Here is a 72,089-nt window from a genome sequence, read left to right as displayed (position 1 = left end):
CTTATGGTGGGTAGCACCTCATCCAAAGAAACAGAACTAGACAGTGTAAAAGCTAAGAATCCAGATTTAAATATCCATGCTTTTCCTGCTATGAAATTGCTGTTTTTTTCCACAGCTGTTGCCCAACTATCAAGAGAATATGAAACCTCTAAGATATTGTATGTTTTGCATATCCTTAGGTAATCCAAAGGTGAAAAGTAAACAAATTTAAAATCTAATTTTAATAACATTCAGCTTAATTATTTAATCAGCCTTTCTGCTTTAGAAGGGTCTTGTGCCTAAAACTCTTGGATATGTTTAAAAATCAAAGGTGACAGACATCTCTTCCACCAATCCACCTCCCCTCACACACAATGATAAAAGATAACCTACATCATAGAGCTTGTCTCTTTTATGGCCATCTAGACACCTAGATATAATAATTTATATTTCTTTTTTTTCTTTCTTCCTTCCTTCTTTTCTTTCTTTCTTTCTTTCTTTCTTTCTTTCTTTCTTTCTTTCTTTCTTTCTTTCTTTCTTTCTTTCTTTTCTTTCTTTCTTTCTTTCTTTCTTTCTTTCTTTCTTTCTTTCTTTCTTTCTTTCTTTCTTTCTTTCTTTCTTTCTTTCTTTCTTTCTTTTCTTTCTTTTCTTTAGACAGGGTCTCGCTAGAGTGCAGTGGCATCATCATAGCCCACTGCAACCTCCGCCTGCTCAAGTGATCCTCCTGCCTCAGCCTCCCATGTAGCTGGGACTACAGGTGTGCACCATGACACCTGGCTAATCTTTTTTCTGTATTTTGTAGAGATGGGATCTCACTCTTGCTCATGATGGTCTGGAACTCCTGGCCTCAAGCAATCCTCCTGCTTTAGCCTTCCAAAGTGCTAGGATTTATAGGGCAGTGAGCCACCATGCCCTGCAAATAATTTATATTCCAAACCTTTGCATTGAATGGTTGGTAAAGCTGGTTAATGTCTTCAAAGACAAGCTTTTATAAAGTCCTTATCATCACACAACTGAAATTTGGAGATAATTTACATAGGAAAAAACTTGTTATTTACAAGGAAGACTTGAAGTGGTACCTGAATACATCTGTTCAGATACTTGAAGACATTGGCCTTCAGAGTGAATGCTTCTCCTTGAACTACTGATTAGGGGAAGGTGAGGTCCACAAAGAAGTGCTGAAAAGCTCTTAGGAAGGTGGTTGGGGAGATGCCAAATCCAGCTTTGTCATTCATGCAGAATCCACTGGCCTTCCATTGTGTAATGGTATTGGGAACACTAAGGCTAAGGTTGGCTACACCTGTGGAGCTAAAAAAGGATAACCTTGAAGAGAGGAGCTGTCACCATATAATCCATATACAATTACATCATTCCATTTACTCAGAGCTTTACATTCCTTCCTTTGACTGTTTGACACTCTACTAAACTACAATAGGCAGCTTCTCTTTTTATCCCATCCTGCCTCTGTTTAGCTCCATGTTATACCTTATCTATAAAAAAGTTCAAAACCAAATTTTTGTGTTCAGTGCATTAGCTTCCCTTATCTTAGAGTTACCTTGGATTCTACTCTGTTAGTTTTGAGATCTCATCTTTTTATTCTACTTTAAATTTTATTGATGCTATATCTTTTCTTATGATCCCATAATTGATCTTATGATCAAATTATAAACTACTGAAATATTTGACATTGGCATTAATTTCTTACTTTTTTTTAAAAATACTGGGAAAGATACTTTTATCTCTTTGTATTTCTATCTTTTGTTATTGATAGACACCGTGAGTGGTCTTTAACACCAAAGTACCTAGAAATCTTGGAGTAAGCAGGATACATGAATTAATGACTCATTTAATTTACTCAGGATGCATAAATTAGTGCTTAGTTTAACTTACTTTTAGTTTACTTATAAGCTATTTATATCACATTTATCCAACTTTACTGATAACTGTAGAATCATGAACCCTATAATACAGTTTTCAAGTTTAAAATGTGCACATTAGCCTTATACTTGAATTTTTTTATGGTGCCTATTTAGAAGCTTATTTTTCCCAACCTCCCTTCCTCCCCCTCTTCCTACTTTTCATTCTTTCTTTTTTCTCTTTTCTTGTTTTCTCCACATTTTCTTTCCTCTTTTTCCTCCTTTCTCCCTTACATCCATATGTATTTGTTGAGTATTATGGTCATGTCATACAACAAATAACAACATTTCAGTCTGTTTTTGTGGTCTCCCATACAACTTTTCTTCCAACAAAATCAAGTTCTATGAAAATAAATGATAAAAAATAAAAGAGTAAAGAAAAGAAATAAGGGAAAAACAAAAGAGAGAACTAGGAGAAACCTATCAGAGGCTCTGCTGAATTTCTGACATATTCTGTTAATTTTCAGTTTTTTGGACATATTTATTTTGATAAGGCTAAAAAATATTGTGAATACTGTCTGTCACTTACATAAGTAAAGAAAAATTAAATGAAGAAAAACAACAATAAAAAAATCTTAGTTGTGATAAGATTCTAAACCAAAGATTCAAGAAATGATTTTCTCAGAGTTTCACTTTTTTATCAAATTGACCCTTTGGGCTGGAATCTAAATACATTTCTGGTTGCATCTCTGGGACAATTTTGAGGAAGCTATTCGTTTTGGAGTAAAATCTGCATGCAAAGTACTCTGGCTGAGGGTACCGAGGCAATACCCAGCCACAAGAATTGCAATTTTTATCAGTCTTATAGATTGCCTAGACAAAAAATCAAATGTACAGGTATTTAAGGATAAAGAGAAATAATAAATGAAAGAATATTTGATGAGATGGCTTATTATCATGCTGCTTCATCTCTACAGGAAAATCTCATGGCCTTTCCCTATTAAGTCTGACTCCATCCCCCAAACCCACTTTCCAGTTGTATTCCAGAGGGACCACTATATGGCTTTTACAATTTATTGATCTATTCAAGTACTAGTTCAATAACATTACACTAAATATTTTACTATGTAGATTGATATAGCTCTTTCACTATAATATGAGGAACCTGTGAATGCATAAGTTGACTTTGATACTAATAACATAACTTTCATAATGCTTAAAGATGGAGAAGTTTTTATGAGATACAGCAAGGAGGTTACCCTAACCACAGTCATTTGCCATTATCAATACAGAAGTCTGAGTGTATACTTTAAAAATATCTAGGAAAGACTGATATTTAATTATTACAGATAGTAGTTTTTCTTTTGAATGTATCCAGAGAAATTCTTTATATTATTCCTTGCTAATGGATTACAGGGTTTTTCAAATATTTCTTTTTATGGAAATGCAATTGTCTTTCTATTTCCATGATGAAAGTTAAGCCTTGATTGTTTTCAGTTAATTCTTCTCTATGCATTTAAATATATATGCAATCCTTACTGGAACTCATATAACAATTATCTATTTTTTATAGGGCTTATCTCCTTAATATTTAATTATTTTTCAGTACTCTAGATTCACAACAAGATGTATATATTCATTTCTGTTCTATAAATATAATTTAGCATAAATATAAAGCTTAACTAACCAATACAGTTTTTTTTTTTAAATCTACTTCTCTTTGGCTTAACTTACTTTCAAAGTGATATTTGGGTATATAATCTTAGACTCGTCCAGGGAAAATTGAGCAATGCCATTTATATCTGTGGCATAGTTGCCCACAATTTTGTCTTTCAGGTGCAACTGGATAACTTCATTTGGGATGGGAGAGTTGTCTGGATAAAGCAATTTAATCTGTATAAGACGAAGAAAATAAATTTTTGAAGCATTTAATGAATTTGGGAATCCATTTTGATGGCCCCTGCCAAAGTCTGTCATGGTACTCTTCTCTCTTTGGTGTGTATGCACTTCCTGGGTAGTTTCATCGACTCCTGTTGAGTGTATGACATATACCATCAATATATGAGCCTAAACTCTATTTTTCCTACCAAGAAATATCTCTGGAAACTCAAGTTCATTTATTTAAATGTATTCCAAATATTTTTATAATAAAAATGCTACAGTAACCCTCAAAATGGAACGATTTATTTCTGTACCCAAACTTCTCTTTTTTCTTTTCTTTCTTTTTCCTTTTTTCTTTTTTTTTTTTTTTTTTTTTTGAGGCAGGGTCTCACTCTCTCACCAGCCTAGAGTGCAGTGGTGTCATCATAGCTCACTTCAACCTCAAACTCCTGGGTTCAAGGGATCCTCCTGCCTCAGCCTCCTGAGTAGCTGGGACTACAGGCACCCACCAACACATCTGGCTAATTTTTCTATTTTTGTAGAGACGAGGTCTTTCCCTTGCTCAGGCTGGTCTTGAACTCCTGACCTCAAGCAATCCTCCTGCCTCAGCCTCTCAGAGTGCTAGGATTACAGGCCTGAGCCACCACACTCAGTCAGTTCTTTCTCATATATATCTCAGTGATTAGCCCAAACATTCACTTAGTTACTGAAGTCAAAATCCAGGGGTATACTAGACTTTTCCTTAATGTACAATTTTCAGTTGTTGATAAAACATTATCAATTTTATCTTCTTAATATTTTCTGTTTCCAACTGATCATATTCATTTCCATTGCTACTGCCTTATGTCAGTTTCTCATCTTTTTTTCCTCACACATGTTGTATTCTCCCATCCAGTCTCTTTCTCATATTGCTTCTGTCTGTTCTTTCTCTATATTGTCACAAACCAAATTTTCTAAAATATAAAACTTACTTTCTTCACTAAAATTTTTTTATGACTGCTCTAATGAACCATGGTTATTTGCTAGAAATCTCTTTCCCATTGTCTTACTAGTACCGGCAATGCTAGCCTTAAAAAGTCCCTTCTGAAGCTGGCATATTTGTAGCTGATACGATGCCTGCGTTAGTATCTATGCCACTTTGGAACCTTTAAGAGCTCCCTTCTTAATGACATCTAAGGTCACAGTAACCAGAAAAAAGTGTTTCAGACACTCTCTTCTCAGCTCAGTTAGTTTCTTCAAAACACCTGTTTCAGGCCTTTCATCTGCCATCCATCATTTCCCTATTGGTTCAGACAAGCCTCAATTCTTTTTCTCTTTGCAGACCAATGCCTCATTTGCATCATCTACGTAGCTTTTAAATTCAGTTTCATCTCAAGGTTTGATTTGTGAAAAATTCAATTTGTCTCAGCAATCCACAAGCCACGGACACATGGAATTCTGCCTTTGTGATCCACACAGAGGTTTGTTCTAATTTTAGTGCACCTAGAGCAGAAAGATCCTTTGAGCCCTTTTCTAGTCCCAGAACAAGGAACAAGTCATGTGATTCCTGGGGACTTTCCTTTCTTTCTTTGTCCCCACACCCGAACAGTGCTCCAATGGTGGTACCAAGCCCATTACAGACTTCAGAGGCCAGGCATCCAACACTCCATTGGCAGATGTTTCTTGCAGCAGATGAGTCTGTTATGTGTCCCACACATTCAAGCACTATCATTTCAGCCATCCACCGATGCTGCTACTGTCACGGAGAAATTCTCTTGTTAGCCCACAGCTTTGCCCTGCTTTCTGTGTTCTGATATACTACTTCTGGAGCCATTTCCTCTGAAGTCTTGATATTTGTAGAGAAACCACAAAAAAGCAGAGAGTACCTCTATTCTTGCAATAAAGCTTACCCTTCAAAAGAATACAAAGCCATGTGTTTGGTGACTTTATTGCACAAGGCATGGCCAAATATACCATTTGTAATTTCCAGGAATTCAGCTACTATAGTGACCCACTACATCACAGAGTAAATGGCCACTTTTTCAAAAGTAGAAAAGGCATGCCTGATTCTACTGGCATGTCTCCAGGAAGTGATCAGAGTATTTGCTATTATGAAATGGCAAAAAATTCAGAAAAGACCACTCCATAAAACTGTATTTTTGAACAAAAACATTTTACTGTTTGAGACTCATTCATATCTGCCTGTGGCTGCCATTGGTTACCCTAAAATCATCAAGGAGTTGAGAACTCTTACTGTTGGTTTCTAAGAACTAACTCTTTCAAATGCTCATGAAGGCCACCTGCACCTGGATTATGATAGGACAGACTACTTTGTCCAAGAATGCCCAATTCAGGTAGGTACCACCTATCTCCTACACCTGTGACAAATTAGCACTCACCTCAGTGGGCTTGCCTAGTTCTCTACAGGGAAAGATGTCTTGGAGCTACTGATTGTAGGGTAAGATAATACTACACCTTGGTATGTCAAGAAATTTTGGGAGGGAATGGAAAGGAGCTGGGCCTCAGTGGCTAGGCTAGGGCTTAAGTTCACACACACACACACACACACACACACACACACACACACACACACACACGCAAATCTCAAACACCAGATCTTATGCTGGAGTAGACAAAAATAAAATCTCTGAGCTAATATGGACCATGATTAACTGGTAGATCTTAGGAGATTATTGCTAAATTTTGCAAATGGGATAATAGGATTTAGGTAATGTTTTAAAAAGCATCCCAAATCACACTTCATTGAGAATTACTGTTCTAAGAGTTGCAAAATTGTAACTTTATCACTTCTTAATTTATTAGCTAATAAATTTTTGCCCTCCGGTGGCCATTTGGCAATATCTGGGGACACTTTGAGCTGTCACCAAGGGGAAGGGGATGGTGCTAGTGGGAAGAGTCCAGGGATGTTGCTAAACACCTACCATGCACAGGGTAGCCCTCAGCAGCAAAGTATTATCTGGCCCAAAATTTCAGTAGTGCCAAGGCAAAGAAAGAATGGTCTAGAGAAATGGTGCATCTAAGTAATTATTGTCAACATCTGCTAACATCACAATAAAAGAGACAGAAGGAGTGCTTTCTGAGAAAAATAAATGATACCACCTATGAGGTATTCTTGCCTACCATAGCCACCAAAAATGAACTTGAATCTGACCAAGCCTCTAAACCTAACTTATCAGTTTACAGGAAATTCATGGGGCAGAGGCAAATGTAAAAAGATACCCTATGAACTAATAGAATGCATGGATCTTATTTCTGTTCTGTTGTAATAAGCTAAAAATGTCCTTTAAAATTACAATTGGAGAATTTGAAAATTCAATATTTTTGAGGAATTACTATTTATTTTTTAGATAGAAAAATGGAATTGAGATAATGTTTTAAAAATAATCCATATATTTTAGAGACACATGCTAAAATATTTATGGAAGGAATAGTGTGACTATAATAATCTGAGAGGAGAGGTTAAGTTGGTAGGCACATGAATGAAGCAAATTTGGCCATGAGTTTATAGTGGTACATTACAGGGGTGGTGGTTTGTGGTGGTTGATACACTATTATTCCTAATTTTTTATATATTTGAAATTGTCTATAATAAAGTGTTTCTTGAGAAAGTAAATATATAAAACAATAGAAGAAAATGTTGGTGAATGTTTTTGTGATCTCATAGTAAGGAAAGATTTGTTAAAACAAGCCCCAGGAAGCACAAAAATGTAAGTAAAAACTGAAACATTATAATCAAGTTAAAGATTTCTTTTTAACAAAAGACACCACAGAAAAAGTCATCAGATACATGACAAACAGAAAATTATACCTGCAATACCAAGATGCAAAATAGGGTAACGTAGAACAAACAAGGATTCCTGCAGATGATAAACCAATAGAAACAGAAGATTCAAATGAGAATATGGTGCAAAGAGATGCTCCAGCATGTTAGTAATAAGATAAATGCAAACTAAGGCAATAATGATAAATCACTTTATAACTAATAGATTATTAAAATAATAGCTTAATTGGGTGATGTCAAGTGTTGTCACATGGTGATGTCAAATGTTATTAGGGCTGTTAGTATAAAGGAACTTTTATCCACCTCTGGGGATGGTGTAGCTATTATGGTGAGTGATTTGGCAATACCTAGCCAAGTTCTGCATGTGTATCCATTACGACCCAGCTACTCCACTACAGAGAGCATGCTACAGAATATTTTACATATACTATTTTAAGAATACAATCAAATATATTAGAGCAACTAACTACGATGAGAGGAAAAAATGGAAAATATGGATAAAAAAGAATAAATAGGTAAAATAAGTGACAAGCACTAATGTCTGTGTTCTATGAACTGAGGATGATAATCAACTCAACCTTTTATACATGAGGGTCCAAAAAGAAAATATGACAGGGTGTTTCCATGAAAAACAATCCACAATCTGCATAAACTATTACCTCCTTAGGAAATTAAAACTTAAAAATGGCTGAAATGGTAAATTTAATGCTATGTGCATTTTAGCACAGTTTAAAAAATTCAAATAGTATAGAAAAACACCTATGAGAAGTAAAGTAGTACTTAGAGAGAAAGGTAAGAAATGTATAAATTTGAAAACATGGAAGTTTAACATAAGTCTTCATAACAGGGGGCTAGGCAAAAACTCAAAGGAGGTAGAGGAAAGAGTGTAACATAAATGATGAAATAAAAATCATTTAAAATAAAATAAAAATAAAGATAATTAACAAACCCAAAAACTAATGGAAAAAAAACACAAACTAGAAATAAAAAAGGAGAAATAAATTACGATAGATTTATTTTTTCAAATCATAAGTGAACATAAATATTTTTAAGTGAACTATTTTAAAACCTAAACTTAATGGGAAATTACCTAGCTACACAAACTAACACATTTACTTATGAAGAGATAGAATATCTGAACACAAAAATCATTACAAAAAATTCTTAGTAAATTTGAAAAGGGAAATTTTTTTGACTTGATAAACTGTATTTAGTCGGCTGCTCCTCACCTCCTGCTATGCAGCCCGGTTTCAAACAGGCCACAAACTGGTACTGGTCCACAGCTCGGGGGTTGGGGACCGCAGAGTATAAATATAGATATAAATCTCCCTAATACACCTTGAAATTTGGTAAAAGTCATCTAACTATTTAAATGTGAAACAGTAAGAATAACAGAAAGACATATGTACACATTAACACAGACATACACAAGTTTTTTAGGATAAATGTACTGACAATGTTATTTGCACAGGAGATGCAGAGCTATTGTTTCCGATTCTCAGTCTATTGCATGGAGGAAATCCCCTTCTACTGTGGGCATTTTTCACCATTTACAAGAAAGGAAAGATGTCATTAGTAAAGTTAAGGGTGTGTACAAAGTGGAGAAAATGATGGTGTGGTTGTCTGTCAGGAAAACTGGGAATACCATTTCCTGCCTGCGGAAAATCCCGCTTTTTCTATTCACATATATTCCAAAGTCCATTTCCTCATTCTGTAAAGTAGAGATGGGTTTTATTACAACTATAAAAGTACAATGTTGGGATAAAGCCTCTTTACAATTATTACAAAAAAAGAGTTCCAAAGAAAATCTAAATCAACTGTCCTATGACTTTAAGATCATTGTTCTAATCAAGAATGCATTTGGGATGCCTTTTATTGGAATTTTTTTTCAAAAGAACAACAATTTTCTTTATGAATTAAAAAATGAATTCAGTAATTGTCAAAATGAAATATAAATAAGACCTAAGTTCCAGTATGAGTACCTTGTGAATATATTGCAATAATGTTAATAGAAACTGTGTACTTTTATTTTCAGTGAATATTCTTATATTTAACACATAAAAAATTTTATATCCAGATACCTTTGTCTATAATGCAAAATGATTGAAAAGTATATAGGTAATATATAATCTTAAATAGTAAATAAGGAGTATATACTCATGAAAAGTAAAAAGAAAAAAACAAAATTATGCTTCTAATCTTAGTGAAAATATATTCTTTCTTTCAAAGTCAATTTTAGAACATAAATTCTCTTCTTTCCTGTGTTTCCCTCACCTTTTCTGCTTCACTTTCTTAAAAGTATGATTCCTTAGGTAGTATTTACAAGTTTTAAGATTAAGAAAATATAAAACTTTTGGAAAGAATCCTAATCATTTTGCAACCTTTGGCTCTCATCACTTTGCATAACATTCTTTGTTCCTTCTTAGGCAGAGGCTGAAGGGTGTAGGGGAAATTTGCCAAGAACTTGCCATGAGTCATATGACAAACGAGAACTTGTCCTTCCTTCGGCAGAACTTGCTCTTGCCAAGCCCTCTGTCCGGAAGCTCGGCGGGCAGCTACTTCAGCAGTGGCCGGTAAGCAATGCTCATCTGTCTTTTCCCTTAAGACCTGTCTTTGTGTGAAGACCCACAGGCCTGTGGTGGGGCAGTGTCAGGGCAGCAAGCTCTGTGTTCTCTTCTGAATGACCATTACTGAACGCAATAAATGTCTGTAAACTTGTTTGGTTTGGCATGAAGTTGTCACAGCAGGTTATAAACATTCCCAGAAACATTCTGCCAGTGAGGCAGAGGTCGTCTCTCAGGAAGGAATGCACTGGGCTGGGAAAGGTTTGCAGTGGCTGCGACCACTTTGCATAAAAGTCATCCTTGTGTTGTAGCTGTCAGGAAGCTACAGTTACTCACCCCGGCTTTTAAATACAGGCATATTAAGAATTTGGTTTGTGTGTCAAACTTTCCTTCCTTTCCTTGCCAGGCAGTTACAGAGGAAGGCAAAGGCCTTGGAGCCTCACAGCCAGTGTGTGGGCCTTGGTTCTATGAGTGACCTTGGATGAGTTATCTAAATTCCCTATGCTTCTCTTTGTCTATAAATGGGAATAACAATGATAATAACATGCCCTATAAGTTTGTTGTGGAAATTGAAAAGTAACATATTTCAAGTGATTAGAACAGTGACTGATGCATAGTATACACTACGTATCACACACGCACATACACACACCAAAGTTCTAGTCATAGTATAGAGCATTACTGTGGGCAATGAATGCTTCATGTTGGACAGGCCCTCTCCAAAATGATTTCTCTGAAATTAGTAGTCTAGAAAGAACTAAAATAATGAGATATTACAAGTTCTATGTGATAATGATATAGGAAAAAAGAAGAAAGGTACTGGAAAAAAAAGAGAAATAAGAATACCTTTATCAGCTGCAAGTAACAGAACACGTAACTAATAGAGACTTCAAAAAATCAAGCATTTATTATCTCATTCGGCACAAATTCTTAGAACAGTGCTACTGGATTGGTTGAGGGGCTCACTAATGCCATCAAGGAGTTTCTTACATTCTTTCTGCTCTACTTCCTTGGTGTATCAGCGTCATTTGCTTTTTTGGTCATGATGTGACTCCTGAAGTCCCAAAGATTATGTCTTGCTAACAGTATTCCATTATGGAAAAAAAAAGTTAGCAGAAAAAGAATTTTCTCTTCCTACATCTCTCTTTCCTGTCTTCCTCCTCCTTCTCTTCTTCTTCCTGTTTCTTGCTCTCTCTCCACCACTTCCCCCACCTCTTTTAACCAAGGAACAAAATCATTGCAGATGCTATACCAGGAAGCACACCTGTACAGCTCATAGCCAGGCTCAGTTTATATCTCTCATTGCTGTGGTGTGCCCTCGAGATACTCCGCTGCATGGCAGAGGTGCTTGTAGCCCTAGCTGGGAATGTTGGTGACTGTTGGCTCTCAGATAAACTCAGTTCTGAGGATTTCCCTCAGCACCAGAGAGACATTTCACCCAGGTCCCCCCTCCTCCCCAGGGGCAGCTCAGTGTGCAGTAACGGGTGTGTGTTGGTATAAAGGCCCTGCTCCCTTGCCTTCAATTAGGGTAACTCTGAGAGGCCATCCCGACACCGTAGCTCCCCATGAGATATACTGAAACCTTTATTGGCGCTGCACTGTAATTCACCTCCTCTTCTGGTACAGTCCTGCTTCTTTCATCTCCCATAGGTGTTGATCTTCAGAGTTTTCTCCAATAAACTTCCTACTCATAAATCTCCATTTCGGAGCTCATGTTTTGTGGAACCTGAGCTGTGGGTTCCAATCACTGCCAAAGGGGACTTGTGATAATGTGATTGGCTTTAAAAAATTATAATTTTTCCAAGAGCACCTGAGACCTGAACAACACACAAGTTCTCTAAATTTAAAAAGAAGAGGAATGTCTCCTGTGTGAGCAACCATAAACGCAGGGTGGTGCGTTGTTGAAGATATTTTATTTTGACTTGCATTGAATCATAAGGATGGGAAGAAGAGAACAGAAAGTTGTGAGCAAGATAAAAATGCCAAACTGTTATTGTTTGATACAGTGAAAAGAAAGTGAGAGCTCTTAAAGATCGGTGACCAGCAAGAACAATTATCATACCAGCATGAGTAGAGTTCCCTACAAGAAGAATTCAGAGATGGTTTAAGCAGTGCTTCTCAAACTTTAATATGTACATGCATCATCTGAGTGTCTTGTTCAATATCTGTGGCTAGGACCTGGCAATCTGCTTTTCCAACAGGCTCCCAGCAATGGCAGTGCTGCCACTCTTCTGACCACGCTTGGAGTAGCAAGGCTCTGGAGCCTCAGCTTTGAACCCCAGTTCGACATTGGAAACACCTGAGCAACTTCTAACACCCTTGAGGCCCAAGCAATGCTCTTAGATCAGGAGTCTTCAATCGTTGTCCTGAGCCCAGAAACAGCAGCATTACTAGGGAAGCTGTTAAACATACAAGTTCTTATGCTCCACCCAGACCTGCTGAGTCAGAATCCTGAAAATAAGCCTCTGCAGTTTCACTCTCTGGATGAGTTTGCCCTGGCAATTCTTATTAAATTGGTCTAAATGAGATACCAGCATCCATTTTTCAAAATAAAACCGAAACACTCCAGGGTCCTAAGAAGTTCAAGGAAACTCCACCCAAGAAAAATATGACTCTTCTGGTACACTTGTGATAAAGGCTTAAGAAGAATGAATCCAGTTTACTTGGGCATATGATGTCCCTAACATTTTTTTTCTGCCTGAGTAAGCAAACGATCAACTTGCAGTCCTCATTTTCTTTGATTCATCTGTAGCGCTTGACACTGTTGATCACTCCTTTTTCTTTGACACAGTTTTTCACTTGGCTTCCAGGAGAAGACCACACTGTTGGTTTTCCTCTTACTTCACTGGTCTCTCCTTCTCAGTCTCCTTGGTCCTCCTCGACCTCCTAACGTTCAGTGCCTCATAGCAAAGGCCCTGACTCTCCTCTGCATCCACACTCGCTGCCTCAGCCATCTCTTCCCATCCCGTGGTCTGTGTGCTCATAACTCGAAGTTTTATATTTTTGACTCAAGAGATCTCTTTCTCTCAAACTCTAATACTGATTGTTCAACTCTCAACTTCATGTCTCCACTTGAGTATATAAAATTAAACACTCAGAGATCAATTCTTAATCTACCACCCCAAACCTACTTCATCATGACCAGCTTAGGTGATGGCAGTTCTCTCTTTCCAATAGCTCAGGCAAACAGCATTGGAATAATCTCTGATCACTCTTTTTCTCATGCCTTATATCCAATCCACCAGGAAATCCCATTAGTTTTGCCTTTGAAATAAACCCAGGATCTGATCACTTCTTACCATCTCTGCTGTGACAACCCTGGTGCAAGCCACCATTATCTTTTCCTGGATTATTGTCACAGCCACTACCAGGTCTCCTCACTTCTGCTCTTGCACTCCCACAGCCTATTCCCAATACAGCAGGCAGGTGGTCATTTTAAAACATAACAAGACCAGGTCACTCCTCTATCTAAAACCTGGCAACATTCCCAGTTTTGCTCAGAATGAAAGCTAAAGTTCTACAATGACCCTCACTCCCTTCCTTGCCCCGGCGCCTGTCATGATTCCTACCTCCTTACCTGCCCCTGTGTGCTCCTTTCTGTGCCTTCTGCTCTGGCTCCCTGCTAACTTAGTTGCTGGTTTTTTTTTTTTGTTTTTTTTTTAACACAATTTTACCTTTCTTTCCCCTAGCTGATCCTACTCCCAGGAACAGTCTTTCCTCAGATATTGATGTGGCAAACTCCCTTACCTCCTTCAAGCTCCTTTGTTCAAATGTCACCGCCTTAATGAGGTAGACCCTAAACCTCATGTTTAACTTTTCTGCTCTCCCAGGGCATTCTACATTTTATATTTTGAGTACTTTTCAGTCATGTGATAAGCTCAAAAAATTAATTTTAAAAAGATAAAATGCTCATTTTATATTTTATGATGTACATTTTATATTGTCCGTAGCACTTATCACCCCCCAATTTCCTATATTTGCTTATCTATTATGTTGATCCTATGTCTGTCTATATTGTTTGGCTGTATTATATGCGTTGTTTGTTTCCCCCATTAGAATGTGCATACAACAAGGGCAGCTGTTTTTAGTATTTTCATTCACTGATATATCCCAAATACCTAGAAGAGTAGTCAGCAACTATAGGCACTCAAGCCTGGTGGTCTGAACTAAGGTGGTATGGATGTGCTGGCTAAAAGTAAGTGAACCCATGAGTCATTCAGGAGGTAGATCAACAATTGTCAATTATCAATAGCAATTGATAGAAAATGAGAGATGAGAGCAGGAAGGAGTTAAGGTTGATCCTTAGGTGATTGGTGATGATATTGTCATGCACTGAGGCACTGGTCTCAGTTGGAAAGACTAGGTTGGGGTAGATTATGGATCCTGTTGAGGTGTTGGTGGGATATTCAGGTAAAGAAGTACGGTAGGCAGTGAGATACACGGGGCCAAAATGTAGATAAAAAGACATATGCTTGGGAATCTCAAAAATATAGACTATAATTTAAATGACAGGGTCTTTAGTGTGTGTAGTGATGAGAGAAGAGGGCTTGCAACAGAATCATAAAAATATTATTTAATATTTGGGAAAAGAAAGTGGGGTCAAAAAGAAGATCATTCAATATCCAGAAAGTGAAAAGGAAAATGTATTAATTATGGCAAAATAATTCAAATGTTTATGTGATGACAGAAGAAAAAAACAATAAAGGGAAAGAAGCTGAGGCTAAAGAAAAGAGAAAAAAGAAAAAAATTGACAGAATGAGAAGATGGCCAAAGGGGATGAAATTTCTAGAAGATAGCAAAGGGGATGTTAATGTTAAGTGCTTCTAGTTAAAACATATGTATCATTTATTTCAAAATGCAAAAAAGTGTGATTACTATACAAAAACATTATGGAGTCAATTATTCCCATTGTCAAAAGTACTTTTGTATTGAAGGGGCAGTGGAGACACCAAAGTGCCATGTGATGCTTCAATGACACAAGCCTCGTACAAATCAGGGCTGCACATCCTCCATGAAACGTTCCATGGTGGGCTAGTTTACTAGTTTACCTCTTCTTAAACACACACACACACAAAACAACACAATCACACACACACAATCACACCAAAACTTATTTCCCATTCAACACTTCTGAGCTGTTAATAGAATGTCCATTATGTCTCATTTTCTTTTAAAATTTGGACCAGGGAAATGACTTTGGTACTGTATTCAAAAAGAAACTGAAGAGATGTTTCAATGAAAAAGACAAGTGACAGACCTGTGTTCATCTAAATCCCTCTATTCTTTAGATAGTATTTTGATCTCAGTTTCTTGTTACCTCCCATACTCATTGTGACACTAAGAAATTTTGCAAACGTAAACATTAAACCCAAGACTTTTTCTGTGCCTTGAGATACAGCAAGTAGCTGACTTCACCATGCCCTCCTTGCTTGCTTATAATTTGAGAAACAATTTTATTATACGATCAGGCTAACTATTGAATACATAAGTAAAATGAGGACCAAGAATTGATTATCTACTGAGGCAAAAAAAAAAAGTTTCCCACAAAGGGATATTCAAAAAGTAAACTCCCTTCATTTTCCTTGAACCTTTATCGCAAAAGTGTATTAGAAGAGTCACGTTTTTCTTGAATGGAATCCTTGAATATCCATAGAGCCTGGGGAGCTTTAAAAAAAATGAGTATTAGTGTCTTACCTACATGTTTGACATGCCATGCTTTAGAAAAATAGGATAACTGAAAAGGTATAAAAAATTCTTAACACAGCAAAATGAACAGCACCAACATGGATGGACACTAGCTGCCCACCTATGATAAATCAATTACTAAACATACAAAAGGCTTAGTTGTAATTCAGACACTATAAGCAATACACACTGGGCAGGAAGACAACAAGAATAAGTACATCTAACCATCTTCTATTAGAATACTTTATATTTTTTATTTGTTGAATACTGATAGAGTCTAGGAGACCCTGATTCCAAATGCTTTAACTCCAAAACTGGACAACTTTTCTATAGCTTTTCCTTGTCTGTAGCACTATCTTAGCAGACTCAGAAGCCTGTGTAAAAGTTAGCAGAGAAATTGTTTTTATTTCCATCCCTCTTTTCTCCAGTTTCCTCCTGCCCCTCTCTCCTGAGTATTAATTCATTGCTATAACAGTAGTGTTTAATCAAGCAAATGTTAGACATTGAGTATTACTTTTCAGTAATGTGATAAACTCAAAAAATAAATTTTAAAAACATAAAATACTCTTAGATTACCCTCTGAATCTTATATATGAACTCAATAAATCCATCACTTAATTTGTGATCTTTTTTTACATTTTTTCCTACTTTTTGATAATCTTTCACTGAGAAGAGTCTACGTGTTTTGTTGTGTTTTGTGTGTTTGTTTTTGTTTCCATGAGCTCAGATGGAGTTCTTTCAACTTCCACTTGGTCTCTTTCTCTCCCCACCCCACCTCTTCTCTCTCTCTCTCTCTTTCTCTCTCCATTCTGTAATTCTGTGTGCCATAATGTCTAAAAACTTGAATTCAGAGTTGACAAAAACAAAGCAAATTATTCAAGTTGCTATCAAAGCTCTGAGTTTTCTAGAATGAAAATATGCATGAAGTATTAGAAGAAAAGGAAAAAAATCATAGACTCATATGTGAAATGACATCATTTAATGGGATAGCAAAGAAATAAAATTGACAACAACTTATAGCAGATTGCAGATTATTCAGGATGTGAAGTGGTTCAAGGTTCCCTCCCAGGTTAGATACAGAAGAATGAGTTTTTCAATGAAATAGCTTTCTACCTGTGATTTAAAACATAATTTAAACAATAAACAAATGTGTATATATAAAAATAGATATATAGATAAAATATACATGCATATACAAAAATATGCACATATACACATATATATGCTCTTGTACAAACAATATGTGCATATACATTTAATGACTTGTCAACTTATGAAAAAATAAGAGATTTGTAAAAGGCACATATATAGCTATAAATCCTTTAAAGCTATTTAAAGAAGTTAATAAAATCTTTATGACTATCAAAATACTCATCTAGTACACACAGCTACACAAGCCTTATGAAGTACTAGAGATTTCTTTTTGCTTCAACCATGCTGTATGTTATTTAGATTTTCATTTTCTTGCCAGATGTGTTTTCAATGGTCTATGTTGTATATAATTTCTTTACCTTTTCCTGTGTTTTTTTTGTCTTACTAGGAAACTGAAGTACTGTTGATGTTGTAAAAGCCAAGGGCATATTCATCTGGAAAATAAAGGAGTTATGTGTCATTATTAAATTTCCAACTGTTTGTAACCAGACTATGTCAGAAAATGTAAACACATTAGTGTAATCTTTCCAGTAATTTTGCAAGAATGGAGATCACTCCACCATTTTATAAATTCAGAAATATCGTCATAAAGTTTAAGCCACTTGATGAAATACATTCTATTAGTAAATGACAGCGACAGAATTCAAATATTCCTCAACAAACTTTGTATGACATTCAAGAAACTAACAGCACCAACCTTCCAGAGAAAAGTTTTATGGTCTCTATAATATCTTATTAATTGTTTTGAAACATAATCTATCAAGATTTTTCTACAATACTTCAGAATATTGCCTACTCCCCTTTTTAAGTCCATAAAGGTAGCATGAAATGATAAGTGTTGGCATTAACAACAACAAAAACAACAAAAAGAACTGGAAGCTTAGCATGGTTTGTATTTCAAGTTTGAGGGGAGCTCTTTCACCTTATATAAAAAAGATGCTGAGCATTGAAAAACTCTGGTAAATTGAAAATGGCCCCATCAGAAGATAAACAATTGAATTTTAAAAATAAGTATACAAAGTAAAATCATCTATTGTTTAGTCTTTGAAGACAGAGGATGATTTTGGAAAATTTAGTAGCCAGGAAATATTAGGTATAGATATGACATTCAATACCATCACGACATGGTCATTGCTTGCCTACCTTTTTCATAATAATTGTAGACCATGACTGGGGCTGGCTGAATGTTCCACACAAGGTTGCTTTGCTCAACAAAAAAAGTGAAGCTGTTTGGTGTTCTAAAAACCTATAAAGACAAATTATAAACACATCATAGCAGTTATGAAAAAAAAAATCCCTAAGCAAATTATCTCTAGAAGTTTGGGATCTACTCAATTAAATAAATCTAAGATATTATAACCTTACATAATAGCAAAATAATCAGTTAGTTAATATTAAGTCATATGAAAAATTTTAAAGTTCCATTGCTTATATGGAGGTGCAAGGAATTTAGTCATATGACCCAGCAATCCCACTTCTGGGTATGTATCCAAAGGAAATGAGATCAGTATCTAGAAGAGATAGCTGCACTCCCATGTTCATTGTGGCATTATTCACAATAGTCAAGATATGGAAACAATCTTTGTCCATGACGGATGTATGGGCAATGAAATTGTGGTACCTACATACAAATTATTCAGCCTTAATAAAAAAGGAAATCCTGCCATTTGCAACAGCCCTAATGAACCTGGAGGACATTATATCAAGTGAAATAAATCAGACACAAAAAGAAAAATACTGCAGGATCTCACTTATTGGTGGAATCCAAAAAAGTTGAATTCATAGATGCAGAGAGTAGAATGATAGTTACCAGGGGTGGGGAAATGGGGAGATGATGCAGTTATGTAGAATGAATAAGTTCTAGAAATCTCATATACAGCATAAGGTCTATAGTTAATAACATGATCTTGTATACATAAAATTCTTTAGAGAGTAGATCTTAAGTATTTTCACCGCAAAGAAAGAAAACTATGTGAGGAGATGGATATGTTAATTAGCTTGATTATAATAATCAGTTTTCTATATATATCAAAACATCACACTGTGCACCTTCAATATACAATCTTAAAAAAATTAATAAAATCACAGCAAATTTTGTGGAGTTTAACTCAAACGATAAAAGAATTATACATCTACATTGTGACCAGACTATGTCTGATGCTGTGAGGAATGAAAAATGGGGAGATGATGTTTCTAAACTTTAGAACTATCTAGCCAGGTAGTCAAGGCATATATGAAATAACTTTAGAGTTGACAGGGATGGTGGACAGAACATTGCTCATTCTTAATGTCTCACCTTTTTAAAAAAATAAAACCTATCAGACATATTTATAAGAAAAGGAAGCATCCAATCACCCTCAGAAGAAAAAAAGGACATTAAAGAAAAAAAATATTGCCAAGCTTACGTTGTTTAAGTAGAAAATGGCATGGTCATTCTTGATTTCAGTCTTCATCACGCGGCCCTGGTTTTCAAGCTTTGAAGAAATTGACAGGGAAGGATGGGGAATAGATAGCGGAACAAATGAGGGTACCATTCCAGAATCGAATGCTCATGCTTTTTATTTTGTCAGCTTCCATTTGATGGTAGCTTCCTTTGTGCCATAATTTTTTTCTGTAAGTACAAGTAGGAACTAAAAGAAATATATTATGAACCATGGGAAATATTGACTGCTGATTGCTACACATTAGGAGCACCATCCCTCCAGTGCTACAGCAAAAACATAAATGCGAGGAGTTTGTTTAAATGAAGAATTCCATGGTTTTGTTTTGCTAACCTATTATTTATCTTATCTATATACTCTATCCCTTTCTCTGGGCTGAAAGATTGGGCTTCTGTGATTTACCTCCTCAATGGATGACATGAGTGGAGTAAATCCCGATAGCATTTTCACATCAACAAGGACCATATTGGACTCATTGTGAACTCCAGTATATCTTAAAATTAAAAAAAAAGAAAAAAACACTAGTTTAGACATCAATTTAGAAAAGGGACTTATCTCATGGTGAAGATGGCAGGTAGATAGATACTAATTGGCTATAAGTTTACAGAACAAGTCTCAAGGCTGAAATTTATAAACAATGCTTGTGAATTGATATTATATATACTTAGGTTAGCTTTAGATTTGCATAACACTTAGAGGAGATCTTTGCTTAAAAGGCAGTATATTGGCAGAATTATAGAGTAGACATGTCCCCAATAGATCTTCTAGGTCATGTTCTTGCCTCTGGATAGAATCTGGGATGTGAAGTTAAGAGTTCCACAATATATTTAGTTCTTAGATCTGGTGTGCAAGAGATTTTCATTTAGAAATCCTAGGAAAAATCTCCCAAACCAATTTTACTCAGTGTTTCCCCACATATTAACTAAGGCCAAAACCCTTTGGCATCTATAAACCATATTTTAATTTAAGAAGATTATTTTGTTTTTCTGTTCTTAAAAGTACAAATCTAAAAAAGTCGTATATATCATACTTCCATAATTCTAGCTCTGATTTAGCTAAAGATGTACTAAGTTGTGTTGTCTATATAGAGAACTATAAAATGACTGTGCTGTAGAAATATCTCCACCAGCATGTGAACTCACTGTAGTTACCATCATTCAAATTTTGCTATTTTGCAACTGTTTAATATATCATCATCTCTCTAACCTGGGAATTGATATCAAAAAGGGGTACTTACTCGAGGGTCACTGTAAGGCCAAAATTAGTCTGGAATATATCTGAAGAGTTATTCTTTACTATTTCCAAGGAAAGGGAAAATCCAGATTCCTTCTTAGGTGTTAGCACATTGTACCTAAGGGTGGCCTGGAAAGAATAGCAAATCGTAAGGAAACCCATCCTATAGTAAGAACTGAAGGATGTGTTATTTCTCTATTTCCATTATTAACACACTTTACATCTTTACCATTAGGGAATTAGGCTAAATTAAATTGTTTAGTTTTTGGAAAACACAGAATCTTTAACAACACAGTTTAATGAAGATAGAATACTTTCTAACCACAATATTCTCTAAGAAACTTCTGTTAGCCAGCTATACTAGGAGCGAGTACCTCCTCATAAAACAACTTGTATTTTCTGCTATTGATTTGAAAACATAAATGAGAGAATAAGTAATCATGGAAATATACAAAATGGCAAAATAACACTTCATACAGACCTGCATGGATAATCTGATTTTTTTATTGGCATATGTTTACCTCCCTTCTAGGTAGATTTTTATTACCTGGATAAATGCACAACCTTGTCCTTCCACATCTACTGTGTATTGTCCATGTGCTTTTGTTAGTTCTGAATGTTGGACCAATAAGCGGTTCTCACTGTTAACCTGGAAAACCTCATTGGATCCTTCACTGCTAAAGGTGACAGTGTTTTGATCATTAGAGAAGGTTAACTTCTTGTAGAGTGTTATGGCAAGGAGACAGACTGCCGTGTCCTATACAAAACAGTACAAGAAATAATAATCCAAGCTTAGGTATGACACAATATTAGTCATCATTTGACCAAGAACTTTAAATAAATCCATAGAAATATTCCTAAAACAGGTCAATAGAATGCCACGAAGAAATATCCTGAAAAATAAGAAAATATACTTGCTTATGCAAGTTATTGCCATTTAAATTAATCTTCTTCAACAAATCTTAGATTTTAGTTTTCTGAAAGATTGCATAAAATATAATCTCTGCTGTTAAAAACAGTGTTAAATTTTTTTAAAAGTTAAGGTATCATATAATTTGGTGGCCCCATGGTAGTCATGGATAATTCTTTTTTTAATTTAATTTAATATTTTTACTTCTGCATATTATGGGGGTACAAATATTTTAGTTACATATAATGCCTTTGCCTCACCCAAGCCAGGGTTACAAGTGTGCCCGTCTGCAATACTGTGCGGTCCGCATCCATTAATGATGAGTTTACCCACCTCCACCACCCCCCTTCCACCTGACCGGCACCTGATGAATATTACTTCCATGTGAGCCCTTTAGTGTTGATTAGTTAGCACCAATTTGATGGCGAGTACATGTGGTGCTTGTTTTTCCATTCTTGTGATACCTCACTTCAAAGGATGGGCTCAAGCTCTAGCCAGGATAATGTAAGAGGTGCTGGTTCACCATTGTTTTTTGTAGTTGAGTAGTATTCCATGGTATACATATACCACATTTTATTAATCCACTCATGTAGTGATGGGCACTGGGGCTGTTTCCACATCTTTGCAATTGTGAATTGTGCTGCTATAAACATTCGAGCATAGATGTCTTTATTATAGAATGTCTTTTTTTCCTTTGGGTAGATGCTTAGCAGTGGGATTGCTGGATCAAATGGTATTTCTATTTTTAGCTCTTTGAGATATCTCCAAATTACTTTCCACAGGGGTTGTACTAATTTGCACTCCCACCAGCAGTGTAAGAGTGTTCCAGTCTCTCCATATGCCTTGGACAATTCTTATGTCTACTCATATTCAAAGAAGGGAAGTCAGAATTAAGAAATATCTTTGGCAATTCACTAGCGTATTGTTTCACTCTGAAACTAAGCCTATAAAAGGAGAGAAATAAAGATTTTCCTTGTGGAAATGAGAGTACATTTCCTTGTGTTTTTAATTTTTTTCTTATTAAGGAAAGACATAAATCATTGTATTTCATATCTATTTCTCCTGTTATATATTCCTTTCATTTGCTTTTTCCAATGTATAGACCGTAGAATTAGAGGAAAATTTTTCTTTTTGGTCAGTATGTAGTTTGACCATTGTATCATCTGACATCTGACACACCACTAAGACTCTGGTACTTATGAAGAAAATCTCTTTTAGACAGACTTACATTCTATTTTTATTGTGTCAATGGAGATATAAATTGGGCATAAATTCCTTGAAAAGTGAGCCTCATTTTATTCATTTCTATATAAAGAAGTGCTAGTAAAGTGCCTGATACACAATAACTGTATAATAGATAATTGTTGACTAAATAAAATAGGATTTATAATGTCAAATATTCTCATCTCAGGAAGCATTTCTTGTGATTATCTTTGCTATCTAGATTATTATAGAGTATTATCTTCTGCATTAAACATAATGTTATTAAAAACAAAAATAAATAAACAGGACTTAATTGAACTGAAAAGATTCTGCACAGCAAATGAAACAATCAACAAAGTAGACAAGTTACAGAATGGAAAAAAAATATTCACAGACTATACATTTGACAAAGCACTAATATCCAGAATCTACAAGGAACTGAAACAAATCAGCAAGAATAAAACAAATAATCCTGTTGAAAAGTGAGAAAATGACACGAAGAGACATTTTTCAAAAGAAGAGATACAAATAAATGGCCAACAAACATATGAAAAAATGCTCAAAATCACTAATCATCAGGGAAATGTAAATTAAAACCACAATGGGATACCACTTTACCCCAGTCAGAATGGCCATTAGTAAAAGTCCAAAAACAATGGATATTGGCAGAAATGCAAGAAAAGAGAAAGTGTAAACACTTTTGGTGGGAATGTAAATTAGTACAACCTCTGTGGAAAACAGTATGGAGATTCCTCAAAGAATAAAGTAGATCTACTATTCAATTCAGCAATCCCACTACTAGGTATCTACTCAAAAGAAAAGAAGTCATTACATTAAAAAGATACCTGCAATTTTATGTTTATCACAGCACAATTCACAATTGCAAACATATGGAATAAATCTAAGTGCCCATCAACCAAGGAGTGGATAAAGAAAATGTGGTATAGACACACTATGGAATACTACTCAGGCATAAAAAAGAATAAAATAATGTCTTTTGAATAGAACTGGAGGCCATTATCCTAATGAAGTAATGCAGGAATAGAAACCCAAATACTGTGTGTTCTCACTTGCAAGTGGGAGCTAAGCTGTGGGTATGCAGGGGCATACAGGGTGGTACAATGGACACTGGAGACTCAGAAAGGAGGAGAGAAGAAAAACTACCTATGGGGTACAATGTACACTATCGGGAGACAGGTATACTAAAAACCCAGACATCGTCATTATACAATTCATCCATGTAACCAAAACCACTTGTACTCCTAAATCTATCAAAATAAAATATATGTATATTGGTATTTACAGCAGGCCTGTATCAATCACCTGGATGGGAGAGAAGCTTCCATGGGAATCCATCTGTTGGGCGAGCCACTGCACAATCTTACTAGCATAGGTGAGGTCATGATTTTTCCGGGAAATGACAGCCAACAGCACATAGCAAGTCTTCTCAGTCTCAGCAGAAGGTGCCCAAGGAATAAAGGGTGGGAATTCTTTTGTCTTGGCTTTCTTTTCACTTTCCCAGTATATAACATTATCTGAGAAAAAGGAAGAATTTTCACATAGTCCCTATGGAATGCACTGGTCACACATAAGAAGAATGCAAATTCCATTCTTGTCTTCTGAATGGGCTGCATTGTGTTCTCTTAAAATTTATGTCCTGAAGCTCTAAACACTGGTACCTGAGAATGTGACTGTATTTGGAGATAGGACCTTTAAAGACTGAGTAAGTTAAAATGAGGCTGGTAGGGCAGGCTGCAATCCAATCTGACTGGTATCCTTCTAAGAAGAAACGTGGACATACAAAAGGGACACCAGGGATGCACACGCACAGTAGACCATGTGACTACAGAGGGAGAAGACGGCCATCTACAAGCAAAGAAGTCACACTTGCTGACACCTTAATCTTGGACTTCTAGCCTCTAGAACTGTGAGAAAATAAATGTTTGTTATTGAAGTCATCCAGTCTGTAGTATTTGTTATGACAGCCCTAGCAAACTAACACATGCTTAAACAAGTAGTTGTTATTGTCTATGGCATCGTCACCATGCTTGATTACCTTTCTTCACTCATTTGAGAAGAAACTATTAATAGCATAAAAGAGAGAAAGGGAAATCTAACATACGTAATGTTCTTTAAACATAAAGTGCCACTGATAGATTCCAGAAGAAAAACAGAAACATCCCGGTGAAGAGAGAGTTCTATATGATTGCTTAGCGAGTCTCGTCACTGTTTTCAAGATCATGTCCATTAGCAAAAATGAATGATAACACTTACTGGTTTTTGTGGCAGATTGATCCAGCATCTGGAGTAAGGATTCCACTTGCTCCTCTTTTCCAGCTAATGCAAAAACATAAGCTAGAATTGCATGATTATAGCCATTAGCGACACCACTTTCCACTGCCTCCTCTAGGCAAAAGAGCCCGTTTTGTAGAGCAGAAAACTAGTCAGGAAGAAGAATAACATATTTTAAGATGGTACCTGAACATTTTATCAGCTTGCTGAAAATTAATACTTAAACTAACCATTGTTTATAATGTTTATATCCTTGAAGTATATTTTACATATGAACCTATTCATGTACACACATATGTATTATTCTTCAAAAATATCATTAAAATAAATTTGTCATGTCATCATTAGGGAGAGATAAAATTTAAGTAGTAAGAAAATGGCAGTTTTTATATCTAATCAGTAATATTTTAGCTATAAATTTGTGGCAAAGCATACAAATTTATTTTTAGATCTATAATGTTTTACTCTAATTCCTAAAAATAGAGACTTACATTTCTGAAGATGATTTGCAAAATATAATAATGACCCTGAAAATTCCTAGTATCTGACTTTAGGAATAAGACTTTGGAATCAGATAATTTAACCTGTGGATTGAGAGATAGCTGGGATGAGCCACACTCAAGTTGAAAGAGTTTACTCAGATTGTTTAGAGAGAAGGAGAATCCTAGGTTATGGCTTTACTTAGAACCGGGGTTCTTAATCTGAAATTCATGGCTGAAATTCAGGAGATATTGAAATACCTGAAATTATATGAATAATTTGCATATGTGTGCATGCGTGTATTCTCCCTGGGTAAAAACCCAACAGTGTTCATCAAAGATGTCTTATCAATCTAAAAGCTTTGAACAACATCATTTTAAAGGGTGATAATGAATGAAATGTTCTATTTATGTTGCATCCAGTCTTAGAATTTCAGTTCACTCTGAATTTAGAGTCTATTTCATGTGTATTTAGCTGACTGAAATTAGAGGATGATGGAAATCCATACATTGAAATTGAGCCCAGCTTCAAAGAGGGATCCAACAATAAATGCAGTGAGGAAAATGTCCTTTTCATCTCCACCCTAAAAACAAAGAAACAATGAGTCATAGAGGATAGCAGAGCACAAAAGAACAGATAATCTTCTGAAGTGAAACTAGTTTTGAAAGAAAGACTGGGAACAAATGCCATTATTCATTAAAAAAAACACCTGAACATGCATAATTTTTAAATTAAGTGATTAATAGCTGTACTATCTGAGCAAAAATCCATTCTGCTCCATGTAATAAATAAAAATAACACAGTTAATTTCAAGTATACTAAATGACGTGTATCATCATATTTAAGCAGCCTGGTATTAAGCATTCCTTTTAAGTAATTCACATGACTCTATCAGCTGTATTTGATGTTAATTCGAAAAACGCCAACAAAGAATTTCTGATGAGGTGTAACAGAAATTTGTTGTGAAGCTTTCTGAAAATCCTTACAATAGTCAGTTCTCAGATTCTGGCAGCATAAAATTAGAGAAACAGTTATATTTCATGTGATTTGCAAACTGCATAAAAATCCCCTGGGGAACTTAAACATTAAATAAACCAGCATCCACACAAGAGATTCTGATTCAAAAACCCAGAAACATGATAGGAAAATGAATCTTAACGGTGCACTAGGGATTCTGATAACAAATAGCTTTCGTACTGCATTTGAGATATACTCATCTAGCATAAACCTCTCATTTTATCTATCAGCAAATGGCAACCTCTCTCTTCTTCAGAAAAGAAATATTTCTGAGGAGGTAGGTTTTCAAGGTGCTAATAACTCACATGGCAGGTACTAAAATAAGATATGGAGACCTACAACACATTTAAATTACAGAAAGTGGTATCACCATTCCTCTGAATATAAGTTTTTATTGTTATTTTCCCCTTCTTTCTACCTCCCAACTCCCTCCAACACACACACATTGTGTGTGGGTAAGATCAAAACAAACTGAAGCAGTGACCAGTAATGAATCCAATAAGAAGAAAGATGTAGAGAAAATGCTTTAGAAGAGAACAAGAAAAAGGTTTTGATTTTTCTACATAGGAATGAGAGCTCTTCTCCATCAGGATACTTCTTGTGAGAAATAGGTTTGGAATAATTTAAAGATACACCCCCCACCCCAACTACATGCGTAAAGCAATTAGAAAACAATCTGTATTAAAACGAAATACCATAAGGTGTTGCCATTCACCTATATTTTGAGGTAGATTAGATTTACATTCTGTAACTCAAGAACAGGAGTGGCGATTATGAAGGAGGACACAGGAGGAAAGCTCAGGATATTTCAGGGGCTATCAGGACACAACAAAATATCATGTTAGGGGATTTTGAGCATCTAGAGGAAACAAGTTAGGAGAATGAAGGAAACAGAAGATGGGGTGTAGGGGGGCAGCTACCTGCAAAGAACGGAAGTCAGAAGGGAGAATCCTAGTGATTTACCTAAAACATGGACAAGAGAAAGAAAGGGGTTTATTCTGCCAAGGGACAGACTTTACCTTGTTTGTATTTTGGCCTAGGGCAAGCTTAGCTTTTGTGCTTTTCCTTGAGAGGGTATTGGAAAAACTTGTTTCATTAAAACAGTGCAAATTACTAGATACTCTTCCTAGAACTTTCCTGCTACCCATGAATAGGAATGAATTCACATTCCTCAGATAGTCAAGGTGCCCTCCTTTAATATATTGCCTGGCTCCAAATTTATGAATGTTTCCTCTGTAGCTTTCCTTTCTCTCCCTTCTGTCCTCTTTGCAGTTTATTTACTGAGGAGGATGGACTCCAGGGAAGGACTGAAGACCACGTAAGGCAAGCAAAAGATTGATGAGGAATCAGATGTAGGCCGTGGTTAAACACACAGGCAGCAGGAATGACGCTACTGACGGATTCTCCACAGCCCTGTGACCACAGCAGATTCAGATGGCATGACATCCACAGGAAGAACAATCATGTTCCAGACGAGGCAGAGGAAGGTAGGCAAGGAAAAGAGCAAGAAAGCCCAGTTCTGTTAGTCTCTCACCTCCCAGGCATTGCTGAAGAACTTGCCATCATTTTCAAAGCAGCCGTTACTTTTTTGTTTGCTTAAAAGCCAGATTAAGGTCTGTTTTTGAACATTCTCATCAATGAATACGTATTTTTTCATCCTCTCCAATGTCTTAAAAGTAAGTGCACTGAGCCTATAATGCAAATCACCAGCGTAAAAGTTAGACAAATAGAAATGATGATGTCAGCTATTCCACTGGTTCATCACCATTGCTCCCTTTGGGTAATGGATGCATTCAATTTGTCTAATGTTGGCTGCAATCAGTCTTTTTCAATTGCAGCTTTTTCCTTTGGGTACGTAAAATATTATGAATAGCAATAAGTGAAAATTAGAGTGATTTTCAGCATATTTATACCCAAAGGTCTTACCGTATAGTCTATTAGATTACCCATACATGGAGACAGAACTAGTGTAATTTAGATGTTTTGGGGCTTTCTAATTTCACTTTCTTGAGTCTATATGGGACTTTCATAAGTGCAAAGTAAGATATGCCATTTTCCATGGAATTAACTAGCTGTATAAGTATAGGGAGCTGTCATTAAATGGTCAGACTGCTAAGCAAATTGCCACGAGATGGTAGGTATATTGTTGCATTAGAATAATCAAATCTTTTAATTTTGTGATTTTCCTCTGTAAATTCACTTTGAAACCCTCTTTGCTTCCAAATACTTACTGAACTCCTCCCCCTACCACCTTGCAAGCCTTTCTTAGGTAATTCCTATATTATTTAAAATAAAATTTTTATCTCTTACCGTATGCTTCCTTCCCGATTCATTGACCAAAATATATCATATGAACCATCAGAGTTTTTGAAAGACAACTGGTTTTGATAACCTAAAATATAACATTGCAGAAAATTATTTTTTAATCTAAGAAAGTTAGAAGAAAAAGAATGGTGTACTACAAGTCCTGGATTCTGGTATTAGACAGATGAAAATTACTAAGACGATAATTTCAATTTGAATTCCTGAAACTGAGTTTCTCTATCTATAGGGAGTAAAAGTAATTCCCACCTTATATGTTTTGGTGACAAATAAGACAGTACATATGAACATGCCTAGCTCAGTAACTAGCTCATCACTGGTGCTTACTAACTGTTTAGTATCTTTCCCCTATGGTTATTTTACTTCAGTGCTATCTTCATGAAAAGAAAACCCCTGGGCTTTTCCTTATTATCACATTTTATACTATTTATCCACCCTCTTTCTACACACAAATTCAATTCCTTCACTGCAATGGAACACAACTGAGCAAACAAATGCAGAAGTTGATCAACGAACCATTTACAGCTACTATTAATAACAAAAACAAAGAGCAAGGTGACTTGGCAAAATACTAGGTGTTAAAAGAAAATAATTGAATTCATAATTTGAAAACTTTACAGTTCCAAATTATGAAGTGGACTAACCACACAGATTTTGAAGTCAAAAAGAAAACGTAAGTAGGACAGAGAGTTCCTCAGTTTAGGTCCAGTTTTCCCTAACCTGAGTACCTCATAAAAGTAGTTTCGTGGCATCATGGTATTGGTAACAATTGATTTCAACTATTATGAGCAGAAATTACTTAAATCCTCTTACCTTTAGATAAGAGAGAGAACGCCTGAGATTTAAGTTCCTCTGTCAGCTGCTCAGTAGACTGCAGGTAGTCGAGGACATAGGTATTGGATGCGAGTAGGGCAACATTCTGCTCTGCATTTCTATAGGATATCTGGAGAGGATCATCCAGATTCTGCACTGCAAGTCCTAGAAAATCTCCTAAGAACAGAAAATCAGAGAGTCGTATTGCTTATAGTTGCAATCTCAGCGTGAATAACCATAGATAAAAGAGACACAGTGGCAGTAGGAAACATTTAAAATCGAGTCTAAAAGGTGGAGACAAAGAAAGTTTCATGAAGTAATTCCAAAGAGGAGATAGCCATGTATGGTTGAAGTTAAAGGGGTTTCTGGAATGGAAAATATTTCTGAAAACTTCATTACCAGAGAGCAAGGGAAGTTAGGAAGGTGTGTTTGTTTGCTTGTTTGCTTACTTGGTTTTTTGAGAAATTGACCCTATGAACTATAAATTGTAATCCATCCCTCCTGAAAATATATTAATGTTAATAATAAGCAGATCAATTTGCCTTTTGTAAAACAGATTCCTCCTTATACTGAGGAAATTCCCAGCATCTTTAATCTGATTCTCCAAGAGGTGAATTTAAGAGTTCAGATTAAACTTTTGGTTTTCTGAACACCAGTTTTCATCTACCAGAGCTAGTGTTTCCTAGAAACATGGGTTTTGAAATGGTACTATAATCCCTTCAGATTCCATAGGGAAACAAGCATAGAGGATGATCTGAACAATAATTCCCTCCAACTGATAGCTTAAGAAAATCTCTCTATCCTTTTATTTCAAGAATTTTTTTGAGACCATTTCAACCAAGATTTTCAAATCATTGTGAAACATAAAATTTAATCAACTTACCCAGAACAGTGAAAAATCCTCTAATGGATCCTTCTACGACATCATTTGGCAAGTCCAAAACTACCTGCTTGGAGGCTTTGGTACCTGGAAAGAAAATATAGATTTAATAAAAGCCAGCAGATTTGGGGAGACAAACATATTAGAAATCAGATTCCATTATCTATTTTTATATTACAAGTTGCATTTTTTGAGGAGATGAAATTGAGGGTTTGATGTAGTTTAGAATAACAGCACATTCAGAAAATGGTATATGAATCTGTGCATTAGATAGTGGGCCCCATTCTCTACCAGTTTAGTGCCTGCCAATTTACATATGGAAAAAACTACTGACTATGACAAATAACACAGTACACACAAAAGGTAAAGCTTGAAGAGTCTGATTTGACATTAAAACCAGATCACCATCAATTAGGTAAAATAATACCCATAATGGCCATAAAACAGAAGATTGAGGGGCAGTGATGTATTTACAAGTTATTTCATCCTAAGAGTATAAAAGCAAAGATTATATGATGTGCTATTTGGGCATTATCTTGATTTCCCATTGTCCAACACTGAGTGACAACCAAATGGTAAGAGTTGTCACAAATGCACAAGATGGAAAAAAATCATAGGTGAACATAAAAAATTTATAAATATACTTTTTGATTGCTAAAATTATACAATGAAGATGAAGCATGAAATAAAGTAATCCTCCATGAAATATCTAAAATGAAATCACATGACAAGTGGACTAATGTGGAAGGAGAGGAAATAAACTGACCCTGTTGATGAATTTTCTTTAGGACTAATTTGAGCACCTAAAAGATCTTACCTTTTGTGCAGATAAGGTAACTCTGGGTAGTTTCTCTTTCAATACCTTCAGGCTATGGAAGATTAAACAAAAACAAGCACAAAATTATGAACCTGGGTCATCTTTCCAGGAAGGAGAAGCAATCCAGCATCAGCTCACATAAGAACGGCTAGTACAAATTTGTCCCTGAAAAAAGATCTATTTATGGCCTCCTCCTGCCCATATCTACAAGTCACTGCACATTACCAACACTCATTTTAGCCTCTGTGTTCCCATAGGCTGGGGATGTCACTGTGGGACACTCTCGACAACTCTGATACTACCTAGCATCTCCAGTAGATGAATAAAAGTATTTTGTAGAGCAGGGATATGCCCAGAGATCAGACAAGAATGCTCCTCTGATAAGCGTTGATTCTTCTTTAGGGTGATGGGAACTGCATGGGAGTGTAGGACAAGGACGTTTGTCTCTTGTATTTGAGAATCAGTTTGTTTAAAGAGAAGGAAGGGAAATAGGGGGTACAAGAGACGTCATGAGTCAGGAGCAAACAAAACATTGTCAAGCCTGTTTCAAGTGCTAAGTTTTACTCTCCTGGGTGAAGTATTAATTAAAGAAAGGATGAATTTTATGCTGTTTTAATTGATTTAAAATGATGTGTCTTGTGTCAAAAGTAACTGCGGTCAATTAATTCTCTTCAAGGAGAATGTCTTTTAATACTTCACCCCTTAAGTAGTCTATTTCTTATCAGGAAATGCTTAATAGTTTTGCACGTACTCACCTCTACCAATAAGCTCTTGACCACAGTGTCTTTCCAGTTTAGATTTTGCTGCTCATCTGCGTCCTGTGGGCAAGCACTACTTTGTTTGGACTCAGCAACTGCAGTGATAGTCACTTCACCTGGAATACATCCCCAAATATAAGTTACGTTGATTGTTGGTCCCTTCTGTAATGGGAAATGATTAATGTCTGTGAATCATGTCTTGACTTGATGAACCAAACTCTATCATCATATTAATACTGAAACCAAAATAACTTGCTTCTTCTCCTGCCTGGATATAATGTGATATGTTCTGTTTTACCAGTTGCAAGATAAGCAATTAATTTACTTAGTTAGAAGTTAAGAAATTTTAGGAAAAATGACATTCTACAAAGCCATCTGATCCAATTCCTTAATATCTATTATTTATAAGGGTTACATATGAAAATATAAGCACATAATATCAGGGAACTAGAACTTTTAACTTTTCCCAAGATGAAACAAACAAAAATAATAAAACATTTACTCAGTAGAAAGGGTACTAGATTGAAATCAAGTGCTAGCAAGATATCCATTGTTTCTAAACTCACTGAAAGGACATTATATAATTAAAACCAATCTCCAATTTCCTTGTTTGGAAAAATTGAAAAAAATAATTTTTTAGGTTTAATATTACCTATATCCCTATATACCAATATACATAACTAATATACTGTTCTTGATTTTCATTTGTTGCTGGTGTGTTTTATTCTGTTGTATTCTGTGTGTATTTATTTGTTTTGGAAAGCCTTTGATACTCCACTCTTAGAACTGTGTCCTCCACTTAATGCCATAAAACCATACAATTCTGTACAGTATTCTACCTCAATTGCTAGGGTAAGATTTTTGAAGACCTTGTGTAGTAGAAAAATTGCGAAACTTATAATCTAATAGAAAATATAGTCTGAGGCAGACCAACATCACTGGTGAACTAAACTTATCACATAAATATACTCTTTGCTGCTAAAATAATACATTAAATAAAGAAAATTTTAATGGCACAATTTGTTAAAGTAGTGATAATAAATATGCACATCACGTCTAACATTTTTCATTTAATAGACTTTTTAACTTTTTCTTCACCTATATTCTCAATAAGATACAAATTTATTTTTCTATATTACAGATAACATATGTACTAAGACAATATTCTCAGTATTTGATCCCCATCTAAGTATTTTTGGTGTCCCAGGATATATTTAATAAATTTACAAATCCTAGCAATTCCCATAATTGATAATTGTGATTAAGGAGCATTTTTTTGTAAGGTGGCATGGATCCATGACAGTAGGTGAAGGAACACGTAAGAAGTAAAAGAATTAAGGCAGCATTGATGACAATATGGCCTTCATTTGGGACAGGATATATCCAAACATATAGGACTTGGTAGGCCATGCAAGTTAGCATTTATATTGTACTTTATTCACAGTATACTTTTGTACAAATGAATGGTGGTTTTGCTCTACACAGCATTAGCAACCAGCAAATAGATTGTTGGATTAGAATTATTAATGGAGAATAAAGAAATAAGGTAATTAAAAATATGAGGGAGAAAATTAGGTTTGTATAGAGAATTTAAGGAAAATAAATAGAGACAGTAAAAATGAGCTGGTTTTCCATGCGAGATTCATGGAGACACTTAGCTGCTTACCCAATTTCTTAGGTTTAACAGTCCAGACATATGTTTTCTTCTCTCCGGGTTGGATAATCTCACTGCCACTGTTTTTCAGGGTGCTGAGATTTGCTTCATAATTCTGAGATGCCTCCAACTGAACAGAAATCTAAAAAAATAAAATAAATCATGGCAATGAAGGCATCACTGGAATGCACATAACTATGAAATGGCATTTTCAAAATGGTATTTAAATCATTGCTGTGAATTAACACAGTTTTTTTGTTTGTGGACTATGGAAACAAGTCTCATCCCTTGACAGTATCATTTTACATTTGAGATAAAGGGAATATGGCAATATTCAAGGAAAATATTAAAGAATCTTTTATTTTTGTTAGATTTTTGCTTCAAATCAAAGGGAACGACTTACCTCTACACATGTATCCAGGTAGCTGAAGACACTGACAATCAAATCAAATTGTTCATTTCGAACAACTGAAGAGGATGAGGCAATTTCAACAAAGAAAGATTGGGAGACGTCCAGAGTGACTGTTGATGAAATGCCAAATCCAGCATCGCCATTCACACAGAAGCCATTTGCCTTCCATTGGGTTATGGTATCAGGAATGAGGAATGAAAGATTTGCTGAACCTGAGGAACTGCAAAGAGAGGTTATTGGTAAAACATGTGCTTTGTTTAAACTAGAAATCTAAATTTAGTCAACAGCAAACAAAAAAAAAAGTATTAATTGAAAGTTAAAAAATGAGTCACAGTGTATGGTCAGGACATTAGATAAAAATCTTGAGAGTGGATTTCTATAAAATTTAACCTTAGGAAGGTCACATTTCTTTAAATACCACATTATTTTTTAAAAAAGAAATTGAGGCAGCTTACATCTATCTGTATGAAATTAATAAAAGAGAAACTCTTGGTGACGGGAAAACAATGCTAGAGGAAAAAAATAAAATAAAATATGTAGTCAATACATGCAAATAAATGGTATTATATATTTTACAAATATGGTACTATTTTATATACCCAGGATTAAAATTCAAGAAATCAAAAGGAAAAGAAAATAGAAATGAAGACACACAGGGGAAAAAAACTGTTCAAAACTTACTCGACACTGACGAGGTCCCATATCCATGTCTCTGGGAAGTTTGTTCTTACTGTTTCTATTATGGCCTGTTCGATGTAGTCACTGATCTCCACGGCTTCACCAGCTAAGAGAAAAGAGAAATGCATTGTATACAGAGAATAAAAAGATGTGTTTCAATGATAGACACCTGTAAGAGTTGATTACACATGCTTAGTGTGTTTTAGTGTGAAGCAACATAGAAATTTACTCCTGGGGCTCGTTGCCAAAAAATGGAAATTTCCATGCAAGCATCAGCATTTTGATGCTCATATCTCTCCCATTTTTAAAAGTAACAACAAACAAACAAAAATGACACGTAGCCTACATTGTTCCCCCACAGACAAATTTAGATAAAGTAATGTCTATCCACTGAATCAAGTTTCTCATCTGACATGCTGGTGCCTGCCAATTCCACCACCTGATGTTACTTTTGTTAACATTGCTAATGACATTAATATTGCTAATTCTCAAGAACACTTGCCTTTGCTTGTCCTCTATGCTGCATTTAACACTCTTAATCACTGTGTCCTTTTCAAAATAGTCACTGTTAACTCCATAACACCATGCCCTTCCAGTTTTCTCATTTTTGCCACTCTCAAGTCTCCTATGTAAACCCTCATCCTTGACTTCTTCCTAAGAGCTCTGTTTTAGATCTTCATCTTCCTATGCACTGTCTCTACGTTGACATCCTCACACATGGCTTCCACTGTAACAATTATATGGAAGCCTCCTCCACCTGTGTCCTCCACTCAGACCTCTCTCCTGAGCCCCAGACTTGTGCATCCAACACCCTTGAGCACATTTCTTGTGGATGCTTAACAGGCATTTCAATTGTAACTGCTCCAAAACTAAACTCATTACATTCTCCCCTTGCCTCTCTGCAGTATTTCCCATCTCCAGGAGGGGTACCAAAATTCACCCACTTACCCAAGTCAGAAACTTAAGAATTCTCTTTGATCCTTCCCTATCCTGAGTCTCCCATAACTCGCCAACCTTCTAACAAATCTTGTCTATTATAACTTGAAAATAGCTCACAAATCTATCCCTGTTTCTGTTTCCACCACTTTTTTTATAGTAGTCCAAACCACCACTGTCTCTCACGTGAATTTCTAACGTGTACCATTTCATATAGTCTTTTTTTTTTTTTTTTTTTTGAGACAGAGTCTCACTCTGTTGCCCGGGCTAGAGTGAGTGCCATGGCGTCAGCCTAGCTCACAGCAACCTCAAACTCCTGGGCTCAAGCGATCCTCCTGCCTCAGCCTCCCAAGTAGCTGGGACTATAGGCATGTGCCACCATGCCCGGCTAATTTTTTTCTATATATATTTTTAGCTGTCCAGATCATTTCTTTCTATTTTTAGTAGAGACGGGGTCTCACTCTTGCTCAGGCTGGTCTCAAACTCCAGAGCTCAAACAATCCACCCGCCTTGGCCTCCCAGAGTGCTAGGATTACAGGCGTGAGCCACCGTGCCCGGCCCATTTCATATAGTCTCAAACAGCCTAAATCTCAAACCATTTTTTCACAGAGCAGCCAGAGATAATTTTTAAAAACATATATTAAAGTGCCTGCTTAAAGTTTGTCAATAGTATATTACTGCATTAGGATGGGTTTCCGACTCTTCAAATGCCCTACAAAGTTTTCATGATCTGTCTGTCTACCCCCTTGCTTTAGCTGTCCCTTGCCTTGAGCCACACCTGCCATGCTGAAGCGCTTGTAGTTCCTTACCTTGTCTTTCACAGTGCCTCCCTCTCTACTTGGAACGTCCTTGTAACTTTCTGTGATGTGTTATCATTCATCTTTCAGGTCTCAGTGTAAATGTTACTACTTCCTCAAGGAGTACACAACAGGCCCTTGCGGGTTTATTAGGTCTCTTCTAGTCATATGTATTTTCCATTTAATGCACTCTTCTCGGGTTTTTGGAATTGCCTGTTTCATTTCAATGGTTCTCTCTTAGACTAAATATTCTAAGAAAGCAGGGATGAAATTAATGCATTTACACCATGCAGCTCATTTCCTAACTTTAATAAATGTTTGTTGAGTGAATTTATACATAATGATTGAAGAAAGAAAAGATTAAAATAAATGACTTTGTTTTTAGTACATTTTATTCAGTGATACAAGAAAGTTTAGATGTTTCTGATAAAGCTCACTAAATAAGGTTTAATCTAGTAGTAGAAAATTAGGTAGCTTCAACCTCTTGACCAGGACTTCAAAGTAGTTTCAACTTCTGAATTTTATAGGGCCTCTAGAATACTCACTGAGTCTACCTTTTTATGAAGTTGTCAGGCCTTTCATTTTTCTAAAGTAGAATTTCTGACTCCCATTTCCAGGATCAGTCCCCCTTAAATCACTAGATTAATCTCAATGTGGGGCCAGAGGGAGGTAAGAAATGTTATTTAAGTATTCTCAGATGCATCTGAAATACAGCTTTGATTTTGGTCCTATCATAACAACTTTGTATCATTATAATGACGTTTTGGTGAATGATGGACCACTTATATGATGGCGGTCCCCTAAGATTATAATGGAAAAATGTCATTACCTAATGACATTGAAGCTGTCATAGTGCAACTCATTAGTCATGTGTTTGTGGTGATGCTGGTATAAATGAACCTACTGTACTGCCAGTTGTATAAAAGTATAGCACATATAATTATGTATGCATATAATACTTAATAAATGACTATGTTACTAGTTTATGTATTTACTATGCTATACTTTTTATCATTATTTTAGAGTGTACTCCTTCTACTTATATTTTAAAAAGTTAACTGCAAAACAACCTCATGCAGGTCCCTCAGGAGATATTCCAGAAGAGGCATTATTATTATAGGTTATTGCCCCTGAAGACCTTCCCAGTGGGACACGATGCAGAGGTGGAAGACAGTGATACTGATGATCCTGACGCTGCCTAGGGCTGGGGTAATGTGGGTGTTTGGGTCTTAGTTTTCAATAAAAAATTTCAAAAGTTAAAAAAAAATTTCAAAAATAGGAAAAAGCTTATGGAATAAGAAGATAAAGAAAGAATATGTTTGTACAGCTGTATGATGTGTTTGTGTTCTAAGCTAAGTGTTATTACAAAAAAATCAGAAAGTTTTTAAAAATTAAAAATTTATAACGCAAAAATGTTATAGTAAGGTAATGTTAATTTATTATTTAAGGAAGAAAAAAGTTTTACAAATTTAAAGTGTAGTCTAACTGTGCAGTGTTTATAAAGTCTACAGCAGGGCACAGCAAAGTCCTAGGCCTTCACCTTCACTCACCACTCACTCACTGACTCACCCAAAGAAACTTCTAGTCCTGCAACCTCCATTCATGATAAATGCCCTATATAGGTGTGCCATTTTTTATCTTTTATGCCATATTTTTACTGTGTATCTTCTATGTTTAGATACACAAATACTTACCATTGTCTTACAATTGCCTACAGTATTTAGTACACTAACATGCTGAACAGTTCACAGCCCAGGTGTGTAGTAGCTGTACCATCTAGATTTGTGTAAGTACACTCTATAATATTCACACAATGATGAAGTCACCTAATGACACATATTCTCAGAATGTATTCCTGTCACTAAGTGAGGCATGACTGTACTTCTGATTTGTGTTTTACTGTAAAAATAAACTTCCTCTCCTATCTGAAGCTAATTCTTCTTTACTGTTTAAAACATTTCCAGCCTGTCTTATTCTGCTTTATTCAACCCTAGGATGGCTAGTTGTAGCCAAAACCATGACAATATTCACATATAAAATCCCAATTTTGTATATATAGTTTTATCCCCAATACACTCAATTCCACCAATCATTTTGGCATCCCTCTGACACAAAATTCTAGATTACCCACACATGATTGTAGAAGGGAAGCTATGCTTCATTGCATAATTTCTTAGAGGTAACGGCCCAAAGAATGGCAGACTTCCTCTCATTGAACATATTTCTGGTTTCCGGTAATGGAGATTGGTAAAGACTTTCAGACCCATATCCTTCAAAGAAACAAACAACAAAAAATATTGTGCATTCCTTTCATGCAAGAACTATAAAAGGTGCATTACTTATATTGTAATGGTAAATAGATCATAAAGATACATTTTTTTTCTGTGCTAGCAAGGGCCTGAGATTTTAGGAGTCAAGTCACTTCTATTTGCTATTTGATTTATGGAAAATCTCTAATTTAATGGAAAAAGTATAATCACTATGATTTACCTAGCACCTATTATGTGCTAGCATTTTGGTAAGTATTTTACATCATTCTTTATTTAATCCAAATGGAAAAATATTTATGAGATCAGCACTGTTATTACCCTAATTAACAAATACACATGCACACATGCACATGCACATGTGTGTGCACACACACATATTTAATGCACACTCAGTAAAACCCAGAACAATTTAGCTGGGACTTGAACTAAGCTCTGTCTGATTCAAAGCCCCTTATTTTATACACTTGTGACTTTAATTATGAAATCCTTTCATGGAAGCCTCAGCACATCTAACTGATAGCTTAGGCATATATGGAGTCCAGACTCTATTTTAGCTTTTGATTTGACTATTTCTACATGAGATTTATTGCAATAAATTGGAGACTATCCCATTGCTTCTAACATGAGGTTTTATCATTTCAGCCGCATAATTTATTTTCAACAAAACAGAGAAAATCAACAAAAATTAATATCTCCTTTTTTATAAGACAACTTCTTTGGATTCTATTAGCAAACTAGAGATAACACTCTCAAGATATAGGAAGAGAACTACATAGTTAATAAAACATTGATATGTATTATTTGCATTATAAATACTAAAATTTAAATTGAGACAAAATATTTTACAAAATCTGTAGTGAACTTACCCTGATAATACTGTAGATGTCTCCATCTCTATAGTTGTTTGTAGGTATACAATACAAACCATTGTAAAACATTTCCTTCTCAGGAATGCAAGGGTCTACCTTGCCATCATCAAGATTGAGACCATCGTAGAAATAACCATGTAGTTCTATATTTGGAAGCAGGTTGTACACCTATAAGAAAAATCACATGATTTTTAAGCACTCCTTTTATAAATTTATAAAATTTAATTTATATTTATATATAAATTATATATTATATATTATAATATATAATAAATTTATATATAATAAATTATATATGATTTATATTTATAAAATTTAATTTATAAAATTAGCAAATTTTGTGTCATATCCATTTATTTTTGCTCTTTTCTTTAAGTGCATGGCCATAACATTTAATCCAATATTTTTGTGTCAACTTATTTCAAAAGAGGAAATCAATTTTGCTTTAGGCAATGTCATTTTCACAGAATTTTTCAGCTTTGGTACAGAATTTACAAGAGCATGTAATTAAGAGCAACTTGAGATCTATTAATTCAAGGCCTAGTGTATAGATAATTTATTAAAATTATAATGCTAGAACTCCCAGGTCTGGAGAATGTTAGCTGTCTGATTCTAAATCTTCTCACATAACCTTCCAGAGAAAATATAAAACCAAGAAAAGAACAAGTAATGATATACATGACTCATATCTTTAACATTACTAAGATACAGAGAATAACATGACTTTCAAATTACTTGTGGGTAGAGAAAGAAACACCAAATTCCAGAGTAGCTCCTTTTGCTGCTGAAAATTCAAGGTGTGTAAAACTATAGAAGGAAGGCTGAGAAGAGACTACATGACAAAGAAAAGAACGGCATAGAGAAATTACAAGAAATACACACCCAATCAATTTCAGGTAAAAGAAAGTTCAACATTAAGTGCCAAAATATGAGCCATAGTCCTTAAACGGAATAGTTCCCAGGACAGGCTACAGGAAAAGTGCTTGAAATAAGTAGGCCTGGAAGTGGCAGCTTCAAACAAAGCTTGGCTGATGGGAACTGGTCAGATCAACAGAGGAGGTATGCCAACCCTTGCAGACAGGGCACTTAAAGGAGGGAAGAATGTAATAGGGTAAAATTAAGAGCACTGCAGAAACATAAGAAAAATAAAACATACTAATCTCTACACCACCATTTTCAACACCAACATTTTTTATTAAAGAAATTGTATTTTACTAAAATAACAGAAAGAGGCATTTTTCACCTATGATAACTCTGTCCACAAAATACCAAAAACTAGAAAAAAATCAGCTTCATACAAAGCTGCCATAAGAGAAAACAGAAAATGCAAATCAAAATATTTTAGCTGATGAAACTTCTCCGCTAAAGTAACTAACTTACTAACTAATAAATAAACAGAGAAAAGCCATACCAAAACACTTCCATATGCATGAAATATTCTCAAACATGCATTTGGGTTATTTAAAAAGCATTATGAATCAGAAATTCAATAAAGACAAAGTAGAAATGGACAAAAACCAAGAAGAAATAAAATGGGAATTTATTGAACTCAGAAAAAATACACAAAATTATATCAGAAATGAACTCTCAAGTATAAGGACCTTAAGAGAAAATAGCTGAAAGAAAACTTTAAAAACAGCATAGAAAAAAAAATAAAAAAATAAAAATGTGAGCAAGAATGACTTAAAACAGGTTACAGGCAAAGTAGTTGAATTGGAAAGCAGGCAAAAAATATCCAACATATGTAAAGAGTTTTTTAAGAAAGGAAAATAATGGAAAGATTAATATTTAAAATTATAATTTGGAAGAAATTTCTGGAAATAAAAGATAATCTGAATTTACATATTGCATGGGTCCACTGAGTACCTGGCAATAGTTCTCCTGAAGAATAAATTCTGAGATATTTTACTAAAACTATTAGATTTGAAGTATAAAGGTGAAAAAACTTTCAAGGCTTTTAGACATAAATATGAAATAAACTATGAGGGAAAATGAATTAGACTGATGTCAGAATTCTTAAATGTAATATTTAAAGCAATCAATAGTAGAACAGCATTTTTAAGAAACTTGAAGTATGAATCAAAGATTTAATATTATAGATAACCCGTCCTTCATGTATCAAGGTTTTAAAAAAACAAGTTTGAGTATGAAAATTTTAGGAAATTCTATACCTGTGTTACCTCCTGAGGAATCTAGCAGAAAATAAGCTTTATGTAACCAAAAGATAATTGAGGAAACTGGTAAAATTTTATAAATACGAGGAAAAAACAGAATAAAAGCATCATGATATGTTCTGACAAAGACGTAATGATGCAGCTTTAAAATGAGAGAAAAAGGAGAAAAAAGTGGAAACTAGAATAAGATTATTGACTCCTGTGTAGATAATAGATAGGAGTCAAAAGAATACTACTGAAAAATGACTGGCTAGATGTAAATGTTAAGCAAGAAAAAAGTGAGAATAGGTTGTCATAAAAAGCGTAAATACAAAGATAACCACTAAAATAAAAATTCAACCTAATCTGAACACCAAAAGAAATTTAAAAACATCTATAGCAAAGTGAAAAACCCAAAAAAGCTAAACAAAAAGTAACTTTAAATAAACCACAGTAATTACAAGAACAATAATATGATTGAGGATTGAGTTGAGGCCTAACATATAAGTCATATCAATATAAGTGAATGGACTTAATTTTCCTTTAAAATAAAAAGAGTTTTTTAAAACAAAAATAAAATCCAATGCTATACTTTATACAAAAAGTCACTGAATCACAATGTTTCAAGGGTTAAATCTAAAGGGCAGATAAACGAAAATAAAAAGAAAGCAGAGGTTGCAATCCTTCTAATATCAGAAAAAGTAGAATTAAGGCCAAATGGCAACAAACAAGATAGAGGAGAACATTTTGTACTGCTGAAAGCTGCAATTCATAATAAAGGCACAACAGTTATGAATATCTATGCACCAAATTGTAAAGTAGAAACTACAGAAGATGCAAAATAGAAACACTATTAATAAGATATTTTAACAAATTATTCAGTACAAAAAAGTTAAGTGGAGTTTTAAAAAATAAGTAAGAATATAAAAGGTCTAAATAATCATATTTATGGATACAAACAAACTGATAACAGAGACTATATCTTTTTCTTAACACATGTGATGCATTCTCAAAAACTAATCATATATTTGGGCACAAAAATATATCAATAGATTCCATAAAATAGAAATATTACTGATCATGAGGCAATAGAACTTGAAATTAAAGAAAACTCCAAAATAAAAGTATCTTTCTACACATAAATTACAAAATGTTCCAGTAAGTAAATTTTCAGTGAAAGGGTAAATAAATACAAAAATTATAGCATTTTTGAAAAATAAAATGGTGCAGTTGCTATTTATCAGGACCTACGGGATACTTTAAAAGTAGAGATCAGAGAAAAATTCATAGGTGTAAACATCTAAACCAATGAGATAAATGAATGAAAACTATGTTAATTTCTATATAAAAAACCCAAAAATAACAAAATACAGCAGCAGTATGGAAATAATAAAGATAAAAAAGGAAATTAATGTGGTAGAATGCCCCCAAAATCCCATAGTACATCAAATTAATAAAATAAAATTCTATTTTTTAGAAAACTCAGCAAAATAAATAAACCACTAATTTAATAGAAAAAAAGAAATGAAATACAAACATACAAAACAAAAATCACATAATGGGGAATAAAAAAGAAAGACGAAGGAGGTAACTATTGATAAAGAGAATATATATATATATATATATATATATATATATATATATATATATATTTTTTTTTTTTTGAGACCGAGTCTCGCTTTGTTGCCCGGGCTAGAGTGAGTGCCATGGCATCAACCTAGCTCACAGCAACCTCAATCTCCCTGGCTTAAGCGATCCTACTGCCTCAGCCTCCCGAGTAGCTGGGACTACAGGCATGCGCCACCATGCCCAGCTAATTTTTTCTGTATAGATTTTTAGCTGTCCAAATCATTTCTTTCTATTTTTTGGTAGAGACGGGGTCTCACTCTTGCTCAGGCTGGTCTTGAACTCCTGACCTCGAGAGATCCACCCGTCTCGGCCTCCCAGAGTGCTAGGATTACAGGCGTGAGCCACCGTGCCCTGCCTAAGAGAATATATTTTTAAAATACAAGAGATTTCTTTGTACTTTTCAACAAAAACAAATTTGAAAAACCTATATATGACTTAATTTCTTAAAAAAATATAATTTTCCAAAACCAACACCCACAGGGAAAGAATACTTAAACAGACCATTTTCTGTGAAAGAAATTGAGAAAGTTATCAAGAAACTATCATACACAAATGCACTGGGCACAGATAATCTACTAGTCATTTCTATTAAGGTCAATAACAAGGCAAGGATACTAATGCCCCTGCAATTTAAAATTAGGCAAAAGAAAAAAATAGAGGCATAGTCATTGCAAAAAAAAGAAAGAAAGAAAGAAAATTATTTTCTAGCAACATGGCAGTAGATCTGGAAACCCTAAAAAAACCAATGAGATATTTAATTTAATCAATAAAGAAATTCAGCAAATTAGAAAAATATAAATACTTTGCAAAAAGCTCCCAGGTACATAAATAATAATATTAGAATATATAATGAAAGAAAAAAACTCACTTATAGCAACAAAAAAGTTAAAATACTTACAAATAAGCTTAATAAGAAAGTATATAAGATTTTAAAATTAAATTCATGAATGACACAAGAGTGTCATGAGCAAATAAAAAGACATTTTTTGTTCTTAGTTAGGACATCTCACCAAGATGCACCTAAGTTAATTTATAAATTCCATGCAATCACAATAAAAATGTCAGGAAACTTTTTTTTTCCTGGAGTTAGATAAGTTGAAAATAAAGCTGATATATGAAATCAAACAGGAAAGAGGAGCTAAGGAAACCCTGAAACTGAAGAGCTTGGCTGAGGGGAGGGGATCTGGGGAAGGAAAAGGAATTGATTCCTACCAAAAATTAATACATACTACAAATCCTCTATAATTAAAACAGCGGTGCTGATACATGAAAAGACAGACGGACCAGTGGAGTAGAAATATAAAGTTCAGAAATAACATAACTACAAATCGAAATATACTAGTATATGATAAGGGAAGTATCTCAAATCACCGTAGCAAAGATGATATTGTGTCCACTGAATAGTCACTAAATTAAAAAAGACAAATTAGATATATACTATTCTTTACTCTAGGGAACTAGAGCTCCTTGGAACAATGGTTGCTTTCAAGGCTAGTGCAAAGAAAGTTCAAGATGGGACTGGGACTACTTGTGCCAGAAAATTGGCAAGTGCTAAAAATATGATCTGGACATGTCAAAGCACACAGGGACCAACTTGAAGCTGTTCCCACTGGGAAACCTGGAACAATTTGAACATAAAAGTAATTAAAAGTAGTAATGAATTTATAAACCTTTGAGAAATAAGAATCCTTGGATCCGTAAGTAAAGAGATGAAACTGGAAAATTATCATGTTACAACCAACATAGAAATATTGGCTTAGGCAAGAATTATCAGTGGATACTAAATCTACGTGGGAGTTTTGATGAGGAGCAGGATATACGTATAGTCTTAATAAGCACAAATTGCTTATTAATTCAAGGGAGAAAATAGCCAACGAAGGTACAAGAAAACACCTTCATTAGGGTGATCAAAATTAACACCACTAAGGATAGGCAGATGGATCTTGTGTACCTTGGATCACATCCTGAAAAACAAATAACATCACTTATTTGGTATTTTGGCCAGGGATGCATAATCTTCACCTAATCATGGGAAACGTTAGACAAACTTAAAATGAGGAATGTTCTATTAAAAAACACATGCCTGGTTTAAATTCTTCAAAAATGTCAATTTCATAAAGGACAAAGGAAGGCTCTGCTGCAGACTAAACAGATTAATGAAACAGATTAATCTATTCTAATTAAAGAGACAAAACTACCAAATTTATTGTGATTTTGTCCTGGATCTTGTACTAAAGGGGAAAAAATATGGTAGAGAGGACAACTGACAACAATGGAACACAACTGGCAAATTAGATCCCAAGCATCGAATCAGTGATAAATGTCCTGAATTTGATAACTGTATTATAGTTATGTAGGAGAATATCCTTGCTGTTAGGCAATGAGCACTGATGTATCAAGGCATAACATAGGATGATATATGTAACCTACTTTTAAATAGTTCAGAAAAAAATTTAATGCTATATACATATTTGTGTGTGTGTAGGGGTGGACAGTAAGAGAGAGAAAAAAGGTAGCAAAATGTTAAAAATTGGTGAATCTGATAAAGGGTACGTGGGAGTTCTCTGTACAATTTTTGCACCTTTCAAAATTATTTACAACTAAAAATTAAGTTTATATAAGATAATATGAAATATATAAACAATGTGAATTGAAATTCATTCATTTATATAAATCACTTGATTTATACTATTAATATGGCTCCTGATAATAAATAAAGGCAACCTCTTTTGGCTCTGATATATTCTGAGACCCCTGAAGATGCCTCTGGAATTTTTTTTTTTTTGAGGTTTCTTGATGGTTTTTTTCTTGAGGCAGTTTTCCTAAGGTTTTGCTACCTGTAGTTGTAGGAAGAACGAGCAGAAGCTATTTACTTTGGATCCATGAAACTCTTCGGAAAAAAAATGCATGCCTACATATTCCACATTTATAGACAATTTGTCCTTTATTTGTTGATGCTCCTCCAGGTTCTGAAAGCTCCTAAATAGAAGTTTCTATAGAAGTTTCTTAGCTCCCTCTAACAGAACAACTTAAATATATTTAAGTTTTGCACTGGAAAAAATATATAGTTTATATCATAATTCATGGTTATTAAGTATTAGGTTATTAATGAATTTTCTAGCTTTATATTTAAAACTAGACTTACTGTAGAGGGTTGAAAGCAGAATATAAAGCTGAATTTTCAGTGAGATTTCAAGTTTTTAAAATATATATGCCTTTGAAAGAGATTTTCAAAATTACAGCAAAAATATAAAGGCCTCTAAATGTTAAAATTATGAGTGCTTTTAAAGATTTCCTTTTTTATGTCTGTGTATTTTGCACGTTTTCTACAATTAACAAGCATAATTTTTATCATCAAAAAATTTAAATCATTGAATTAGGTTTAAATATGATAAATTTTGATATTTATATGTATCTGTGTTAAAAATAAAGGAAAAATATAAAACAATTGTTAAATGAAATAATTTTGATGTAACTCTGGAATTGCTGGTCTGGAAATGTTTAAGAAAATACAATATCTATTAATAAATAATAACTTTAGACTATATCCAAGTATATGTGCAACATAGAGATTTCTTCTAATTCTAAGTTTTCACATCTTTGACTTTTTTAAAAGGCATGTTGTTGTATAATTCCCAACCTGTTATAATTAGCTACAGAATTCTGTATTGTTAGGAGCATTTTCTTGGGCCAGCCAAGAAAAATAACTAAGTGTATAACCCATGAAGAAACAAAGGGAGAAAATGTTTGATATTTTCAACACGTTCAATCTCAAATAAAAGCATTATCTAAAAGCTAAGACTTGTGGGAGTCCAGATGAAAATGAGAGAACTCACACTTTCAGCCGACAGCTGTTGTTCTGATTTCAGGAGAAGGATGCTTTTATCCACAGCCCCGAGGGCACAGAGTGAGTCCGGGGCTGCTTGCAGATAGAGACTCGCGTTGGAGCCAGGTAGCCCCCGCTCCTCAGAGAACCTTATGCTAACCTGAGGTAGAAAAAGAAAAGGAAGGAGAGTGGAGATAACTTTATATAAAATACTTTTATACATTCAATCTTTTCCAACTAAATCCTTATACATTTCTGTACCTTTCTCCTGCCCACTTTCACCCTCAAGTCTCTGCAGAGACATCTCCTTCACCAACCTCTTGTACTACTGCCAAAGTACTACTGCTAAAGATTAGTACTACTGCCAAAGATTGTGCACTCTATGTGGTGATTCTCTCATCCCCTAATAATTTAATTACCGACTACCATGTAAAGGTTATAGTAGTCAGAGAAGGAGACAACAAGGAGCAAACTGCTCACCCCTCTCACTTTGGACAGGCTGGAAATAGAAGAAACATTACCTTGTTTTTAAAGCACTTGTCAACCTGGAATTCAACACTGTCAGCCACAATTTCCCCACTGGGGTGAAAGGTGTAGACAAACATGACAGCCACGGGGGCCAGATCAGCACTGATGTTGATTGGGAATGAGAAGCTTCCCTTCCAGGCTGTGTAAATAGGAGATCAACAGACAGTGACAAAGTTTCCTGGATCACAGGGTCCACTTCGGTAAAAAGAGAATGACTTATGGAATGGGAACTATATGTACAAATAAAGAAGGTTGCATAATTTAGGTAATAACAATTCTGGGATTTGGGGCATTGCTTTAATGTACTTGAAGATCTGGCAAAAATAGAAACAAGTAAAAATCTCCGTCATCAAAATATTTAGTAGCTTACCTGGGGCCATACCAACTATAGCCTTTCATCCACGAATTGAAATAGAAAGGTGCTCCTCCTAACTTCATGACTCTATTAGTATATTTAATTTAAAAAATGAAGCTAGAATATGTATTTAAAAAATGAATGTATTATATACACCTGTGTTTCTGATTCCTTTTTGTCCACTGAGGAAGATAGCTCCTTTTACCATCATCTGTGCAGAACAAAAAAAACACAATATGTGACATATTGTCTCATATGATATCACATTATCATGCTGTCATTAGGTAATGAATCATCTAATGTTAATTCTGCTCCACAAAAAAATGTTAATTCAGCTTCAACAAACAGATGTTTATAATGGACTTTGCATTAATTGGAAAAGAACAGAGAAAGTGACTACAGTTGATTGAGAACCTATTATGTACTGGAAACTTTGTGAATAATATGTAGGGCAAAGTGGTACATAAAGTTCTGAAATTGTCCAGACTGTCTGGCTTCCAATGTGCCTTCACCTAATCACTGACTTTGTAACTTAAGACGAATTGTTTCCACTGTTTGCCTCTGTTCCATTATCTGTAAGATGGGGACATCCATAAAGCTGATTAAACGAGTTAACACATAAAGTCCTAATAGCAGTACCTGACGTATAATACTTCTCCGGGGAGGTAAGTCTTATTATTTCCAGTTACAAGTCTACACTTGAGGAAGCCAAGTCTTAGAGAGTTTAAACAATCTGCCCAAGATTGACCAACTCGGATGATAAGTAGGAAGGGGTGGGAGACTCAAACTAGGAATGTCAATTTCCAAGTCTGTGTCTTTTTTACTCTTCAATATACCTTAAAGAGACAAAACAGGTAGAGCCAAGAGGGCTTATTCCTTTTACTGCTTATCAGAATGAGCTTTCCACTTTACTTTCTGGTATCTGCCTAATATTTTACTATCATAGAGGGTCATAAATATTTGATATGAGTTACAATTGAATGTTCAAGAAAGCAGACTCTGGATAGCAAGTTTTCAATGTAAGGGAAACTTAAATTGTCTTACATCATTTCATATGTGTGTTTGTTTTCAATGGATTCAATAGCATTCATCAGCAAAATGAGAAGGTTCAGCTCATTCACATTACCAGGGCATGACTGATGCACATTTTTTAAGGTGTGCTGTGCTAAGCAGACATACAATTAGACGGGGTTCCAGGAATCTACCAACAGAGACTTACCAAATAGAAGAAGTTTACATTTGAGTCATCCTTATATGCTTTACTGTCTAGGGAGTAATGTACAGTAACAATCTTCTGTTGATTACATCTAAGCTGCTTTGGTTCAGGAACAATCTTCAAGAAGCTACTGGTTCGGGAGTAAAAGCGTGAGGCTGAGAAATAAGCATCCGTGTAGTGGGGCGTCAACCAGCTGGGAAGATAGCAACTCTTAGGTTGGATATATGTGGCCTGATAGGACAAAAGAAAGTGAAGGGTCTTAGAGCTGTAAAGACCTCCAAAGATAGTTGTTACTACAGAATGGAAAGCTTCTTATCTCTTCAAAGCAGGGAAGAATCTTAGCTTGTGGCTAACATTTTAATGTTAAATCATTAGAACTGAAATACTAATAGCACTCTCCTCTTTTTGTAAACAAAGCATGACCATGAAGTATTATATGAATATTTCATTAGACCAACAATGAATTCTCATGTTTTTTATTCTCTAAGTGAAGTCAGAAAACTGGACTTACATTGTTTCTTTCAGCTATTTTTGAACACTGACAAATTGTTTAACTGCAAAATTCTGCTTAAGCAGGAGAAAAAAGAGAAATCATGTATGAAATCTATCTATATATGAAATGATCTAAAAGTCAAAATCATCATCATGAGCTACTTCTAGTTTCTCAATGGAAAATATTAGTTATTAGAGAATTTATAACAATTGTAATAGACTGTGAGTATCCCATCCTCTTGAACAAGTATTCTCATATTTAATGAACAAGCAAATCATAAAAAATAAGCTAAAGTTTAAAACTTTATTAAAATATATTCTCAAGTTATGTTTTAAGAGATTCCTAATGTTTAGAATTCCTAATATGTGAGTCCTCTACGAGGTATCTAAGAGTCTTCATCAACTCTTTGAGGTCTTACTTGGAGGTTGAACTCCTGATCAAATATATCTGAAGTGTCAATGGCAAATTGAGCTTCACCGTTCTCATCTGTAGTGTAATTTCCTATAAATTTGTTGTTGAGATTCAGTTGCAACAACTTGCTCACCATAGGTACATCATTGGGACCAGAAAATTTAATCTGTACAAAAAAAGAAGTATTAATATTCTTAAAACACCAAATTTTCATGTTTCTACAGAAAATAAATTTTCTATTCATAAATGAGATCACTTACAATTTTCTTAAACTCTAATAGACAGCAAGATGCTCTATTAAATATACACGTATAAAATATGGAAATGGCTATAATTTTATCTATTGCTTTTTTTCAGCCTAGGACTTTTTCCAATATTTCAGACACAGTAATGTTAAAAATGTATCATGAAAGTAGGGAAAAAGTGTCCAGAAATTTTCAAAGGGCAATCTATGATTCAGAAAAAAAGAAAGAGGAACATGTATTTTTTTCGTCAAACTTACAGTTCCAAAATAAGGAATCCCTCTTCTATAGAAAGAGTCCATGTTCTCAAAGTTCACACTTCCAAGAAATTGAGTGATGGAAATAGATGTCTTTTCACTGATCTGCACACCTGTAAGAAATTATGAAACAGTGTTAGGGAGGGTTTAATTGTTTGATCAAAAAATTAAAAAGAACAAATAGCTTAGGGTACATGTGGAGAACTTCCTATACACAGAATTATATTCTTGTTTTATATTGAAAGAGAGGTGTGAATGCTTTGAAGTATGTTTCCAGAACACTCTACATTACCTGGTTATCAAACACTTCAAATTGAAGAATGAAATTAATATGAAAATATTTGAATCAGAAGCAAGTGAGAAAGCTCTTAAGTTCCTGCCTCCTACCAGTCTATTCAGTCCTGGTTTTAACTCTCTTTATGATGGAGATTGTCATAGACATGTCAAATATAAGGCTTTCTGAAATCTTTCTTATGCCTGCAATATAACTATTTATTTAGACTTTTGCCAAATTTGAACAATATCTTATAGCAAAGTAAATAGAAATGCCTTGTGATATCAACTAAACAAGTGAATAAGCAGAGTTAAATATACCCAGATAAGTTACTATTAACCACACTATAAATGTAACAAATTTACCCCTTGTGAGTGCCATCACAATATTGATCAAGTATATTTATATAAAGGACTTTATAAATAATATAACCCCAAACTCTTTCTAAGTAACAAGAAATAATTAGAAATTGAATTTGTTTTCCCTGCCCCAAATTAAATCTCACTTTCTTCTTTTTCTAAAAATTCTTTTAACAAATATTTATTGAGCACTTACTAACTGTGATCTTGTAAATATCTCACTAATAATTTCTGCACTTGCAAATATCCCCAGTTGTATTAAATCAGGGGTTGGCAAGCTTTTTCTGTAAAGGATCTGATAGTTATTCTAGGCTGTAGACTACATTGTCTTTGTCACAACTACTCACCTGTGTTGTAACTCTTAAGCAAAGTACACAAATGAATGTGGCTATGTTCCAATAAAACTTCACTTACATAAATAGGCAGGGATCTAGATTTGATACTTAAGATGTAGATTGTCAGCTATTATATTAAATCAGAAATTAGACTCTGGCAATTGCTTACCAACTGATTTATACAAAGTTAAAGACGATAGATAATTTATTAGCTTAGTTCTACTTAAGAGGGAAGCTTCCCTGTCTAATTAATGCAGGTATAATTATATAACATTTACATAACAATTTTATTTAAAATGCTATTAGAACAAGCTTATTCAAAAGCAGCCAAGTTGACCTATTAGCAAAGGTACTTCATCTTATTATTTTGAGCAATAATTGGTCTGGATTTTGCACATAGTATTAATTCAGTAATTTTCTCCCCAGTAAGCTGCCATGTATCTTCAGATTGTTCATAAAATTCAATCATTACCTGTCCCAAATTCTGTAACAATTACACTGATGTGAAGTGTCATGAATAATCCAGAAAGATAGAGTTGGAAAACTTTTGTATTTACAATTTGAGAAACACAACCATTTTTCAACTGAAAAATAAAGACAAGGTATAACAAAAAAGTTAGAAATCCAAGAGACTTTTTAAAAAAGTCTTAGCACAGATAACACCCCACCCTTGCCCCCTATGGTTCTACTTCACAAACTTGTTGAAATGACCAAAGAATTAAAGAAAGAGAAGGAGGAAGAGAATATTTACATCAGCATTTCAAACAAGCCAAAAGGGTAGTGTATATTTTATAGATTCTAAGGAAATTCTCCTGGAAACATTGTAGATGGGAAGAGATTAAAGGCTGAAAATGGAGTGAAATGGTATTTTAAGAGTAAGAAATTAAATCATCTTGAGAGGTGCTAAAAACAGGTGGAACAGAAGCATTCATCAAATGTGTAACACCAAAACAGACTTTTTAAGGTAAATTGTTCATTTAAAATAAGAAAAAAATCTATAGATAATCTTTCATCAGGAATATCAATAAAGAAATATAGATTTAATTGTATTTTAAAATAAAGTATTTATTAATTCCAAATTTAAAATGTTGAAGGATATATCAATTCATTTGATCCTCAAAATTATTGTATGAGCTAGGCCCTCTTATTATTCCCATTATATGAATGAATAATCTGAAACATAGGCATGTTATGTAAACAGCCCATAGTTAAAAGATAGGGGAGCCAACTAGGTATCCTGGTTCCAGAGTCTGTTCCTCTGAACCATCAACTATTACATCAACAACATCACAAAAAGCTATTTCACTTTGTCTAATTATAATAGAAATTAAAATGAAATAATAAAAAGTTACCAGAAAAACCCTAATTACTTTGAAATTAAGAGAAAAACATTTTTCAGTAATTCCTGAATCAAAGAGAAAATATAAGGTAAATCAATAAGAATCTAGATATTAGGAAAAAGGAAAAAATGCCTTGCATCAAAATCTATGGTGTTAAGCTGTAGTTAAAGAAAAATGTAAAACATTGAATATGTTTATTAATAAAAAAGCAGCAAATATATTTTTAAAACCAACAAAATTAACTAAAATGTTAGAAAAAGGAATCAGTAAGATTAAAGCTAAAATAAATGTTTTAGGAACACAAAAATATAAAAAAGAAAAAGAAAAATAAGAACCAAGAAAATAGATGAACGTTTCATAAACATGATTTAGAATAAAGAGAACAAAATTGTATAAGATAGGTGCTAACACAACTCAGCATAGATCTGAAAGAAAAAAAATTCTCATTTTGGAACACAATCAAAAATTAATTTTATGTCTATTAGAAAAATGTATGCAATTTTTTTTAAGACACAGGGTCTGTCTCTGTTGCCGAGGCTGGAAAGCAGTGGCTATTCACAGGCATGATCATTGCACGCCGAAGCCTCGAACTTTTGAACTCGAGAGATCCTCCCACCTCAGCCTAGCAAGTAGCTGGGACTACAAGAGCCTGTCATCATGCCTAGCTTTAATCAATCTTAAAAGCATACTTGCATAGCTACAGGTACCACACAGGAGCAGGTGAGACTTTTTTATAAGAATTGAAACCCAGAAGCATTAGGAACCTTGATATGTCAAAAATACCACGATCAAAATCAATGATTTGACTATTCAGATAACAGAATTGAAAAAAAATTGTTCAGAGGGGGAGGGTAATATTTATAATAAATGAAAGTTTCAATTTCAGATGAACTGCTGGAAAAATATAGGTAATTAAGAGTTCTCAAATCTAAATTGATAACAAAAATATGAAAAAGTGCTCAAACTAGCTAGTAATTAGGTAATATAAGTTAAAATAAGCTAAGTTTGTGTCTATCAAAATGGCAAAAGTTTTTAAACTACTAAATATATTGCTAGAAGTAATTTGGGAAATATTCTCATATATTGAAAATATTTCTCAAAATTATATCTATCAACAGTTATCTATATTTCCTCTAAGAAAACCCACTCTAAGAAATTTATCTCGAATAAATAAAACCTCTCGTATATAAAGATAGTTCTAACAGATTATTTTTTGCTGTATTTTTCACACACGGAAAATATAAAACATTAGCTGAGTGAACATTCATCACCCGGGAAAGGTTTACTGAATTGCATTATAACTACCCCATGGAATAATGTGCTGCTGACATGGAATAATTTCACTCAAACTTTCTTAACCTGCATTTGTTATAAAGATAAGTTTCTGCCTTTTTTTCCCCAATTATTAGTATTTAATTAGAGGATGCTCACCAAATCTGGTGAGTAACACTGGGACAATCAGACTTAAAATATGAACTATGTGGTGTGTACAGATTTCATTTTTGGAAGTCCAAAGGCATCTTCAAGGAGTAGACAGAGTTGTTCACTTAAGGTTAGGCTGCTGTAGCTGGAGAAAGCAACTGGTGGCTTCGATTATAAATTGCAAACCTAAAGTAATAAATGTGGATGCTCTGAATTGCAGATGTTTGTAAATAAGTTGTTTCCATAAGAACAGTCCCAGTTTGCCTGGTGAGTAGTATCACAGACTCATTCATTTAAAGAATAATTAATAATTCTCCAAAGAAAGATTGGGGAGGCCACCTATACAGTATACAAAACAATAAAGCCAAAAAGATCTTTCAAATTCTAAAATTCCTGTGAATTTATAGGTGGATAACAGTTTACACACTCTATAGGATAAGATTAATAAAATGTGGTATTTGTATACCATGGAGTACTACTCAGCCATAAAAAAATGGTGGACTAATACCTGGGTGGAACTGGAGACCATTCTTCTAAGTGTAGCATCACAAGAGCAGAAAAACAAACATATATACTCACCATTAAATTGGAACTAACTGATCAACACTTACGTGCACGTATGGAAATAACATTTCTCGAAATCAAGCAGGTGGGAGTGTGGAGGAAGGGATGGGTAAATTCATACCTAACAGGTACAATGCACACTATCTGGGGGATAGGCACACTTACAACTTTGACTCAAATTGTACAAAAACAATTTATGTAACCAAAACGTTTGTACCCCTGTAATATTCTGAAATTAAAAGAGATAGAGGGACAATGGTTAAGCACTGTATTTTCTCCTCACTCTTCACCTTAGTTAGCTGAAACTTCCATTATCAGCAAAATGAAAATAGTGTTAAGTCCCTTTTGTAAATGGAGCCAAAGAAAGAAATATAATAAAAAATGAGCAAGAACTTTTTTTTTGAGTAAAGATCATGGTATGTACCTGCACAATAAATTGCTCACATATTTCATTGTTTGTCTCACAATTGCCTGAAGGAAAATATTCTCTGCACACCCGGATTTGGGCTTTCCCTTGCACAGGTTGGCCATAGGTGTACCTAGTTGGAGAAAGGTATACTTATGATTATAGATTAACAACAGTATAGCAATATCTTTTTCAAAAATTATATGTGAGATCTTTAAACCATGAGTATGCCAGTCTAACCAAATTCAATTAGAAATCCTCATCTATTGGTGTGATTTTCCCTCAAAGAATTTAGGTTAAATTGGGTATTTGATCTGTTAGGAGAATTTGGCTGCTTTTAAAAAAATCAAATTGAAGATAATATAGAATCTAAAATAATCTAAAATCTCAGTGAATAAGATTTATAATAATATTTAAATTGAGTTTTTAAAATTATATTTTAATCTGAAATATTATTAAAAACTGGTTGCAGCATTTTCTTTATCAGAAAATATATATGTATATATGTATATGAATGAAAACTAATTTGGGATCTTGAAGTATTTCCAGATCAATATATTAAACACGAATTTTCATTTTACCACTCAGTAAATATTATTGAGTATATAATTATGGGAATTGACATAAACTGGTTATGTTTTGACCAAAAGTGTAATACATTCTGGGGTGGGGTTAAGTAAGTATCTAATTTTCTCCCCAAACACAGAAAATACTACAGCACAAGATTTTTTAAGGATTCAACCAAAGGCAAATCCAAATAATTGGAATGTTTTCATTCCTGGAGGATTCTTGCTATGAAGATTTAGAAAAACATAACAAATGTAAAACTAGTGTACAATAAAAGTGAATATCATTAAATTTACAGATTATAATACATTTTTTCTAATTGTCAGACATTGATATAAATCAGATGTTTACATACATTATCTCATTTATTTTTCCCAGTGACCCTGATGAGTTAACTGAGATCAAGTAACTCATTTCTACACATTATAATTGATGAAACTAAAATTCAAACTCAGATCTGCCTCACTTCACAGTCTGTGCTCTTTCCATTCCATTCATATTTTTTTCTCTCTATTTAAAAATTCTTAGCATTTCTGAGATTTTGACTCAACTTAAATCATTAACATCATCTGTCAGGTCTGATTATCATATAGAGGCCAGACTAAGACTGGCCACAAATGTTCTACTTGAATACTTATTATTCCTTCTTACTGTCTGTTATTTATAAAATAAAACTCTTATCATAGTATTATCTACAGGTTAACACATGCCCATGAGGCTTAAATATACATTTTCCCTTTGTGATTTGAAAAGCTTTAGGTGGACGCCAATGCAATTTATCGGAATCTCTTTGCCTGTAGGTAAATTTTCTTCCGTCTTAAAAGCCCAATTCATCTCTGAGACTGTTTGCTAAAATAATCTAATTTGCTGCTGTTTTCTTGAGCTGTTCCAAGCTCTATCCCAGGGAATACCAAAGAAACAACACACAGACATAGTTTGATACAACTTGAGACAGACAATTGACATTAACTTCTAGATATAGTGCTCTTATAGCCTGCCCGGAAATAACTTTATAGCAGGCATAGCTCCTGTCTAGCTGCCTGGACAAGGGGCAGGATATTATTATCATTGATACTGACTAACTATTTAATGTCAAATCTTTCTAGAATATAATGTTAAAGAAGTTTCAAGGATCCAGGATAATAGATTATAACCTGACTTAATGTTTGGGAACAACCAGTTCCATGTTAGCATTTAGTTAGCAAGTCTTTTTTGATGGCCATACTTGAGAAACATTTTGTCTCTCCAAATCAGTGTGTTGCACTTTTTTAGCATACCATTGGGCAGATAAATAAATTAGAGATGTTAATGCTATGGAAAGTTCTGGATTTGTGTAGGGTTTTTTCCCTAATGAAGCTAGTTTAAGATCCTGGATTTCTTCAAGTTTATATTGATTATTGATCATCTACAATCTCTCATCTATTACATAAACTAAATTCTGACACATATTCAACTACTTTTCATCGGAACTCAGAAAAATTTTATGATCGTTTCCCTAGAATCTAATGAAAATTTTAAATGCTATTTTTTTTTTTAAAAAAAGGCTGAAAACTGATTTCCAAGATTCTTTGGGGCATCCACAAGAACTGCTCTTGTATGTTGATTAGGCAGCCCCAAGTAATTTCTATGATATCAATTAAATAAAAAGTATTTAACAAATATAGCACATATTAATATTTTTTACTGTCTATATATAGAGTATAACAGTGTTATTGATTAGGAGAGTAGCTCTGAAACCAAACAACCTAGGTCAAAATCCTAGTTTTGCCATCTAAAAGCTCCATTAATGTTGATAAATTATTTCAATTGTCTGTGTCTTATAGTCTTTCTTTATAAAATAGAGCTGATAATAGCTCTCATCTGAAAGAATTATGGTGAAAATATATGTAGTGTGTAACATATTAATTGGTACTCAAAAATATTAGCTTTTTTTTACTATTATTAAACATGTGAGAAAACTATAACACACTAAAAAAGAATAAAAGGCATTAAAAATAATTTCCCAAAAAGAAATTAAAAATTTCTCAAATTATATAGGAATTTTTTACTTTAAGAGGATTCAAATTAATTCAAATTAAATTGATAAGATATCTCATATTCATTATGATATTTTAGATAGCTCATATTCTTTTTTTTAATGAAAATACTCAATGATGGTTAAAAAAGGTGGATACTTTCGTGCCAGCTGCTGGAATTGCACATTGGCACAACATATTTGGTGAGCAATATGATGATCAAAAGACTGAAAGAATGTTGTATATTTTGTCTTGGTAATTCCACTTTTGAAAATCTTTCTTAAGTAAATCTTTCGTAAGTAAACAATTTTTAATTCAAAAACCACTTATATAATTATACATAGTAAATCTTTTGTAAGTAAACAATTTTTAGTTCAAAAGCTACTTAAATAATTATCCATAAAGACATACACTACAAAAATATTAATTACTGGGAAAACAAAATGAAACAGCTTACATGTGTCTTATGTAAGAATAGTTAGGTAATTGGGTATAGCCACATAGAGATATGTTTATGGGACAAAAATTGGAATTCATAAAAAGATTGGCATAATGTGGGGACTTTTAAAAAAATTATTGTGACTAGAAAAGTATGATTGCAGTCATGGAAAATACTATTAAAAATTATAGGAAAATAAATCACAATGATGGTAGAATGAATTATAGGGAACTTCTTACGTTTTTCTTTACATTTGAAAAATATTAGAATATGAGAATTCATTACTTCTCTAATAATTTTAATGTAAGCATATAAAAAATTAAAGTTACATGGTTAATGTTATTTCTTATTCTCTCTCAGCTTTGTGTTTACCTGTGAAGGCAAATCTCCTGAATAAATACTTACGTAGCACATGCACCCACTTGGAATTCCTCATCTGTAATAGTTACTGTTTGTGGTGCACTGACCTTAACTTCAAATCTGGGCAACACTGGAACCAAAAAGAAACATACTTCAGCCTCCACGATCACTGGTGAGCAAAACTTATTGCAATCATATAGCTAAGTATGCTTCCAAGCACAATGTTTTTCCATATATACATCTGCACAGACCATATTTCAATCATCCCAAATTCTGTGTGGCACCAGTCTACCATAGTATGTGATGGTGTCTTATCAGTTATTAACTCTTCCCCTTTCCTCTCTCTTCCCTATCCCCAGAATTTTATACTTTTTTCTCTTGTAATTGCTTAGATCCTTCCTAGAAGATTGTCTGGATTCTAGAAAATGGGATATTTCATAGGGGGAAAAAAAGGCAGGGATCAGAATAAGGATACTGAGAAAGGAGTGAGGAGCAAGAGAGGATTGATCATAAAGCAGATGAGACCATGAAAGGAAGGTGACAGGAAACCAAATCAAGCTCATCTCCTTTTGCCTAAGTCTAACATAAAAATTGTTTTGTTCAGCCCTTTGTGCTCTTCTTATATAGGACAACCATGAATAGCAATTGGTTACCGTATCGCTTAACAGTAAATTGGTGTGTCACTGTCTTTCCTGATTGTCTTTTCACAACAATAGAGTAATCTCCAAACATTGGTTCTGAAGTCAATTGGAATGACAGTTGGGTTATATTTTGGAAAGAAGTCACATTTTTCCATTGAGAAATCCTATTGTTTTGAGGATCCTGGAAAATAATGAAGAGATTGATGAGAATATTATCCTTTTCTTCTATATTCTGTATACTTTCTATAATTATTGGAAGTAAAGAAAGTGCTACCATTTTATCAAACTAATTATCTCAAATTGTAAAATCAACATAACTTCCTCAGCGCATTCACATTTAAAATATGTCTCTCATAAGCCCAAAAAAGATTACAAAATCTGTAACTAATGCTTTTGATTTTTATATTTCTAACTAGAGTCACATAGTTAAAGAATTAAAAACTCAGTGTGCTTGCTCCAGAGTAAGAGCTCTCCAAAGCAGAGTGGACCCACACCAACAGGTGCCCAAGGGATATTTATCCTAACAAATACTTATAATCATTGTCATGGGTTTTTACTGGGTCTGTATCTAAGTTGGTCATGAATTACACACTGCATACAAGAGGTGCTAAATGGAAGTTCTATGATAAGAAAAGGCTGATGATAATGCCAGCCTTTCTTCTTTATTTGCTTTCAACATATTGCAGCTTACATGAGACTGTTTCAGTAAATTTATTGATATCATCCAAGCGTGATTAAAGAAACTCTGACAAAAAGATCTCTACAAAGAAACAAAACCATTCTTCATTACCTATTTTATAACTTTTTTTCCCTGTAGTTTTCAGCTACTAGAAAGTCTAGAAAGCTAAACTAATTTCCCCAACTTCTTTTCAGTTAGGGTTACCCATGTGACCAAGTGCTGGCCAATTAAATGTAAGGGGAAATCACCAGGTAGAAGTTCCCTGTAAATGAATCAGAGTCAGCTAGCATTGAAAAGAGAACAACATATTGAGGATGGCAGGAAGGTTAAGTAAAAGAAGCCTCGGACTTTGGTAATATTGTGCCGTTCTATTGTGCTGTTCTAACACTGAAGTGCCTACACTGAGGCTTAGTGGTTTGTGAAAACAATAAATCTTTCACTTATTTAAGCCACCTTTACTTAAGCTTTCTGTTACTTTCAATGGAGCACAACTTTAGCTGAATCAGGATGTGAAGATAATAGAATTTATACATTACTAATAATGCAGAACATGAAAATGGCTGCCGTGATATTTATTTGTCACCCATATAACAAGGTCAAAGCATTTAAAGTAGAAGGAAGACTATTTGAAGTATGTTTACACACATAATCATTAATAACAAACTGAGGATCTCAGAGTATTGATCTTCAGACTTAGCCAATAGTAATGGTACATATTGGATGCAGAGATTAAAACACATATGTTGGAGGCGGTTGATACAATTTATTTACTGATGGGCATAGGTCTTCAAATATTTTGAAGGGCACACTTCTCTAGAGATCGAAACTGATAGGAAGAGACTTCATTAACTATTTCCTGAAAGCAAGCAGTCCCTTTTATAATCTCACCTTCTAGCATATTTCTAAAATTTTAGATGTTTTTGTTTTCTATTTCCTTAAAATAAGATATGGTTAAATTAAAATCAAGAAGGGCTGGCAGGCAAATTAAGCAATTTCAGAATATATACCTCCCTTAGAAAGAGCCTGATCTTTTATTTTCCAAAAAAAGCCCACTCTAAAAGCAAACGGCCCTTTATTTAAATCTTCATCTGGTGCCTTACATTGCATATGCACGTAAACATTACTCTTTCCCCCTTTTCAGTAATCTTAGTTTCTAGTTATGCATCGTGAAAACTAGACACACAGCATTGTTTATCTGAATATCTAAAAAATAGATGAGAAAAGCAGATCTCTTACCTGAATTGTGATTAAAGGATACTGAAAGAGGAAAAAAAAACTATATATTAATACTGTAATAGTACAATATTTTTGTCAAATATTGCATTATAAAGATTGTATATCTTAATTTAAGATTGAAATTTAGCCCTCATTTCTCCAGAGGTCAAAGTTTCCATAGCTAAAGATGCCAGGAAAACCCCCAATGTGAAAGAAATCCCAAACTTCTTTGGGGAAGTGGAAAGTATGTTCCATGCAACCAGTTTTCTTTATATGATGAAAAGACTTTAAAAAGTATAAATAGATCACTATAAATTAAAGTTTTACATTTAAACGTGAAGTTAGCATTGAAGCAGTATCTATATAGTACTCCATGTTAGAACCTTATTTCCATACATATGGAAAACATCCTGAAGACTGCATAGCAATGGATTTGTTTAACACATTAACTGCCATGTGAGTTGTATTTAACTCACTCTAATTTTGAGCCCGTGGCCTCATGAAGCATATGTAACTCACATGTCTCCTCATCTTTGGAGCCGCTTCAACTATTTTTCAAGTTTCATATAACTGACAAACAGAAAACAATAAAGAATAACAGATTTTTCATTAAATTAGGATCGTTTTCTTTTTGAAGTTTTTATTCTATTTTCGTAATAAAACACCGTGGCTCCAAGGACAAATTTCTTTTTTCTATTGTGGCAGTCAACGTGTTAAATTTCATTGTACCATCAGAAATTATTGAACTCACCAAATCCTTAATAGGCTTGAACTTGGTATCCAGTGTCACAATGCGAAATTGAACTAAAAAAAAAAAAAAAAGGAGGAGATGATTTTTTTTTCTTGTTATTTCTCCCTCAGGTATGATTGCTTGTAAATAGACTTAGAAATTAATTACCTTGCTATCACAAAATACTACGCTCCCTTCTCCGCTAGCTCTGATTTGACCCTTTGAGATTTGGGATCCACTGGGAAAGCCCTCTTACTGCACATTTGTAATTCCTCTGTTCACAATGCTCTGCTGTTACCAAGGCTGATACTAGCTGCTACCACAACTGGAAACTTGCACCCTAACAGCCCATTGGGATATCTTCAGAATTGGTGGCAGAATTAGTCATAGAAGAGCAAATGTGAAACATGTATGATAGGAGATAAATAGAATTTTTCTGGAAAAATATACTGATGCTATCAAACAAGTTAATTTTAGCAAAATTCCAGAAAAACTATTTTAGTTACTTTTGTAACAGTTACATAACTCATCTCATAGTATTCTAGTAAATCCAGAAGAGAAAATATAATTCAGCAAAAATCTCACTATAAGAATTCTGGTTTTAGGTATTTTCTTTTCAATAAGTCACAAAAAGATGTAATGTTAATCGGAATAAAATGTGTAGGTGCTTTCATCCAGCCCTTTAATTTTACAAATGGGAAAACCAAGTCCAGAGATCAGAATTTACCTGGCAAAAGCCAATAACTTATTAACAGAGCCAAGACTAAAACTAAACCCTCTGAATCCTAGTTTGGTGTTCTTTCTGCTATTTTTACTTACAACAGTAAAAAAGAAAATAGAAGATCTTTATCTAGGTTATCAGGTTTATGATTACTTCTATTAATATGAATAATAACAGTAATAGTAAATATCTTTTATGGGGTCGTTACTGCATATTAGGCACTATTTTACATTGGCTATCTTATTTTATTCTCACAGTATTTTGTAAGTGAGACACTTTTATCTCCATTTTACAGATGAAATAATTGATCCTAAAAAAGAGGGTTAATTAACTTACGCAACTGTTAAATTATGGAGCAACGATTCAAAACCAACAATTGTCCTCCACATCCCATGCTTGCAACCATTATATCATGTAGGACTGTCACTAGAATTTGTAAACAGTGACAGTAGTGTGTAAAATTTTATGCAACAAAGCATTCATTCAATTACTGGAGTTGGAGGGTACTATTTCATAATTGATCTAGAAAACCAATAAGAATTCTAGAAATTGACAGTCCTATGGCATTAAGGATGCATTTAAAAGACATCTAGAAATTCACCTGTTTGGATTGTTCTCAATTTGGAGAATGCGTTTTTCAAGTCAACGATACAAAGGAAACACAAATATTGACTTACCCTCCTCTCCAGATTTATAGATGGGTTTATCCGCCTGAATAAAAGTTACCTTCTCCTCTGAAGTGATTGCTACAGATCTCCTTTCAGAGATTTTAAGAGTATCTCCCTTAGCCAGCAAGGTCACAAAAGCCAACTGTTCAGAGGACTTCTGAGAGACCTAGTTATGTGGAAGAGCAGAGAATGGGAAACATAAGATGTTAAGATGATGAACAGTATCTTAATTTGGCTTCTTAGGATAAGGGAGACTTGTAAACCCATTATTTCCTCATGAGAAACTTAATGATCACTGTTACAATTCCTTCATTTAGCATGAAGATACTTTCTAATGAACTATTTTTATATCTTCTTGCCTTTTATTTTTGTTTGTTTCCCTGAGTCCCAACCCTTCTTTCCTTTACCCACATTCTCTTTCCTCAGACTGTAGAACAATTTTACTGTCTAAAAAGCAGTAATTATCTCATTATTGCTCCCTGTAATAGAAGAATGGCATTACTTCACAGGTTTTGTTGCATGTGTAAATTTTCCTTTTATTTCATACCTCTCAGGAACTCTCCAATTTTCCTCCTTAATTTTGACAATTCATCCAAAATAACATTTGTCAACTCTCTAGAAACAATTTTTTAAAAATAATTTAATCTTTCCATCTGAAGTTCCTAATAGTCAAGTTCAGTGCCTCACCTTGAAATTTGCACAAGCATAGAAGTTATCCTCCTCCACAGACTGGTCAAAAATAGTGGTACTGGATCCATCATATTCTAAGACAACACTCAAGGATACAGATTCATTAAGGTTTAAGAGGTGGAGACAGGCTTTTTCTGTAGAATAACTCTGCATCACAGAGGAGATCCACAGGATATATTGCCTATGCAAAGAAAGTAACCAATATTCTAATCAAGTGTAGGAGAAATGGAGAACATCCACAAAAAAGCAATTTCCTAAAACATACACACTTTTCATAGACAGTATTACAATAAACTTGGGTATGCAGAAAGAGGTATCTTAGGAAAAAGATGTCAATTCCCTTCATAACTGCTTAAAATCTATAGGGCAAGCCAGCAATCGGTCTCAGAAGCTGAAATGGTAAAATATAATGAAATTTTAGCATGAAACATATTTAATAAGGTCACTTTGCTAGTATTTTAATATAAACAGAAAGTGTAATATTCCCTTACGGTTCTGAAGCCACAGCAGCAATAAAATGAAGCAAAAATGTGCTCATCAAAATGGTAGGCATCATTTTATCCCAACGCTTGAACAATACAAGCTTCAAGATAAATATCCGTGCATTCTCTCCCTCTCTCTCTCTCTCTCTCTCTCTTTAGAAACCAGCTGCCCCAACACTCCACTTTCTTTCCTCCTTTCTGCTCTGCTTCTCTTTGTATGTTGTTGCTTTTATAGTCATACATAATGGGAGATCAATTACTTTTTGGAGCAAGTATCACCAAAACCCACCAATCACATTTAGATCACTGATCTTATTACTTGAGGGGGGTCACTTTGTATAAAACTTCCTGCTTAAGTTCACTGGAAGCTGCTCTGTTTTTGGAATCAGTAGCACAGGTTGGACAGGAAGAAAGAGAAGAACAAAAGAAGTAGTTGTATAACACTTAGGAGTTCATTAGTTTATTTTAGCACCTCATTCACGGGGCTGACCATAGTATCAAAAGCATTACTACATAGGACTTAGCACTTGGAAGAAAAATACTTATCCAAACAGCTGTTACCATACCAATTCCCAAATGGTAAATTTTCCAGGCTTCTGAGAAAAGTGGCATTACTGTTGTTGCCAAAACATAGATGCAAACAGATATCTCAGTATAGGCTCGTTTTACAGATAATTGGAATTTTTAAGTTATTCTTTTATAAATTCATAATATAGAATTCAACATTAAAATGTTGATCTGTGTCCAACATTTAATGATTTTCTTAGTGCGGCTTTCTTTATAAAGTTCAATGTCCTTTTCTACTCTAAATATACTGAGAAAAAAAATGAAAGGAAAAGTGATATACATATATGCACACATGCACACATTACTTCTTGGGGAAAAAAAAAATAAAAGTGCTTTACCACAATTTTGATTGCAAAACATTCTGCAAGGTACATGAACCATGCCAAAGAAACTGGCAAACTTTAGCAAAGTCCCCAGTATGTCAATTCTCCCATTTGTCTTGTCTTCCCATCTCCCTTTTTTTAAACATTCCTTTTACTTTAAGTATTTATGGAGGCAATGCATATGGCTTGAAGGAGGTTACACTAGGTAAGAAAAGACAGAAACTGGCTTTAATCATAGAAATATGTCTGTAAAAGCAAATATAAAAGAAAACACAAGATCATTATCATATAGTAGCTGAGGAGCTGTAATGGAAGTAGTAAAATACAGGCAACCATGAGCTCTAGGGAAGGTAAGAACAGGCATTCCTTGTTGGCTTCATATTTCAGTGCAGAATTGTGTTCATGAAAATCCTGACCATGTTGCTCTCTCAGTGGAGCTGAGACATTGCTCCCTTACTCATTTCCATTTGGACTTTTGTTTTTTCTTCCTTTCCTCTAACCCTGCATAGGCGGCCAACTCTCTTACAATCTCTGCCACAGAGCTAATTAATCTTTAATTGTTGGTCTGCTCTGCCCTGATAGTTTTAAGGTTTAATTTCTTTCCACTGGAATTTCAAACTGTTAGTCTCTGTTTTTGAACAATACCCTTTGCTCTGATAGCCTGTTAAACTTGTTATTGGAACCACCCTTCACACTACACTCTCCATACTCTTCAGATAAATTAAGTCTCTAGCTTCCAAAACAACTGAAACTCACCAGGTTTCACTCACTAGCATCCAAGAAAAATGGCACCAGAGGCAGATGGTTTATAAATCAAAGCAACCTATTGTTTATCCCCAAGGCTGATTAATCTAAAGCAATGGACTTCTCTAAAGCATTTCTATTTTTCCAAATGTAAAATTTTTATGCTGAGTAAATGACTCATTGAGCTTAAATTTAATCAAGGCAATTTATTAACAATAATATATGTTGTACACTATTCTTTTAAATTATCTTGTGAACTAGCATGTTCTCATGATAGCTTTCTTTCCAAATATGGAATACTCCTAAATAATTTTATCTGATTTACATACGTGGTCTCAGGTTAAAGGGCCATTATCCCAGACGATTCAAATATGAATCCAACAATATCTATTGCGTACTTGTTATGTATCAACAGTAGTGCTATGTTCTAGAGAAAATGAAATGAATAAGACATGATTCTCTATTAGAGAAGGGAAAAAAGGAAGAAAGGAAGAGAAGCAGGAAGAAAGGAATGAATGAAAGAAGACAGGAAGAAAGGAAGACAAGCATGGAGGGTGGTAGGATAGGAGAGAGGGAGGAAGAGAGGGACAGCGAGGATGAAGAAAGGGAGAAAATGTAGAAGAGGGAGGATATTTGCTGAGTACTCAATATGCAGCAGGCAGGATGCCATGTGCTGGTATTTACAGTAGCTCATTTAATCATCAGAAAACACAATTCCGAATTTGTTACTTATGCTCAGTTTATAGATAAGAAAACTGCAGCATCAGAAAAAGTCGTTAATTTTCATAGGGTTAACCAGACAGTAAATAGTTGAAAGAATTTCTTTCAACAACTATAAATTAAATGCGATTAAAGGATATCTTCACATATAAGAATATTATAAAAGGACACCAATATTAATTTGTGCACTATGTCTTTATAGCCTCAGTAGGTCTCTGCTGAGCAAAGGGATATATAAGAGAAAACAGATTATTACATAATCATCCTTTGACAGCTAATACTGTTTACACAATTGGTGTTCACTGCCATAGGAATACTTCATTCATTCAGCACATTTTTATTGAGTACCTACTATCTGCCAGCATTACAATAGTTGATGGGCTTGAAAAAGTCAATGTGTGTTGCTGGAGTTATCATTCTATCTGGAAAGACAAAGATTAATTAACTAATTGTGCAATTAATTATTTCATTACAATCGTGACAAGTGCTATAGAGGAGAAAGAACCATAGAGTGCCATGAGAATGCATGTTGAGGGGGACTTAGTATTGAAACATGTCTTGGTGATAAACAGATGAATAAAACCATTTCTTCCCTAAGAATAGTTCACTGTCCACTCAGCAGGATATGTAAACATAAAGTGCAATGCCAGGTGCTACCAAGAATATCCTATGTTGGAACTATGAGCAAGGCTCTACAGAGTCAAATTAAAACTATAAATGACAAAGTTGGGAAAGGATTTAATAAGGAGGTAACTTTAGAATTGGAAATATTAACATTATGAAGTATTTTCCAGGTGGAGTAGAAATGGTAAAAAGCTGAAGTAACAGCTTTTTAAAGAACATTACAGAATTATAACTGAATATTCTGTGTTTTAAAGATAATAGTAGTACAGAGAAAAGTAACTGAATTAAAAAATAATAATAGTAGGTTCAGCTTTGCTGGAGAAAAGAATGTGGTCTGAAATAACATTCAGTGAGCCTACTGAAGAAGGTTCTGGTTGCCTTGTGAAGGGTCTTTTATTTGTGCTAATGAGTTTGAATGTTATGGTAAAGAGTAATGAGTATAATTTTTATCCTCCAAGGAGAACAGAAAAGAGTGGGAAGAGGGGGAAGAAAACCATATAAAAGTTTGCTCAAAGACTACCCCAGGGTGCAGAGGTAAGGCCTGAACATTGGCAATATCTCTCCAAGAGATATTTTTCTCATTCCAATTCTTAGAACTTGAAGCTGTTTGATATGGGGTTAGAGAAGAGGAAGAGGCTGAGGTTGACGCTGATGGTGAATACTGTTGCAGTCAGGCAAGGCAGGGGAGACAAAAGAGATGCGTAGATGAAGTGATGATTTAAGTGTGGTACAAAGTATGAGGTGACTGCAGTACAAGAAAGAGGTGATATTCAGTAGACAGCTGAAATAATAAATCTGGCACTCTAGAAAAACACTGTAGATTTGAGAATCATTACTCTACACAGATGATATTTAATATTATGGACAATGATAAAATTATGCAGGGAAATCATTTATAAAGGGAATGAAGACAGCTAATGCTAGAGAAAAACTGGTGAAGCTCTGTCCGCCTGCTGCTGTAGCTGGGTGATACCCACAGACATGAGACAATATAGGTGAATTTTCCAAGTGCCACTGAATTGAATCTGAGGCAATCCCTTGAAAAGTTGTTTTGACATTATATGTTTTATAAATTTTTTAAACAACGAAAACCATTTTGTCGATTTTCCCAGCTGTGTCTTCAGTCATAGTCCATTTTAAGAGTCAAAATAAAATAAATATACAATTTATTTTGGTTCTTGAGAACATCTTGAACTTCTAGTTCACAAGTGTTTAAGCCAATATTACAAAATAAGAGTATATTGCCCAAGACCAGCAATGAATAGGCAGTTAATTAGGCTTAAAAATAAACAAAACTATTCAGTTCTTGATGATGCAATCCCATTGAAACGGAAATCACTTTTTCCTCAAAAAGGAATAAGCTGCTGAACAAGTGACATGGCCCTTCTTGTTCTCAAATGTTTATCTCTTGCATGGCTGATTGTTAGAATCCTGGAGAAGTTTCTAATCAGAACACCTGCCTGTGGATGAGTGATTTAAAAAAAGTAACAGGGAGAAATGGCTAGATAACAAGAGCCAGGTGAATACTTACGATGTGACTGAGTTTGCGGAGCCACATTTTTCAACTCTGCAAATTTCAACAGCATCAAAAAACATGATTTTATCCAAAGTTATTTAGAGTCAGCTTTTATCCTTCCATTTGCCTGAGGGTCCACTAATCCTAAATAATATCACTCCACCCAAGCAAACAGACTGATAGCCATATAAATAAACAGACAAATGTCAAATGGAGTCTTACTAAATGCTGCCACCAATACAGTAGTTCAGATATCTCTAATTCTACCACTCTTTCCTTTACTAGAGAACATATTAAAATCTCGAGGTCATAGGTGAATGAGGTAGGGGAAGGATGTATAATAACAATGAAAAATGTGACATTCATAATTATAAAATTCATCACCCAAACCACCAGCCTTCTGAAAATTTTGCTACTTTACTTGGCAAAATATGGCTTTAGCAAAACGATCTCCAGCTGATATTATATACATTCAACAGAAACTTTTTCATTGGCTCAAAAATATTTATTGATATGTATTTTAGGTGTTCTGTTTGGGTAGAAACCAAGAAACTTATATATTATTTCTTTTCTTTAATAAGGTGATATAGTTGGTGAGATAAACACAAAAATAACTTCAGACTATGTAAGTAAAATGATAGAGAAACATATATTTTAGGAAATTTTCTACCAGGAAGAAGGCAGGATCAAAGGGGATTCCATAAAAGAGATGCCACTTGAGAATCATCAGGTTTTTAATTTTGTTTTTATCTAAAAACCAGAGGCCTTAATCTGATGTTGTATTCCTTAGCCAGGACTTTAGCTCAAATAAGCTACATGGTGCAGCAATGAATAAAACATAGAAGAAGTTAAGTTATGAGACTGTGGGGCCACAAAAAATTTAATTTTGAAAACTGGATGTTGGTTTTAAGGGTTGAGCTATGAATTTTCCCTTTCCTCCTCAGTATAAAAGGGAATAAAACTTAGCTAACCTGGCATTTTGGGTTCCTCTGAATTGGTAGGATTCGCCCTCCTTCTATCATGAACTCCTAGGTTGATAAAACCAACCAAGGTGGCACTTTGAAGAACAAGAGAGGCACTGGGAAGCTGTATTCTTACATTCTTTGTATCTTTTTCCTTTTCTTGCTACATGAAGGAATAGTGAAATAAAACAAAATAACTTCAGCTGAGTAGGTCTGATCTACTTCACTGTGATCTGAGCAATCCTCAAAATCACACAAAAAGTGGACCCCCAAACTGGGGTCTGGTTGAGGGCCAAGTGGGTTCTTGGCTTCACGTGAGAAAGAACTCAAGAGCTAGCCTACAGAATATGACAGAAGCGGGGTGGCCCTGGCCAGGGAAGAGGAGTTGCATGTGTCGCTTCAGCTGGGGATAGCAGCGGGACTTGTGCGACTGCATGGATTTGTGAAATGGCTGCTGACATTTCTGAATCCAGTGGGGCTGATTCCAAAGGCGACCCAAGGAACAGTGCCAAGTTAGATGCCGATTACCCACTTCGAGTCCTTTATTGTGAAGTCTGTTCATTACCAACAGAGTACTGTGAATATATGCCTGATGTTGCTAAATGTAAACAATGGTTAGAGAAGAATTTTCCAAAAGAGTTTGCAAAACTTACTGTAGAAAATTCACCCAAACAAGAAACTAGAATTGGTGAGGGTCAAGGAACAGCAGAGGAAGAGGAGGAGAAGAAAAAACAAAAGAGAGGTGGAAGGGGTCAAATAAAACAAAAAAAGAAGACCGTCCCACAGAAGGTTACCATAGCCAAAATCCCCAGAGCAAAGAAGAAATACATGATGAGAGTATGTGGCCTTGCAACTTTCGAAATTGATCTTAAAGAAGCACAAAGATTTTTTGCTCAGAAATTCTCCTGTGGTGCCTCAGTAACAGGGGAGGATGAAATTATCATTCAGGGAGACTTTACAGATGACATAATTGATGCCATTCAGGAAAAGTGGCCAGAGATAGATGATGACAGCATTGAAGATCTTGGAGAAGTAAAGAAGTGATTTTGAAAATTTGTTTGTATTTAATGACCTGAACTGAAAGTTGATACGGCCAAAGGGGGAGAGGCCTTTTAAATATATATATATATATATATATATACATATACATATATATATATATATTTATCCTACAGTAAAACTGTAGAGCACCCTCATCCTTGGCGTTTTCACTGTTCTGTACAAGGCTGCTTGTTTTTTTATTGCCAAAGTCTAATAAACAGGGGAGACTGTCATGCTTATGCATGAGATAGAATTTAGTCAAATAAAAAATTTTGGTCATTTGGTACTGACTTTTATCCTTCTCTCTTTTTAACTTTTTATTTTTGGGAAAACCCTGTAGAGTTTTTGTGGGAAGCATTTTTGTTGATTATTTTACTGATTAAAGCTAAGTGATTTTTTAAAAATTTGGCTTCCTCACCAGTTCTATGTCTCCTTGCTTCTTTGGTGTGATAGTTTTGAGCTGGGTGAGAATCTAACAGATTTATGGTTGAAATTGCTTCCTTGTTACCAAGTCCACTTTGTGGGCATAACAACATACTCTTGGTAGGAGTTGTTCAAGCTGTTCTGGAGAGTCTTTGGTAAAGTATATTAAAAGCCTTAAAACCATGTGCACTGTATGACCCAGTAAGCCACTTCTTTGACATTATCCTAAAGAAATAGTCAATCTTGCTTAAAACTTAATGAATGAAGATGTTCATCACAATGTTATTTTTAGTATCAAAATTCCAAATGACATAAATGAACAATTGGGAAATGGTTAAAGAGGTGATGGTGCATCATGTGATAGAATATTATGTATATGTTTAAAATTCATATTTTTTAAGAATATGTTTGGTAATGGAAACATGGAATCATGTTTGGTAATGTTAAATGGTGGCAGACCTAAATCCATTTT

At 34.4% G+C, this 72,089-nt stretch overlaps 2 protein-coding genes across 2 annotated transcripts; one reads left to right on the top strand and one right to left on the bottom strand.

Moving 5' to 3' along the window:
• Positions 1-16,708: 16,708 nt before the first annotated feature.
• Positions 16,709-64,897, bottom strand: LOC123640031 (ovostatin homolog 2-like). Its single transcript, XM_045554369.1, has 36 exons — positions 64,707-64,897; positions 64,213-64,396; positions 63,535-63,691; positions 62,158-62,210; positions 61,428-61,448; positions 59,525-59,693; positions 58,917-59,001; positions 55,509-55,623; positions 52,231-52,342; positions 50,794-50,903; positions 50,299-50,457; positions 49,391-49,618; positions 48,328-48,382; positions 47,810-47,955; positions 47,299-47,448; positions 39,678-39,848; positions 38,673-38,811; positions 34,812-34,914; positions 34,122-34,350; positions 33,731-33,860; positions 32,062-32,180; positions 31,307-31,358; positions 30,493-30,576; positions 29,610-29,786; positions 28,785-28,866; positions 28,009-28,165; positions 25,966-26,040; positions 24,960-25,125; positions 24,009-24,220; positions 21,120-21,329; positions 20,577-20,701; positions 19,742-19,832; positions 19,304-19,372; positions 18,042-18,144; positions 17,258-17,332; positions 16,709-16,859 (listed from the first exon to the last, which is right to left on the bottom strand). Exons 1-35 carry the CDS (start codon positions 64,769-64,771, stop codon positions 17,283-17,285), a joined length of 4,353 nt encoding a protein of 1,450 aa, XP_045410325.1. The 5' UTR covers positions 64,772-64,897; the 3' UTR covers positions 16,709-16,859; positions 17,258-17,282.
• A 5,538-nt stretch (positions 64,898-70,435) lies between these two features.
• On the top strand, positions 70,436-71,269 carry LOC123640711 (density-regulated protein-like). The gene has a single exon (XM_045555281.1). It carries the CDS (start codon positions 70,601-70,603, stop codon positions 71,195-71,197), a length of 597 nt encoding a protein of 198 aa, XP_045411237.1. The 5' UTR covers positions 70,436-70,600; the 3' UTR covers positions 71,198-71,269.
• Positions 71,270-72,089: the final 820 nt, after the last annotated feature.

Source organism: Lemur catta, chromosome 6 (assembly GCF_020740605.2).
Source record: "Lemur catta isolate mLemCat1 chromosome 6, mLemCat1.pri, whole genome shotgun sequence".
NCBI classification, from domain to species: domain Eukaryota; kingdom Metazoa; phylum Chordata; class Mammalia; order Primates; family Lemuridae; genus Lemur; species Lemur catta.
This window is presented reverse-complemented; position numbering and strand designations above follow the sequence as displayed.

Excerpts from the sequence above, each read along its gene's own strand:
- LOC123640031 (XM_045554369.1), bottom strand. The coding sequence starts at position 64,771 with ATGATGCCTACCATTTTGATGAGCACATTTTTGCTTCATTTTATTGCT. Across the intron at positions 49,619-50,298 it reads ATCAGGAGTTCAACCTCCAA|GCCACATATATCCAACCTAA; the intron begins GTAAGACCTCAA and ends TTGTCCTATCAG. Across the intron at positions 38,812-39,677 it reads ACATCTACAGTATTATCAGG|GATATGGGTCTGAAAGTCTT; the intron begins GTAAGTTCACTA and ends GTTTCTTTGAAG.
- LOC123640711 (XM_045555281.1), top strand. The coding sequence starts at position 70,601 with ATGGCTGCTGACATTTCTGAATCCAGTGGGGCTGATTCCAAAGGCGAC.